The following is a 72,089-nucleotide window of genomic DNA, read 5'->3' on the forward strand; positions in this document are numbered from 1 at the left end:
ACCATCATTCAAAGTGGATCCAGTATCTGCCCTCCTGGGATGACATTTTATTTATTTATTTTATTTTACATTTGTTGACCGGGCTAGTCCAACTGGATACATGTCCATTTTCAGTAGAGACCCGAGGAGTTAAGCTCCAAAGCTACGACAATGCAATTAACACAACATCTTAGGATACATGAGATAGATAAAAGCTATTTACAGTATGTATAACAGGTTGTCATCATAAAATTTACAGCGCAGAATACAGGCATAATAAAGGATGCAAGTACAATCTATAGTTTACAGTGCAGAAATACAGGCATAATAAAGGAATGCAAATACAATCAAGGTATTCAAGAGATAATTAGTGACATAGTTTAATAAGGAAGGAGTTGCTTTTAATGCGTTAATGGGTTCGGAAGATCAGAGTATATAAAGACAGTTAGACTAGTCAGGTTTAGAACATGGGCATAACCAATGACTTTTGAGGAATACTTTCAATTTGTTTTTGAAACAGGGTAGTGAGGGAAGTGTGAAGAGTTCATTTGGAAGGAGGTTCCAGGCTTTTCCAACTATATTAGAAAAAAGGGAGTCACCAGCTTTATTGTTTGTTTTAGTAGTATGCACTAGAAATTTCTGAGAAGACTTTAAGGATTCCAGGTTTTTATAGGGAGAGATCAGTGTGGAAAGAATAGGTGTTTTGGATGGTTTGTAAAGAGTGTTGTGGGCTATAGTTAGCTGATGAAATTGAATTAGATTTTGTAGTTCAAGCCATCCTAGCTGATTTAAATTAAGGCAGTGATGGGTTCTAAATGGGTTGCCTGTTGCAAATCTGGCAATATTATTGCAGGACATATCCAATTTGTTAAGATTATTTTTTGATAGGTTAGTAAAAATAGGTGAGGCATAGAGAAGAGAAGAGATAAGATGAGTGTGTGCTAGTGTGGTTCGAGCTGAAGGTAGGAGAAAGGATTTTATCCTATAGAGAGAGCCTAGCTTTTTGTTGACAGCTTTTATGGTATTGTTAATATGGATATCAAAGTTCAGATTATTGTCAATGGTGACTCCTAATAGTTTGGTGGTTGGTTCAGGGGATATAATGGTTTTATTGGTAGAGTTAACTGAGAAATCTAATGGGGGGATTTCTTAGTAGGAGAGAAAAGAAGGAGTTTAGTCTTTTTGGGATTTAGGAGAAGGCATCTATGTGTGAACCATTGCTCAACTGTGTTAAATACTTGTTGAGTAAGATAGAGAAGTTCAGAAGAGGAGGGGGCTGAGCATATCAGTGTAGAGTCATCCGCATATTGTATGCATGTAGCTTGGGGGATGGCAAGGTGGAGGTCACTTGTGAATATGGAAAAAAGTAGAGGACCAAGGATGGACCCTTGAGGGACTCCGAGATTGATTGCAGGTGAGTAGAGAGAGACTTGTGCCATAGTATGGCCTGTTGTCTTTTATCCAGGTAGGACTGGAACCATTTTATGGAGGATGTATCTAGTGACAGCGATTTCAGTATAGTGATGAGAATTTGGTGATTTACCATGTCAAAAGCTTTAGACAGGTCAATGAATAGAGCTGAAGAGAGATTGTTAAGGTTGCGGTTGTTGTTGATAAAATCTGTGAAGGAAAGAAGGGCAGTTGTAGTGCTATGTGAAGGTCTAAAACCATGTTAACAGTTGGCTAGTAGGTTATTTTCTATTAGATGGTCAAGTAATTGTGGATACATTTTTCCATGATCTTTGCTAGAGGTGAGAGGAGGGCAATGGGGCGGTAATTGGAGAGTTCAGTGGATTGTCCTCCTTTGTGGAGGGGGATACTATGGGAAATTTTCCATAAACTGGGGATATAACTGTCAGTAATAGTTCAGTTGATCTGGATAGAAATGGGATAGGCAATAACTTTGGTGGATTGTTGTAGGAATTCAGCAGATAGTTGGTTTGCTGAGGGGGAGCATGGTTTCAGTTTCTGTAGAAGAGTTAGAATATATGATGTTGGAATGGGTTGAAAATAAAAGTAGGGGGTGAGGTTGATTCTATCGAAGGTAGAGTGAAGTTGTTAGGTGATAGTTGACTAGCTAATGTTTGTATAGCATCAGTAAAAAAGGTTTTAAAAGAATTTGCTATATTTATTGGTGTTTTGTGTTCAGTGTTTTGAGGGTTTGGAGTAGTGGATTGTCCTGGATGGAGTAGTTGGTTGATACTAGACCAACATTTCTGTGGCTTGTTTTGACTGGCTTGTTGGGGTTGGAGGTAGTAGTTTTTTTGTCAGATATGATAGCTTTCTTAGTTTCATTTCGTAGTTGTCTAAATGTCTGTTGGTCTATAGGGTTTTTTGTTTTCCTCCATTTTGCCCGATGTTTGTTTCTAACATTGATTTTATGTTTGGTTTCCTTGGAAAGCCAGGGAGCATGTTTGGTTTTAGTTCTAACTAGTCTGGTTGGGGCATGGTGGTTGAGGATAGCAAGGAAGTTAGAGTTAAAGTAACTAACGGCTTCATCTAAAGGTAGGTATTGTAGGGGTGACCAGTTGCATGCTCTTAGTTCCATCTGGAAAAGTTCAGGATTAAAGTGCTTTTTAGACCTGATGTTTTTACTTGATATTGGGGAGGGAAAGTTGATTTTATGTCTGATGATATAGGTAAGAGAGTGGTCACTTAAATCATCATGGAGAGTTCCTGGGTCATAGATGTGAGGATGATGATTAATGAGGATCCAGTCTAGTAAGCTTGATTTCTTGTTAGATTTATTTATTCTGGTAGGGGAGGTAATGGTTTGGGAATACCCATATAGGTTAATATGGTTTGAGGAGAGGTTACTGAATAAGCAGGTCCAGTCAATATTTGTGTCACCTAGGATTATGGTTTCTTGAGGCAAGTTTTGGGAAAGCCAGCAAAGTATGTTTTCCATGGTTGCTATGTTATTACCAGGAGGTAGATATATACAGATGACATAGATAGATTTGGAATCGTTAAGAAGAAGTTTGGTGATAAGAATTTCTGCATTGGAGCCTATAGGTGGTTTGCTGTTATGAGTGGTTAATTGTAAGCTAGGTTTATATAGGATAGCGACCCCTCCACCTTTCTTGGATGTTCGGTCTAGTCTCAGGATATTATATCCAGGTGGGATTATTTCATTATCTTTGGTTGAAGGTTTTAGACAGGTTTCTGTTAAGCAGAGAATATCAAAGGAATAATTTCTGTTAGAGCTTGGAGTTGAGTTACTTTATTGTTTATACTGCATATGTTAAGATGAGCAATTAATAGGGAGTTAGATGGTCTAGAAAGGGCTTGGGTAGGTGATTCTTTGAAGTTGAGGAGAGAGATGGGAGTTGTTGGGGGGCCTGGGTTAGGGTGAATGTCACCATCCTTTAAATAGAGTAGAAGGCTTAGATAGTATGGGTTTTGAATCTGCTGTATAGAGACAGACATTTTGTGGGGATTAGATTGTTGTACTTTGTGTGTAGATTTCTATGATATTTAGGAAGTATGTAGTTAGCTGAGGATATTATGTTAGCGTGAATAAAAAGTAAAGGTGAGTTTGGAGAGTTGGTTTCTTTTTTGTGATAGTTTTGGTTTGGGTCTAGTGGATTTTCAAATGAGGTGAAAAGATGAGTAAAGATTAAAGGAGGTAATAGTGAGAGTGTGAATAACAATGTGATAAAGGATGGGGTGGATTGAGTATTCATTATATGGATAGATATAGGTTCTTTGTAGGTAGAAGAAAGAAGTTTATTGGGTGGAGATGAGAGAGTGAGTAGAGTATGGTGATCTAGGAGGAGAGTAGTGAAAGGGTAATATTTGTGGAGTTAGGTAATAGGATAGGCCACATTGCTTCACAAGAGATGGCTTGCACCTGTCACCCTTAGGCTTTTGAATACTGGCCAAGGCTTTTGCTGCCCCCATAGTGCCTTTTGTAGGCAAGGCTCAAAAGACAAACCTACCACCATAAATAGCACAAGTAACCAAAAACTGAGGGTAATGCTACTCAATGCCAGAAGTCTAAACCTCAGAATGCATGCACTCCTCAGTATGGAGAACATTGATATCTGTGCAGTAACAGAAACCTGGTTTAAGGATCCAGAGAGCACCCCAGCACTACCAGGCTATAACTCATTCCATACTTTTCGGCCACAGAATCCAGACCAAAACACAAAAGGTGGGGGTGTATCCATATTCATCAAGGATACCAACACCTCCAGGTTAGTGGCACAGCACAATGCCTCAGAGATCATCCATGTGTAACTAACAACTGGCAAAACTGCAATTCAAATTGCACCTTGCTACAGGTCACCCACCATGACCCAGGAACCCCATTCCATGTTTCTGGAGACACTGGAAAATATGAAGGTCCTACCAAATGCCCTAATATTGGGTGATTTCAATTACCCAAACATTAACTGGGAGAACTACTCAAGTACTAACTTCCTTGTCCAACACTTCCTAGAATTTATAAACTCAAATGTCCTGGATCAGCTGGTCAACACCCCCACCAGAGGTGACAACATATTGGACCTGGTCATCACCAACATGGGTGACCGGTGTTCTACACCAGAGGTCAAACCCTCGCTGGTTAGATCAGACCATAGACTAATCACTCTGGATATCCACATTCCGCCCCTACCCCCAATCAAGGAAACCATCGTGAAAAACTTTTCAAAAAGCAAACTTCACGTTACTTAAGACCGAGGTGGAAAGGTTCACAGCCACTATGCTAAAGGACAATGCTGTCCAAGCTGCTGAATCCCTTACAAAAGCACTCTATGAGCACCTGCAAGAATGCATGGATCGTGCTATCCCAAGCAAAACCAAAACTCACTCCTCCAAGAAAAGGAAACCAGTCTGGTGGACCCCTGCCATAAACAAGCTATACAATAGAAGGAGGAAACTAGTGCAGAAAAGAGTAAAATCCCAAGAAGGAAAAACATCCCTGATCAGTATCATCAAGAAACTATGATCCCTCATTAAATCATCCAAGGCTAGCTTCGAAAGAAAAATTGCCAAGGACTCCAAAGATAACCACAAAGTGTTCTTTAGCTATGTCAAGAACCTAAATGGAAACTCTCAGATCTGCTCTGAGTTAGTGCAGAATGGCACAAAATACACTGAACCAACTGATATTGCCAACATTCTGGGGGACAGGTTTAGTGTAAGCTTCACCCCCCCACCCCCCATCGCCTAAAGGGCCCTTAACCATACCAGAAGAATGTAGTACCCTGGCAATCACTGACACACAGGTTAAAACAGCCCTATCCAAAGCCAGAAATAGAGCTTCAATGGGACCAGACGGTGTCTCAGGCTGCGTCTTACATGAGTTCCAAAATGAACTAACCCCTCACCTAAACACACTGTTCAAACTCAGCCTCTCTACAGGCTACGTGCCCATAGAGTGGTGCACAGAAACAGTTATCCCACTTCACAAAGGTGGAGCCACAACGGACCCCGGGAACTATTGCCCCATAAACCTGACTAGCCTGGTCTACAAGGCTATGGAATGCATCATCATGGAATTCATTAACAGAGACATTGGGAACCTTCAAACATTGGACCCTACCCAGTTTGGCTTTGTTAAAGGCAGATCATGCCTCCTAAACCTGGTGGACTTCTTTGAGACAGTTACCAAGGCTTTAGATGAGGGAAAGGAGGTCCACACAGCCTACCTAGACCTTGCAAAGGCTTTCAATACCATTCCCCATTCTGGTATTATAGACAAGCTCACCAGCCTGAACATAAACCCCTACGTCATGAGATGGGTTGCCAATTGGCTCATGGATAGAACCCACACAGTGAGAGTTGAAGGCTCTAAGTCCGACTCTAAACCAGTTACAAGTGGCGTTCACCAGGGCTCACTCCTGGGACTCCTCCTGTTCGGTATATACTTCTCAGAGGTACAAGCAAGCACAGGAAGACTATGGCTGACCAAGTTTGCAGATGACTGCCAACTGGGGGGCCATAACTGACTCTCCAGCTGATACAGACATCCTTCAGAAGGGTCTCACTGAGACGGATACCTGGTGTTAAAATCATGGCCTCAAGCTAAATGCCAAAAGGTGCATAGTCATCCCCTTTGGAAAAAACAAAGTACCCATGAGCTACCACATACGTGGCAGCCCCCTAAATACTGAAAATGTCATAAGGGATCTGAGGACCCAAGTAGATAGTAATCTCTCCTTTGATAATCATATTGACAAGGTGGTTAGAAAATCTTTCTAGGTGGCCCCCCCTAATCACAAAAGGGTTCACATCTAGAACAAAAGAGGTTATTGTGCCCCTCTGCTCATCACTCATCAGACCCATCATAGAGTACAGCGCCCCATTTGGGATGTACCTTACAAGATACCTGCAGCAGCTGGAAAGACCACAGAAGTACCTCACCAAGAGGAATACTGGCCTCAAACATATGCCGTATGCAGCCTGACTGAAGAAACTCCAGCTGTACTCAGTTGCATACCGCTTACTCAGAGGTGATCGCTGCCCTGACATACAAGGCCATGTCCAACCCAGAATTGATGGACATGCTTCACATAAAAAAAAAAAAACAAACAAACCCCAAGAGCCACACACTCTAGGGATCTAAACCACACCATAACAATAAATAGGACATGCTGGAGGGATAGATTCCTGTCCCAGAGACTCCCCATGTTTTGGAACAGGATTTCAATCTACATTAGGCAGAGCCCCTCACTAACACTTTTCAAGAGAAACCTTGACGAGTGGATGGGAAACCGAAAATTTACCCTGGGGATCACTGCAGTGGCTCTGCTGGACAGAGGCACAGGGTAATAATGGCTCTGCTGGACCGAGGCACAGGGAACTAATCTAAGGGGGCGGCGAAAGCCAACACATTCTGGCTAGGCTTATAGATGCCCTCGGGTAGATAGCCTAGTACTTACCTATGAACCTATGAACCTAACCAACAATACATAGTCTTTTAACAGAAATCTGTTCAAATCATGTGAAACTAGGTGTGTTTCTTGAAGAAAAGAAATGTCTATTTTATGCAAAGAAAGATATTTGTTCACACTACCTATCTTCATGGGATTATTTAGCCCATTTACATTTACAGAAAGAACTTTATAAGCTGACATAATATGACAGGTTTTACAATATTAGGATATATGTACTGATTTTGTGTGCTTTTTCTAAAACAGTTTAAAATATCATTTGTTATGGAAAAATTATGAATGACTAGGGTAAAAATCTTAACTATATAAACATTAAAAACCTTTTACATGGAATACAGTATTCTTTGCTTAATATGCTCAGCACACAAACCACAGACTTGTGAAACTTTGACATCTAGTGGTGACTTTCTACTACTGCATGTTTGCATATGAATTGAAGAAAAAGCAGTACTTACACAATAGAATACAGAGAAGGAAACACTGTTAGAAACCAGGTTATACTTATTATAAATACTATATCATTAAGCTAAATATAGAACAATAACTACTGCTGCTTATTAGTTATTGAAATCTTACTAATATTGCATTAAACATATTTAATTCTACTCTAATATCATCCACCCCATCCAACCACTACCTTTCTTTCCACTCCACTAACTACCTTGATTATAGCAAGCTCAGATGCTTATAAGCCAGTACTTATTATACAGCAGGAACTTCTTCTTGTAACATTTGTTAATGTCTGTTATGTACTTCACAGATAAAGATTCTAGTTGTCTACTGATGTACTATGTTCTTCATCTGTAAATATGTTGTAATTGCTATGTAAATTGTTAATCGCTATGTAATCCAATGTAACTACTGTCTGTTTATTTTAACTGTGGAGCTTTTCTCCCCGGGCCTCCGCTGAAAATGGACCTACGTCCAGTCGGACACTCCCCATCAACAAATATAAATAAATAAATAAATATAAATAAATAATTCAGTTAACTATCAAGAGTTTTCACATTTATGTTCATTGTGAGTTAACTGAGACTGATACTATTCAAATATAAAATATTTTAAAATAATTAGTCATTATTTCTACAAGTAAAAAGCTTTGATTTTACCTCAACTACCCTTTGGATACACAATGGTAAATTCCACCTTTTTAGATCTGAGAAAGCACAAAATTTTGAAGTGCAGGCAAATAGTGACAGGTATACAAAGTGCAGGAATTCATCAATAACCTATGTTCATGACACTTCTTTATTTTCACTATTCTATTATTCTATTTTTTGTTAGTTCACACACACACACACACACACACATATATATATATATATATATATATATATATATATATATATATTTCTCGCCTCACAGTAAGATGCTGTCCAGTTCGATTCTCTGGTAACTCTGCACGTAAAAATCAACTTCCAATCATTAGCGGACCGGAGTTCCGCTGTGGCGACCCCTAACCGGGAAAAGCTGATAGACACAACATATATATATATATATATATATATATATATATATATATATATAAAATATATATTTTAAGTCACATCATAGGATTATTCAGCAAATGTATCTATGTCTGTATTACATTCATTACATATAACTTTTCCCATATAATATTTTACATTTGTTTATTGGGAAGGTCCGACTAGACAGAACTGTCCGTTTTCAGTGGAGGTCCAGGGAGAAAAGCTCCAGAACAATTGCTAACATGCTATACATAAGATATTTACATGAGCATTATGGTTTCCACATTCAGTTATAAAAATATAGCATATAATAACGTGATTGCATACAATATTTACATAAGCATAGTGGTTTAGGTATACAATTAAAAGTATAGCAAGTAGTAACATATGATTGTTGTTCATACAGTATATTTAGCAGAGATAGTATTGAAGATGTACTGAAGATAAAACAAGAAAGGAAAAACTAAAAAAGGAGGAGAATATATAGACAAGTTCAAAGGAGGTGCATTGACATTTTAAGGGAAAGCTTTTCAACTTAGTCTAGGAGAGAGTTAGTGAGAATAGATGGGACAGAGGGGAGTAGGCGGCAGTGAGTTGGTAAGTAACGTGATAATAAATATAATGCATCTGTGGGAGTTTTAAATAGGTTGGATAGTGGGTAGGGGAAAGGAGTTAGAATATGTCAGCCACGTACTAGGCAGTTACAAGTAATGTGTGATAATATATAGTGCATTTGTGGAAGTTTTAAAGAGGTTGGATAGTAGGTAGGGGAAAGGAGTTAGAATATGTCAGCCAGGTGCAAGGCAGTTACAAGTTTGTTGTTTGTCTTTTCCCAGTTAGGGGTTGCCACAGAGGAACTCCAGTCTGCTAATGATTGGCAGTAGATTTTTATGGTGCAGAGTTGCCAGCCCGACACCCAACCTTCAGTGAAGGCATGCCCATTCACACATGTCTTTCAGAGGCCACTCGACCGCAGGGAGGACATGCAGACTCCACACAGAAGGCACTCCAGCTGAGAATCGAACAGGAGAACCTCTTGCTGTGAGGCAACAATGCTACTGCTGTACCACTGCAGCTTTTTGCTAGTCAGTTACAAGTAACATGTGATAATACATAGTGCATCTGTGGGAGTTTTTTAAAGAGGCTGGATAGTGGGTAGTGGAAAGGAGTTAGAATATGTCAGCCAGGTGCTAGTCATTTACAAGTAACGTGTGATAATACATAGTGCATCTGTGGGAGTTTTTTAAAGAGGCTGGATAGTGGGTAGTGGAAAGAGTTAGAATATGTCAGCCAGGTGCTAGGCAGTTACAAGTAATGTGTGATAATATATAGTGCATCTGTGGGAGTTTTAAAGAGGTTGGATAGTGGGTAGTGGAAAGGAGTTAGAATATGTCAGCCAGGTGCTAGGCAGTTACAAGTAACATGTGATCATATATAGGGCATCTGTGGGAGTTTTAAAGAGGTTGGATAGTGGGTAGGGGAAAGGAGTTAGAATATGTCAGCCAGGTACTAGGCAGTTACAAGTAACGTGTGATAATATATAGTGCATCTGTGGGAGTTTTAAAGAGGTTGGATAGCAGGTAGGGGAAAGGAGTTAGAATATGTCAGCCAGGTGCTAGGCAGTTACAAGTTTGTTGCTGTTGTTTGTATTTTTGGCTTTTCCCGGTTAGGGGTCACCACAGAGGAACTCCAGTCAGCTAATGATTGGCAGTAGATTTTTATGGTGCCGAGTTGCCAGCCCGACGCCCAACATTCAGCAAAGGCACACCCATTCATGCATGTCTTTCGGATGCCGCTCGACTGCAGGGAGGACATGCAGACTCCACACAGAAGACACTCCAGCCGAGAATCGAACAGGAGAACCTCTTGCTGTGAGGCAATAATGCTACTGCTGCACCACCGCAGCTTTTTGCTAGGCAGTTACAAGTAACATGTGGTAACATATAGTGCATCTGTGGTAGTTTTAAAGAGGAGGTTGGATAGTGGGTAGGGGAAAAGAGTTAGAATATGTCAGCCAGGTGTTAGGCAGTTACAAGTAACATGTTGTAATATATAGTACATCTGTGGGAGTTTTGAAGAGGTTGTATAGTGGGTAGGGGAAAGGAGTTAGAATATGTCAGCCAGGTGCTAGGCAGTTCCAAGTAATGTATGATAATATATAGTGCATCTGTCGGAGTTTTAAAGAGGTTGGATAGTGGGTAGGGGAAAGGAGTTAGAATGTGCCAGCCAGGTGCTAGACAGTTACAAGTAATGTGTGATAATATATAGTGCATCTGTGGGAGTTTTAAAGAAGTTGGATAGTGGGTAGGGGAAATGAGTTAGAATGTGTCAGCCAGGTGCTAGGCAGTTACAAGTAACGTGTGGTGATATATAGTGCATCTGTGGGAGTTTTAAAGAGGTTGGATAGTGGGTAGTGGAAAGGAGTTAGAATATGTCAGCCAGGTGCTAGGCAGTTACAAGTAACATGTGATCATATATAGGGCATCTGTGGAAGTTTTAAAGAGGTTGGATAGTGGGTAGGGGAAAAGAGTTAGAATATGTCAGCCAGGTGCTAGGCAGTTATATGTAACGTGTAGTAATATATAGTGCATTCAAGTTTTTTCTATTTATATCTAGTGAGATACATGAAAAGAGGTGTATTATGTCCTATAATAGGTCTAACGAGGGCAGAGTACAAGGCAGCACTGTCTTCCTTGGTTTTGTGAGAGATGCCCTTGATGTTTAATTGTGATATATAATATTCATTATGATACAGCAATCATTACCGCACTCATTGACATACTTAGTCAGCCAAATATCCTTGTTGTCAGTGTTGAGATCAGAGAATTAAATGCCAAAAAGGAGAGGGCTCAGTATGGATAGCAAAGCATACTACGGCATAACAGCATAATATAAGATTCTATGAAATAGTATAACATAACATGCAACATAACACAGCATAACATAACATAACATCACATCACGTAATATAGCCTAACATAACTTAGCATAACATAACATAACATAACATAACATAACATAACATAACATAACATAACACAACACAACACAACACAACACAACATAGTGAAGTATAGTATAATATATCAAGGTTTTTTTTTTTTTAGATGCGTAGCAGAAAGTAGAAAGGTAGGGACAGAACTAGCCGAGATGAAGAGAGATGAAAGGAGCACCATAGATGATTGTGAAAATAAATAGAAGTACTCAATAAATACTCTGCTTTAGTCTTCATAAGGACAAGTAATTAGAGTAAATGATGTTAGAATAGAGGTGCAGCAGAGTGGCATTAGTAGTGGATAGACACAGAATAGAGGTAGAGCAGAGTGATGGTAGTAGTAGATAGATACCAGGATAATAAGAGACTAGTTGGAAGAACAACTAGCTAACATCATGGATAACAACACACAAGGACCAGATTTACTGCATCACAGAGTCCTCAGGAATCTGGCCAGTGTTTCAGCATATCCTCTGGTGGATGTATTCAACAGTTTAGTGAATGGTATAGATGGCACTGAACACTGTTAACTTAGCAATGGAATGGAGATTCATGGAGATCACTGATGGTAAAACTAGTAGAATTTCTATAGGACAGCAGTCACAATGTCAGGAACCAATGAGTGTTTATGTTAAGAAGTAACTGTTTATGAAACCTGATCCAATTTCATGGCTAGTTTACAAGTGATCTTGACAGGAGAATAACAGTAGGTGTGGTCTAACAGGACTTCAGTAAGGCATGTGATTCAGTCTCACATACAAGGCCAGTAGTAAATTTAAGGGACTACTGAGGAACTGGATCACTGCATGGTTAAAGGGTAAGATACAGTAAGCGGTAATATGAGGGACAATGTTAAGAATTAAGAAAGTGATGAGTGGAATTCTGCAGTGAAGAAACATTGATGTCTGTACTGGGTTCAGTTTTCGTCAAAGTGTTTGTGTCAGACATATTTGAGAGAATGGAGACAAGTACCATCATCTTCACTGATGATGCAAAGACAGGAGCAGCACTGAAGGATGGGAAGTCTAGAGGATGATTTTTAAACGTCAGTCAAGTGGCAGAAAGGTGGTAGTTGACTTTCAGTACACACATATACATTCTACTGTGGTTGGACCACAACAACCTGGTTTGAAGTATCATTTGGGGGGAGTGAAATGATGACACTAGAGCAGGAAAATGATCTAAAGGTTCTGATCACACTAGGAATGGCCTTATAGGAATAGAGTGAGAGGAAAGTAGCAAAAGCAAATAGAATGCTAGGGTGTATCCTCAGGGAGATGGACTCCAACAGCAAAGAGTGGATCTTGCCATTGTACAGGTTCCTTACCACACCACGCTTTCAGTAATACATGCAGTTATGTGGCCATACAAGGAAAGGGACATCAGACTATTGGGAGAAATGTAAAGAAAAGTAATCAGAAACAGTCAATAGATGAAGAAGAAAGTGTTATTGCCAGAGATTAGAGTTGCTAGAGTTTTTTTTTTCTTTAGAGCAGAAGAAGCAGAGTAACATCACATTGGATCATGAAATTAGGTCAGGGAAATGTAAAGGAATCATCTTGAATAGGAAGGTCAGGTTTGGAAGCACAAAGTGCTAGCTGCATATTGCATGAACTAAGTGCTTCCTTAACCTCTGAAAGTACTTTGTTTAAGAGTTATAAACCAGAGGAAACCAGAGGAAAGTATTACAGGAAGAGGTGTTGGAGATGGAATCTACCAAGGCATCCAGGAGGACATGGGGCAGTTGTAGAAATGGGAAAGGGAAGTTATGAATGGAGATAAGGTAGGAAATGAAACTCTCTCCCTTAAGTGCCAGTGCTGACATACAGCTGGAAATGTTCCATGATTAACAATGTATGCAGGTGCAATGGTCAAAAACCATGGACATGCACAGCTGTGTTGTTTAAGCAACATTGCCTCCATGCATGTGGCATTACTGTAATGTAGTTCTTCCATTCAAATTTGGACGGTATTTTGGTATAGTAACCCAAAGGTAAGACCTTCTATATGTCCTGAGTTAATCATGTATACATGAAAGAGATTTACCTTTCATGCATATATTACCATGTCTAAGATATTGTTGATATGGCATCTAGCAACATGAAGTCCTTATGATGAAAATAATGCCATATTTTATGTGCTGCTAGCTGGCATAACTGGATTGAGTCATCTCTGAGTAATAACAGGAACTGAACTGCTGAAGCTGTCACTGTGTGTCTGAATGACTAATGCAGTCACACGTTTAGTGCTGTCAGTGGAATGTCCAATAAAGGCTCAGACTTGAGTATGAGTGCCACTAGAAATTTTTATACCAATGAAGGGTAAAAAACAAGGAAAAAAATAAATGTTATGAGTGTTGTGTTGCTCCTTCTTCAGTGCAATTTTTGCCTGATTAATTGTGGGGCCACATTTACTGTTCTTCCTTTCATTACCATGGCAACAAAAGCCACTCTTCTGCAAATTAATCTATTTAGGTACATTCATCCTATTTATTTGCATGTTTTGTGTATTTTTTTAATCAATTGCCTCCCTTTTAAGGCTTTTATGAATTTTCTACAGTATGATCATTTCATCTGAAGAGCATATTTAAATTATTTTGTTATCCATGGAAACTTATTCATTCCCTATCAATTAGCATTTATTTATCTGAGGTATATGTACAATGGGTTTCTTCTTCACCATTATTTATCTGTGCCTGACAAAAAATGTCAAATCTGCCCCAGATGGAGCAGGCACTCCTCCAATTTTGTCAATTTTTTAATTTTTGAAATCCATTTCTCTTTGGTATGAAATGTTTAATGCCACATTTTCACCTTTGTTTTACTGTTTAATAATGCACTGTGGCTCACAACGGGAACACTTCACAAATCCAAAATCCTGAAAGATCAAATTTCATATGGCCGAGATCATATGATCGAACTTTCAGAATCCCGACATTGTGAATAGAGATCTGCATACAGTGCGGAATGGGTGATTTCCCTTTTCCTCGCTGTACTGCAATCTCAGAGTTGGAATATTTAAGTAGCAGGGTGTGGGGGGTGCATAGGGGCTTGACCCCCGCAGAAACATTTAAATTGTTTGTTTTTTTTTTTCATTTGTTACAGAATTTTGATATTCCGAAGCATTGATCATATGGTCTCAGTCATATGAAATTCGATGTTTCGGGATTTCAAGATTCTGAAGTGAATCTGGCTCACAACATACTTTGATAGAAGCCTTACACTAGCTAAGTGATTTCTTATATAACATACAAGTGGTAGTTGGGAGAACCAATCTGCTTTAGAGGGTGCCACCTGTTTGCAGCACACAGTATTACTTTCTGATGTTCAGCTACCCTCTTTTCCTACTCTATTAATGGTTACCTGGTCACACTAGTGAGTTTCATCGTCTAAATACTTCATTGTCTTACAATTCACTAGCACCAGGTTTAAAGTCTTTAACTTGACATGCCTGACTATCATCTTGCTAATCATTCAATATTCTGATTGCGTTCAAAACTACTTTCTGATGTGTCATTTTGCCAGAGGATGCCAAAGGACTACCTTTTACTGAAACAATTATCCCAGGTTCACCAACAATTTAGCATTGTTGTGTACTACATTAATACCAGCAGCTTCATTGTAGTTTCACATAGATATATAAGGTAAGACGTGGAATCCCTCATATGGAAAATGTGCGAGTCTCCTAGAATGATATAATGTACATCTACAGAATACCTGACTGAAAATAAACCTGGCAGTATTTTATTGAACAGACATATATGGTGGAACATTTTGCTTATTATAGGCAAAGTCTTGAGTAGTAATTAACGTGTCATGATTTACTATTGATCAAGCAGAGTGTTCCTGTTACACATGGACTGAAATGCACACATTTATGATCCATCCCAGTAGTAGAACAAATGGAGTTCAATGGCATTAACTTACTCTTGGCACTGCCAATATGGTCTGGTTATGGAAACTTCATGTTAATAGGCGGCACTTTGTTCCTACAGGCATTACTAATATAGCTTGTTACACCCACAACTAATATGTAGGTTTGTTTATGAGTGATCTATAGCGTTGCTTATATGGATCACCCTTTTTTTACTGAGCTATACAAAAACCTTTCCCCTTTAAAGCACATGTACGCTATATAGCATCATGTGCACTGCTTTTTCTTTGCAATCCTGAGTTCTTCTCAATTTGATCTGTGAAGTGAGTTATTTCATTAATTAATTACATTATCACAACTGAAAAAAATGAGTTTTCCTGAAATGGAGACATACCTTGCATTCCCACATAGATTGCTTGTTGATGAACCATTATCACTCTGAAAGGTACTAGCTGGAGTGCTGTATAGTACAGTAACTGGTGGAGCTGTTTGATAAAACAATTAAAGAGATACACTATTTCAATGATTTATAAACAATTAAACAAATAACAGCAAATTCTACATCTCAGATGAGATCATGCTTGTTTCCAATTACTCTTACATTTTTTTTTTGTTTTAAAATGATCCTGACTTAGCCAGGGATAATACTGGTTATATCTGGTGAATTCAGAAAATAGCTGTCAGCGTTATACACTATGTAAGTCATTACTGCATCTCTTAAGTGTAATTGTGCTTATGACATTTAATTTTACTTCACCTAATGCTCTATATCATATACAAAATCAACATCTTAAAACAGTATACATTCTAATATTTCGAGGCAAGTATTTTATTGAATTTCTCAATAAAAATTTCTCAATATAAGCTATAAAACATACACATGCTTGAAAATAGTGTTGCTACACAGAGGTTAAACAATGTCTTAATCTTTTATAAAATTTGCAGCAGCCAACAGATGATGTGAGAATATAGAGTATATGTAAATTAATAAGATATAGACTTTATACATATAGGGTTGGAATCAATAAACTCCATGCAGGAATAGTGCTATTCCTGCATGGAGTGAACCGTGTCCATTTCCACATAGCCTTAACAGCAGCGTGCCTTGCATATTAATGAAGGCACGCCACTGCTAAGGGTAAGTGGACACGAACATCACTGAGTGCAGGAGGCATGTTTTAGTAGTGCCCACACATCAAACACACCCCCTGCACTCTGAAAGTGCCATATGGCACTTTCTAAGTGCTTTCAGTGTCTGTGGACACTGAAAGCAGGAAATGTAGATAGGAAGCAATACAGGGGGTGTTGTCAAAGTGCTATTTAGATAGGAAGAAATGCAAAGGTTGTGTGACAGGTACTGTCACATGCCCCCTGCAATGCAGAAGTGCTATATGGCACCTTTAACATGTCCCAACCTTTCAGAGCAAAAAACTGGCCAAAACCTAAAATGATGAGGGGACAAGTAGGGACAGATCATAAATATTGCCCTTACAAACATATAAAGTTGAGAGAAGAACAGGGTTTGTATTAATATAACAACATGTAGGGAAGGATTAGACGCATGAAACTCAAATGTATGCCATTATGTAGTGACTTCAATCCTGATACGCCCCATACTGACTTAGACAGTTGATAGAAAGACAGGTAGTGCATTACCAAATATGCTTTACCAAATATACCAGAAGTGCTTTTATTTTTTTTTTCCATTCTAAGTTAAGTTCAAGTGTAGCTGAATGGGTTTGCATGTTACGGCCATCTGCTCAGTATTGCTTAAACATCTGATAGGAGCTAAATAAAAATGTATAGCTAAAATCTTAATGATGAGATGGTGTAGTGGTTAGTGTCCTGGCTTTGCAAACAGGTAGTGAAGTACCAAGAAAGACACTTTATTTTTACATGAGAAAGCACTGTTAAAATTAACTTCTTTATGTTAAATTATGTAGTAAGTGATATTTGTTACCCAGGATAGTGTAGCTGGTCCAAAATGGAAGTGTGAGTGCATATAACATGTGAAATCACCCATGTATACACAAGTGTCCCATACAGTATAGTCACACCCCAAGGTAATGTAAAGAAAGCACATAGGGGATGTCATGTATAGTAAATCATATACACATAATGTGTCAGTAATGATGAATTAATCTACAATCCTGATATTGTTTTTAAATGAAAACTAAGCAATGCTAAGCAGTGCTCAGCTATATTTAGCCAGTTTAACCATTGCTTAGACATAAATTCTAAGCAACAGTTAGCTCAGCTAAGTGGATTTGCACACTGTTAAGCAGTGCGCAGCAATTACCCTGTTAAGCACAGTTCAACTACTCTTAGAAGATTTGCGCACCGCTTAACTGAGCTTAGCATTTTCAAAATGGTCCAATGACTTCAAAGGGTGGGAATTTTGGCCTTATTTAAACCACACAGGCAGGAATACAGCCATAACCTGTTGTAGTCTGATCTCTGCAGGAACCATGTCTGGCATTGGAGAGGGAGCGTTCTTCCAGGCACAGTGCTGCAGCATTCAGGAGTCCAGGGTCATGGCTGGGCTCCCTGTAGAAAACCATGATGACAGACTGCTGCAGAGCCCTGGTACTGGCCCTGCAGACTGCTGCAGGGCCAGTACCAGGGCTCTCAGCACAAAAAGGAGGCCTGTGACCATCTGGCACGTGACCTCAGCAGTGTCTCAGGAATTCCCCAAACTGGTGAGCAGGTACAGTATCACTATGCTACCCTAAAGTGGAGGAAGGAGGAGCTCTTGGCTCATTGGATGCAAGATGCCCGGAGACGGAATACTCCAGAAGTTAATAAGTATCTCATACATAGCTGTACCTAATCCTAGCCTAATGTTTGTTTTCTCCCCCTACAGCTGCAGCAGAGATGGCTAGTAATGCTGAGGCCCATGCTAACAGATTGACAAGGCTGCGCTGACAGGTTGATGAGTACAGATCTACCTTGCAGTATATGCTGAAAGAAGGAGTAAATCATGTACTGCCAGAAGGTGTTGTGTGCTCTGTGTCTAATGATTAAATAAGAGTTTGCCAGACTAATATTGCTCTACAGGATATGCAGTAGTAAAGCACTGTGTCATATAAGTACAATAAAGACCTAAACCACCAACTGTTGTGTTTACTCTGGTACATCGTTGTACAAATAGAATGTGTACTGGTTCTTTACAGCAAATATGGCATTGACAGCATGAACCTACTGAGGTTGTTCTGAGAACCAACTATTATGCAAAACAGTAGATTGTGGAGCTGTAAAACAATATATAAATGAAATATGACATATGTTATGCACTAACATCAGAATCCTGAATAGTAATGTCTAATTTATTATAGTGTGTCCCTTGCAGCATTGCCTTGTGTTAACCTTTGCTTTCCAGATTGTATTATTTCAAAGGATTAATACACAGTACACTAACTATCTGTCATGCACGAATCTCAGGATTACAAGGCCAGACTGTCTAACCCACAGAGTAATAGGCAGAAATCAGTCAAACAAAAAGCAGCAGCAGTTCCCCAGTAGCTCAGTGTGATGAGAAATAGCCTTGCTGTTCATTTTAGCACACCCAGACATGGCTCGAATCCAGGGAGTGGTACTGAGATGTGTGCATATATACACTCAAGAAATACTGAATATTTGTAGAACAGTCAGATAGTGGTAACATATATTTTCTTCACTGGTCTTACAAGTAAATAAACATTTGTAGTAGCTGTAGGAAGGGTATACCACTGGTATACCACTACACTGTGTACAACTGTTCCACTGTCCAATCCCATGCCTGCAAATGACAGCAGGATAGGTACATATACCATGCACTCTTCCCGATACATCTCACTCAAGTGTCACGCTGTCACAGCTAGTGCTCACTGCTGCCAATCAGCTTGGACACAGATAGAAATCCAGGTGAAGTGAGCCAGTAGCAGACACATGCAACATCAGTGCAGGGTACCCCTTCTTTGTCAGATATGTAACCCTGACATGTACAAGCCCCCCTAATAATGTAGCCATAGTTGTCCCAGTCTGCCCCATACCATTACAGGTTGACAGTTTGACAGGTATGTATGTGCTACAGAAGCTATGGGCCATAGGTAGATGTAAAGTGAGGGCAGACCTGCAGAGTATTGAGCAGTACTATTGTGAGAAATAGAAGACTATACAGTTGTTAATGGACTTTTTCTCTCACACAACACTCATCTCCTTCACTAATTATTATTCATATACTATGGGTATGTTTTTTCAAAACTTAATGTTGTGACTTCTGTTCTATTATTGTTCATATACTTAATTGGATGCATATTAACATACCTTGTTCAAATAACATTGTTGGCGGCCTGTTGCCGTCAATGTAACTGGCATGCTGTTACAATGCTTACTGTTGTTCCATTTATGCATGTGTTATGTTTGCTATGCAACTGTTTCATATCTGTTGGTTTGGGTTAATTGAAACACCCATGCATGCTGTTATAACTAATTTTGAAATGTTTTGTTCATGACTAACCAATATAGCTTGGATAACCTCAATACCATAGCAGGTTTGGGAAGGCAGATCCCAGTGGAGCCACCTGTCCTGCATCATCTGGCCATGGCACCAGGCCCCAGCATATCTGGGACCCAACCTGGAACTTCTGCACCTCCTTCGGGTGGAACCACCTCAGGGGACAGGACTCGTCCCTCCCCGGGCACGGGTGCAGAGATGAGTCTGTCACCCACTGCAAGTTACGGGGTATGGTGTGCACCATCATTGGCTCAAAGTTGGATAGAAGGCTGCACCAGATGGAGGGCCAACTGGTGCACCAGGAAGGGCAGGCTGCTCCTGTTGTCCAGCCCCAAGCACATCCACCTTTGGGGCCATGAAGGTGCAGTGGTGACTGCCATGGGTGGAGACCTCAGTCCCACTGTATCTATTTGAGGGATCATGGGCCTTTGATTCCCAACCACCCTCCCCATCCAAGGTGTTTACCTTCGTCATGTCTCATATACTGCCCCTGTCTGCTGTCTTGTGTGTCTTGTCTGTCTGTGAATGCAACCTATTCTACCCAACCTACCTCCCCCAAACATGCCTACAGCCCTTCCCCAACATCCCACTCTCATTTTAATAAAAAAAGGGGGCATTTATCCCACAAAAAAATCATTGCCCCATACATAGCTCTACATTTTGCCTCCATGTCCGGTGACATAAATCACTCAATACTCAAATTATTCTACAAATGTATGTTGCCAACACCCTTCCCTGTGAGGTGTGAGGCTGTAAATTCCAAATTTTCCACATCAGTCACAGCTGTTGCTGCAGTAGAAATGTAGAGCTATAGTCCTTTCCTACAACCATCCTGCACATCCCTAGCTAGTTTTCCTAATGTTTTACACCCTGCTTGCCCCCATTTCACCACTTTCCTATCTTTTTTTCTTTTCTTTATTTAAAGTCAACACAGGTGAAAGCAGGTGTAAGCACCACTAAGCGAAGCTAAGAAGATTTAACCATCTATTAGCATCACTTAGCTTCATGCAAAACTGCACAAACATACATAAACAAGCAAACATACCTCTACACCATCTGAGATGTAGGAATTTGTAATGCTTTTACAACCATATCATGCACTACAGTAATTGGAAAAATACATATCCATAGTACTCTTATATACATATATGTGTGTGTGTGTGTGTGTGTGTGTGTGTGTGTGTGTGTGTGTGTGTGTGTGTGTGTGTGTGTGTGTGTGCGTATATATATATATATATATATATATATATATATATATATATATATAAATATATATATATATATATATATATATATATATATATATATATATATACATATATATATACATACACAAATATATATATATATATATATATATACACACACACACACACACACACATACAAATATATATATATATATATATATATATATATATATATATATATATATACATACACACATATATTCAACTTCTTTAAGCCGCGGTGGTACCGCGGTTGCATTGTTGCCTCACAGCAAGAGGTTCTCCCGTTTGATTCTCAGCTAGTGTGTGGGGAGTGCCTTCTGTGTGGAGTTTGCATGTCCTCCCTGTGGTTGAGTGGCCTCTGAAAGACATGTGTGGATGGGCATGCCTTCGCTGAAGGTTGGGTGTTGGGCTGGTAACTCGGCACCATAAAAATCTACTGCCAATCATTAGTGGACCGGATTTCCGCTGTGGCGACCCCTTAATGGGAAAAGCTGAAAAGACAAACAAACTGCAAGACATCTTCAAAAAGCCTGACAGACTGGGAGGATAAAGGGCAAACAATAGTGACATATTTGAAATATGGCTGTTATAAGCCAAGAAGTCTGCTAGAGTAGCATGGTTTGTGCTAACATTTATTTTCTGATAGTTTTCAGGTCTGAAACATAAATGATTGTCATCATTTACTGATGTCAGTGCTCACATCATCCAAGTGATTTGTCAGAAACCCACTACTGTTATGGGGAACAGACCAAACATAAGAGTCACGCATCTGGGCAGTGTATAGACATCTGGACAGAGGAAAGGTATGACTGCAGTCATGTAACAGAAGGGAAAAAACCCTGAAAGCTGCCAACCATTTCACCAAACACCTTCTGAACTACAGTCAGACCAACACTACCCCAAATCAGCTCTGGGAAATTACTCATGCATTTGCAAATGTATCTTGCACTACAGGGATGTAACTGTAGGTAAAAGTAGACATTTGTGAGAAAGTGTCCACCCATAACCATTTGCATCACAGTCACTGCAACATACCAGTACCCCAACTGAACTCTAGTGTATAATGACTGTTTGAACAAACATATCCTAATTGCAGTCACACACTACACTGACATATACTGCCCCATGTCACAGTCCCCTGGGAATCCTGAGGTGTTACAGGACATTTCTCAGTCTGCCTCTACAAACATATACACCTGATACACCACCAGCAACTGTAGCAGCATGTACAGTCAGACAGAAAAGGATCTATGACACTCACATCTGCCAAACTGCCTACTCAGCCCAACAGACATTTACACACTACACTGCTACACAGTCTTGACAGTATGTTAACTATGGCCAGACATACATACTCTCAACTGTACAGATTTCCACAGAATGTCCAGGGCATGGGGCCATATTTATGGCCACTGCTGCATACCACTTCTGGGAATGTGATAAGTCACTGGGATGATATCAGGAGTGAAGTCACTAAATCATGATATACCATACCACTGAAGCTCTTGCTGCAAGACATCTGGACAAAGCCTGACATACTTGGGGGGCAGGGGGCCGAAAAGAGGGACATATCTCACATAATGGTGTTACAAACTGAGACAGTTGCTGGTGTTAACAGGTTTGTTGCAACATAACATCCCTGAAGGATATGATGTCTGAATCACAAATGGATGTCAACATTTACTGACATCAATCCTCACATCAATCATCCTACTGCTTTCTCAGCAACAGAAATTTTCTGAGGAACAGACCAAACATAAGAGGCAAACCTCTGGGTATTCTGCGGACATCTGGATAGTTGAGAGGCATGTCAGAGACATATCACTGTCAGTCATCAAGTCATGCAGAAAATGCATGTCCAGACAAATCCTGATAATCTAGCCATCTTCTATGTGTATACCAGCAATACTTATGTACAATCTGTACCCAGTTCTGGAACTTTGTCCCCCATTTTGTTGGGCTGTCTCCACATTTCTTGTTCTGAGATGTATTTCAACCTACCTTCTGTGAAGCTGTAGCCCCCACTCCTCCATAATGTCCTCCTCACAAGCAAGGAAAAGGGGCAAGGCCTACATGAAGGACTTACTTAAAGCACTGTGTTGCTATGGCATTGGCTAATGGAAAGACAACACAGCTACTTTGGATGCAAGTAGCAAGTGAGAGACACCAATTGATGCACAGGCCATCACCTGCTCATGAGCAATACCTACAAAAGGTAAGCTGCTGCCTATGCAAAACAGGTCTGAACCAGTCTACACAAAGACAGACTGTGACTACACAAACCTAAACATTTATATTATTCTGAGGAAACTCTTCAGCACAATAACAGGTATGTCAATCAATTAAGCATGCAATGGAATGCAGAAGGGGAGATGCAATAATGTGAAATAGGAAGTTAAACACTAGGTTGCAACAAGATTTTCTGGAGTCACATGTTGCTGTCCGGCACCTATGGCTATTCATGCTGGCCCTGTCTGCAGTGACATAGATCAGAGCTCTCGCCCCCGCATCACTCCAGCAATGGTCAGCTCATGTATGACTACTACTAGAGTGTCTGTTGTCCAATACTGACTGTGACACTGCTTGGCCAGCTACCTGGGATGTTGTAAATATCCATATGTCACCTGTGAATGCTACTATGAAACATATGCTTGTCTTACAAATGTAAGAGACTTATATAGGGTATGTGCATAGTAAACAACTGGTACAGAAGTGTGTGTTGAACTGCATGTTAAATACTGAGTTCATACATTTCAACTGTCCAGAGTGTTGCAGACTGACCACATGATTAATCATATTTGTAGTCAATGCCTCATACAGTTGTGTATTGGCTGGCTAATCACTGGCAACCTAGTAAAGATTGAAGCCATAATATAATAGCACACACCTGAATGTCAGATGTCATATCCTGCAGAGTATTCCTGTGAATGCAAAACCGTCTTTGCTAGCAACTAAGTGTGTTACAGCTACATTTATAAAGTGTCACCATTTTCTATCCGTTGCCCACCATTGATGCCAATCCCTCAGAGACACACGCCAATCCCTCCGAGACACATGCTCCCGGGATCTAAACCTTGTCATCACAATGAACAAAACATGCTGGAGGGATAGGTTCCTGACCCAGAGACTCCGCAGACTGTGGAATAGACTGCCCATACATGTCAAGCAGAGCACCTATTTGGCCTTCTTCAAAAGGAACCTTGATGATTGGATGGGAGATAGGGAATTCACCTTGGGGATCATGTCAGTCACCCTGCTAGACAGGGGTCCAGGGAAATAAATACTGTAAGAAGAAATAGCCAGGAAATAGTTTGGCTAGGCTTGTATAGACCCTACGGCCGATAGCCTAGTACCAGCCTATGAACCTATGTGTGCCTTTGTGCAGATGCCTTGCTCTAACAGGAGCTAGGAGTCTTAGCATGAAACTCATGTCATTGCAAGTGTACCTTCTCCTGGAGGATGCTAACATTTGTGCAGCCACTGACACCTGGTTTGCAGCTGTGGAGAGCACACTAAACTTGCCAGATTACGCATCCCACCATACATTTAGACCCCAAATTGAGAACTGCAAAACCACAGGAGGTGGAGTTTTAAACATTATCATAAACATACACACCTCCAGGCTAGCCAAACAATATGGCACATGGGAGACATCCCAAGTGCAGTTAACTGTTGACAAAACACCTACTCAAATCATAGCTAGCTACAGACCTCCAACCATGACTCTGGGCACCCACTACACCTATCTGGACTTGCTTGAATCTGTCAAGATTCAACCATCTACCCTGTTCCTGGGTGACTTTAACTACCTAACCATAGTGTGCATGACCTATTTTTTCTACCTGAACATGAATGCACAGAGATTCCTTGGCTTTGTCAATGGCAATGCATTGGATCAGCTGGTCAACACTCCTATGACAGGTGGAGATATCCTGCACCTGGTTCTAACACACATGAGTAGCCACTGTAGCAGTCCTACAGTGTCATCCTCCTTGGTAAGATCCAACCACATAGCCATCACTGTTGAGGTCACTATCTCTACTGCCCCCGCCCTGTCAGGGTCAAACAAAAAAAATTCCCAAAACTGACTATACATCGCCTCAGAGCAGGTAGAAGTAGCCTTACAGCCACCGTCCCATCAGTTGAAATGAACAGTAGTGTCCAAGTCTACACCACAATACTATGTGAGCAACTACATAGATGTATGAATCAGCAATACCTAACAGGACACAACCATCACCCTCAAGGTAGGGTAAACCTCTGTGGTGGACAGCAGCAATACACAGATGCCATAATAGGTGAAAATAATTGCTGAACAGGGCCAAGGTGGAGCAGGTGCCTAACTGGAAGCAATGTCTCCTTGGTCTGAACAAACAAATAACATCACAGGTGAATCACCCTAAGGCTATCTCTGAGTGCAAATTGGACACATCCACCAAGGCCAATCACTAGGCCTTCCACACATATGTCTCCAATCCGAGAAGCAACACCCAAATCTGCTGTGTAGTGGTGATCAATAACACCACATACACATATGGCATAGATATAGCCAACCTGCTACAGACAGGTTAAGTGTAAACATCACCCCCCATCGGTACACATGGACATGCACAGCACCTAACCCCTCCCCTCATCATCAGAATGCAGGTCCATAATGCCCTCTCAAAGGCAACATATAGAAGTATCCATAGGCCTGATACCATCCCTGGCTGCATCCTACATGAACTCAGGAATGAGCGCTCAGCTCCATTGCACACTGTAGTCAAGCAAAACCTGAGCACCAGTGTCATCCCATCTGCACAGAGGACATCCACTGTCATCGCTATACACAAAGATGTAGCAATCCACTGACCTAGCCAATCATATGCACATCAGCCTAACTAGCCTGATCTGCAAGGGCATGGAAGGCAATATCAAGGACCTTATAAACATAGACATCAGCAACCTCAAAATGCTTGAGCCCACACAGTATGGTATTATTAAATAAAGATCAGGCCTGTTAAACCTGGTTGACTTCTCTGAAGTGGTCAACAAACACAAGGATGAGGGGAAGATGGTGCACACTGCCTACCTTCACCTAGCCCAAATCTCTCACAATAATTCCCAGGCGGCCATGATACATAAGCCTACACAGCTAGGCATCATCAACCTGTATATTTCCAGATGGGTAGCTAACTGACTCAATGATATTGTACCCCAAGGATCAGTCTGGGGGCCTCTGTTGTTTGAGATATACATTTCTGAGGTACAAGACAAAACCAGTGGTCTGTAGTTGAGCAGGTTTACAGATGATTGCAAGCTGGCCATTGTCTTACATACCCCTACTGATGTGAGCATCCTACAAGAGGCCCTTACCCAAATTAATGACTGGTGCAAGAAGCATTGCCTCAAACTGAATGCCAAGAGATGCAGCATTTTCCCTGTTGTGGTAGATGTCATCCACACTAATTATGACAGTAATAACAATGTACTGAGCATGCAATCAGGTGTGACGTGACTTGTGCATCAAGGTTGGTAGCAAACTGACAGTTTTCCACCATGTGGGCACCATTGAATGGAAGGCTGTCTACATGGCCCACCTCACAAATATGGGTATGTCATCAAGGAAACAGGAGGCCACAATATCCTTGTACTCCACCTTTATCAGACGCATTACCGAGTACAATGGCTCCTTTGGCATGTACCTTGCCAAGCAAATGCAGCAGTTGCAGAGACCATAGAGGTACCTGACCAAGCACATCTAGGGTCTGCAACACCTATCCTATACAGACAGGCTGAAAGCCCTGTCCCTGTACTCAGTCATATACAGATTGATCATAGGCGACCTGTGTCTGGCATACAAGGCCATTTCCAAACCAACCTTGATGGCATTTCTGCATATCTGTAAGACAAACCTCACTCATGCAACATGCATGCAGGGCCCTCACCTGGTCTGTGACATGTATAGTACTTGTTGGCGGGATAGTGTAGTGTCCCACACAATACACTGTCTGTAAAATAAACTCCCTCCCCATGTCTAGCAGAGTATATGTATATCCCTCTTGAAAAATAAGCTGGATGACTGAATGTGAAATGGAAATGACACCCCTGGGATCTCATGTGTGTCCCAGCTGGACAGGGGAAACAGGTGCTGGCTTTGAAGGGACATGGGCAAAAGTCTAGGCTAGGCATATAAGGGCATCCTGGTCAATAGCCTGGTATCATCTTATGAAGCTATGCAGCTAGTACTTTACATGTTTCCTGTATGTATTGTAGACTGTCCTGCAATGTTCTCTGAAATGAATCCCTGTGAGTCTGAACTGTGTAGGTACTGCAGGGATAGAGTTTTCTCTTGCTCCTTCATTAGTTATCACATATCATTAAACCTTGTCATTGTGTCTGTTCTGTATATCAGTAAGTCAGCTCTTTCAGTACTTGCATATGCACTTGATGATACTATATACCTCACTGCAATAGCTTTAGTCATGGCCACATTTACCATTCTGCTTATAGGCCAATCACACAGTAGGATCTGTCACCATTTGTTGAGAGCCTTACAATAGCTGTTAAAGAGACAGATTGTGGCAGTGAGAACTATGGTAAGATCTGGTCTGAAGGACCCATAGGTGGCAAAGCTGTGCCAGACTTTACCAGGAGTGTGTGTGTGTGTGTGTGTGTGTGTGTGTGTGTGTGTGTGTGTGTGTGTGTGTGTGTGCGTGTGTGCGTGTGTGCGTGTGTGCGTGTGTGCGTGTGTGTGTGTGTGTCAGCAAACATAATACTGCAGGGTATTAATTTACATATGTTGTCATCCCCTCACAGGTGAACATGGGGGTTGGTGTCTCTCCCCCTCACAACCTGATATCAGTGTCTTAGTGGACTCTCAAGATGATGGTCATCATAGTGAGGCACAGGTGGGGTTGTCGGGGCCTGAATCTGTGCCATTGGTTGGTATCCCACTTTCACCCACAATGTCCTCGCACAAAGTTGGTATACCCACACATACCCAGTCCCCAGCAGCCACAGATAATGGACAGTTGGAGGGTGGTGGCATGGAACAGGCTAGTGTGGTGACTATGGCAAGTGTGAGTGTAAACACTAGTCATAGCCAGAGAGCAGGTGAGGTGACACACAGGGAGATGGACATACGTGCTCGTAGGAGGACTGCTGCCCATCAAGCCCCTGTTGCAAGTGCCACAGCAGGTGTCGACAGACACATGTTATGGTCCATCATGGAGGCACAGGCGCATACTGACCACAACAACAGACAGATGCTCAGGGTCATGAATGCAGCACTTCCTGAAATGAGTGATGACCTCTACGGCATTTGTGATGCCATACATCATTTTGCTGATGTCATGGATAGATGGTGGGGTGAGACATTGTCACTGCTTGATGGTGCAACATCTGTGCTTGAGCATGTGGTGGGTGTAGGGCATTGGTCTGGTGGATGTGGGTCAGCAACATGATTAGGTGAAAGCCCATGTGGCCATGCATATTCACAGTCCCGTAGTGACAGTACCACCAGCACTACTGAAGGGAGGGTGCTGTCCACACCACACCAGAGCAGGCCATAGTCACGTGGTCCTGGCCAGTCCCATCAAGGATGCAGATCCAGCAGACAGCAGTCACCATCAGGGACTAGTATTGCATCTGTACTTGGACCTGGTAGTGCCAGTGAGACTCCTGGCAGAACCAGTTCTCACATCCCTGCTGGGAGACAATGAACCATACATTCTGCCATGTATGGCCCACAGCGGTCCATCATAGTCCTGTGTCGGGCATCCACATGGCTTGATTTTGTGCAGACAAAAACTCACACATCTCTATCATAGGCTAGTCACCACCAGACTTGCACAGCTCCTCTGCATGGCCCAGTTGAGCACCACCCCTTCACAACACACACACACACACACACACACACACACACACACACACACACACACACACACACAATGTCAACCATATGGCTCAGCCTAAGCCTCTAGCAATCCCACACCACACCCTGTGCATGTAATGCTACTTGTGCCACAACCCTGTTATCCATACCAGTGAGGCAGGGACATGTTCATATGGGTCTGATGCACAGGGTGAATATATTACAGTGTAGTAATATAATGCTGTATAAGGTGCTGTCTGCTGGCAAAAGTTATGGGTACACCTTGAGGTGTATGCACCTTGTTAGCCATGATGCATTACTGCTGTTAGTACTGCTGACTGTAGTGTCACAAACTGTATTCTGTTTGTGTTCCAGGTGTATGTGTGTCTGCAGGCTGTGGGCCTGCTGACAGTAGCAATGATGAGTATAGTAGAGTGGAAACACAGTGACCTTTTCATAGTCAAGGTACAGCTGTATATGTACATGTTTACCAGGTGTGTTTACATGCAACAGTGTGTGAGGGACAATTGTGGCAGACAGTGTGACCTTGCATACATAGGTTCATAGGTTCATAGGTTCGTACTAGGCTATCTGCCCTAGGGCATTTATAAGCCTAGCCAGAGTGTGTGTGGCTTTCACCACCCCTTAGGATGAGAATACTACGCCCTTTTAGGGTTTAGTTTACTGTGCCTCTGTCTAGTAGTGACACAGAGATGACCCCGGGTAAACCCTCGATCTCCCATCCACTCGTCGAGATTTCTCTTGAATAGAGTCAGTGAGGGGCTCTGCCTAACATGGACTGGGATTCTGTTCCAGAGTGTAGGGAGCCTCTGGGTTATGAATCTGTCCCTCCAGCACGTCCTATTTATTTCTGTGTTGAGGTTTAAGTCTCTTGTTCTCGTGGCTCTGATGGATTTGGATTTTTGAGGTGGAGCATGTCCATTAATTCGGATTGGACATGGCCTTCTCAGGCACAGATCACCTCTGAGTAGGCGGTATGCGACTGAATAGAGCTGGAGTTTTTCAGTCGGGCAGCATATGACATATGTTTAAGACCCTTTATCCTCTTGGTGAGGAACTTTTGGGGTCTTTCCAACTGCTGCAGGTGTCGGGTGATATACATCCCAAATGGGGCATTGTACTCAATCATTGGCCTGATAAGAGAAGAGTACAGGGGCACAATGACCTCTCTTGATCTAGATGTGAAACCCTTCATGATAAGGTGGGCAATATAGAAGGTCTTCCTAACCACTTTGGCAATGTGAGTGTCAAATGAGAGGTTACTGACAACCTGGGTCCCCAGGTCCCTGATTACCTCTTCGTGCCAATGGATTACCACCTATGTGGTAATTTGTCGGTACCTTGTTTTTCCCAAAGGGTATGACTATACATTTTTTGGCGTTCAGCTTAAGGCCATGGCTCTGGCACCAATTATCCATTTCTATGAGGCCTCTCTGAAGGATGTTTGTGTCCGCTGGAGTATCAATTATGGCGCCCAGTTTGCAGTCATCTGCGAACTTTGTCAGCCACAATCCTCCTATGTTTGCCTGTACCTCGGAAAAATAAATGCAGAACAAGAGGGGTACCAGGACTGAACCCTGTGGGACACCACTTGTGACTGGCTTAGAGTCTGACATAGCTCCAGCAACTCTGACCCTGTGGGTTCTGTCCTTGAGCCAGTTTGCAACCCATCTTGTGACATATGGGTTTACATTTAAGCTGGTGAGTTTGTCTATGATGCCCGAGTGGGGTATTGTGTCAAAGGCTTTTGCAAGGTCAAGGTAGGCTGTGTGAATTGCCTTACCCTCATCAATGGCCTTAGTGACTGTTTCAAAAAAGTCGACCAAGTTCAAAAGGCAGGATCTGCCCTTGACAAAGCCAAATTGGGTAGGATCCAATGTCTGTAGATCCCCAATGTCTTTGTTTATGAGTTCCATAATGATCCTCTCCATAGCTTTGCAGACCAGGCTCATCAAGCTTATGGGGCAGTAATTTCCAGGGTGCGTAGAAGCACCGCCTTTGTGAAGTGGGACCACTGTTGCCGTACGCCACTCTTTGGGTACGTATCCTGTAGTAAGGCTAAGATTAAACAGCAGCCTTATGTGTGGGTTTAGTTCCTCTTGGAGTTCATGTAGCACACAGCCCGGGACACCATCACGTCCCATTGATGCTGTGTTTTAAGCTTTAGAGAGGGCAGCTCTCACCTGGGCATCTGAGATGTTAGGGAGGCTACACTCTGCTGGGATAGTTATTTCTCCTTTTGGGGAGGGGAAGAGAAATTTGCACTGAACCTGTCTGCCAGAATGTTGGCAATGTCAGTGGGTTCAGTGTATTTTGTGTCATTTTGGACTAACTCTGAGCATATCTGGGAGTTTCCACCCAGGTTTCTAACATAGCTAAAGAAAGCCTTGTGATTGTCTTTTGTGTCTTTTGCGATTTTTCTCTCAAAGTTGGCCTTGGATGATTTTATGAGTGATCGTAGTTTTTTGCTAGTACTGATCAGAGATGCCTTCCCTTTTAGGGATTTTGCTCTGTCATGTAGTAGCTTCCTCCTTTTGTAGAGTTTGTTTATGGCTGGGGTCCACCAGACCTGCCTTTGGGGAATGGGTCTTGGTTTTATTTGGGATTGCATGATCCATGCATTCTTGAAGGTGCCCATAGAAGGCATTTGCAAAGGATTCAGCAGTGTGGGTTGTGGTTTCCACTGGGCCAGGCGCCTTGAAGGATCCCACTTCAGTCTTAAGAAGTGTGAAGTTGGCTTTTGAGAAGTTCTTCACTGTGGTCTTTTGTGCAGGGGGTGGGGGCGGGATGTGGATTTCCAGTGAGATTAATTTATGGTCTGATCTTACCAAAGAGGGATATACTTCGTGTGGAGCATTTTGTCCCCATGTTTGTGATGATCAGGTCTAGTATATTGTCTCCTCTTGTGGGAATGGTGACTAGTTGTTCCATTGCATTTTGAGTTTATGAATTCTAGGAACCTTTGGGCTAGGGTGTTGGGGCTTGAGTAATGTTCCCAGTCTATGTTTGGGTAGTTGAAGTCTCCCAAAATGATGGTATTTGGAGAGACATTCATACTCTCCAGTGTCTTCAGGAAGGCTGTTTGGGGTTCCTGAGTTTGAGAGGGTGGTCTGTAGCATGCTACAAACTGTAAGGCAGTTTTGCCTATGGTTAGTTGCACCTGGATAGTCTCCGATGCTTGATGCATTGCCACTAACCTGGAGGTGTGGGTATCTTTGATGAAAATGGATACTCCCCCTCCTTTTGTGGTTCGGTCCAAGTTTTTGGGCCGGAAAGCATGAGGTAAAACCTGATAGTGCTGGGGTGCTCTCAGGAGCCTTGAACTAGGTTTCAGTCACTGCACAGACATCGATGTTCTCCATACTGAGAAGGGCTTCGAGGGCGTGCATCTTGAGGTTTAGACTTCTGGCATTGAGCAGCATTACCCTTAGTTTTTTTCCACTTGTGTTTTCCTAGGGAGGTAGGTTTGTCATTTGAGCCTTGCCTAAAAAAGGCACTATGGGGGTAGCAAGAGCCTTGGCCAATATCCGGAATCCCAGGGTGACAGGTGCAAGCCATCCCTTGTGAAGCAGCGTGGCTTGTCAAGCATGTCATCCCAAGCAGACAGACATTGGATCCCCTTAGAATGACACCAGTAATTAAGCCAATTGTTAAAACTGATCATTTTGTCTTTGTACTGTGGCATCATTCTTGGTGAGGGTAAGATGCTGCTCAGGGTCAGGGTCATACCGGCCTGGGCTACATAATCAGAGAGCTCCTCTATGTCTCTTTTCATGTAGTCCAGGAGGTGCCTCAGGTCTTTCACACCGGCATGTACAATGACTGAGTCATATTTGTACTTGCTGTGGAGTGACCTGAGTGCTTGTGTTATGTGGCAGATTCTAGCTCCCGACAGGCAGCTTACTGTGACCTTTCCCTTGCTCAGTCTGGTGAGCGGGACGTCAGTGTGTCTGACTATGGAGTCACCTATTACAAGTGTGTCTGGCATGTTATTTGGCCTTAAGGGCTGTGACTGTTTAGCACACACTGGCTTTGTGAACTATGTGTTGCATGTGCTATGCCTTGAGGTGGTGGTTGCTTGGGTGTCTGCTTTGGAGGCCTCTGTTGTTTTGGTAGATTTTTAATCAGCACCTCCGAGTATGTTTTTGTGTGTTTATGTGTTTGGTTTGCAGTTGTGATAGTTCTATGTGAGACTGGTTTTGTGGTGTGCGTGGTTACCTTCTCCTCCTGACTGGTCTTGCCAGTACTGATTTGAGAGAGCTCAGCCTCCAGCTTGGCTATATAGTTGCATCTCTCGCATATATTTGTATTTGTTGGGAGAAGGAGAGGGTTGTCTGTGTACATGAGGCAATTGTAACATTGCCTCAAGATTCCCAGATTCACCAGCTGAACAGGAGAGGACGCCAGCAACTGACCCTTCGACATGCTAGAAATAGTAAAAAAGATTGCTGTGTAACTGAGTCAGAAAGGACCTATAGGGAAATGGGTACTCAACAGAATTTAGGTGAATGAAGTACTTTCTTTTGTTTAAGAGTGCTTTACCTCTGTAAAAATGCTTTAGGAGCAAGTGCTGAGCTTTTCAGATAGAGTATAGGCTGTTTAGATTACAAGTAGAACAGTTCTAAGGGAAAAATTGAAGAGCAGACTTGGCGGAGCCAGAGAAAGTTTAACCTTGTATAACCAGTGCTGCGCTATGCGCACGACCGCGCAAAGCCGTGCAAAAGTGGATTTTAAGCAGTGAACTACAAAAGAGCTAGGAATGCTCCCAAACAACCAATTACTACAGCTTCTTGTGCTGAGGTCACTTCCCCCAAGGACAGGTAGGCTGCTCAAGGCTCCCCACTCCCACTGGTGAGCAAAGAAACTTCCTTCTATCCAAGTAAGGTAATGGACAACACAGGAACTACACCACAGCCCAGAATACAGCAAATGCCTGTATACTGGTCTAAACTAGTCAAGGAAGGTGGGAAAACAAGGATTATTTTTTTGTTTTTTTGTTTTTTTTGTAGAAACACACAGAAAATGCAGACACAGTGATAAATTAGTTACACAGGCTAGCACACTTTAGTGGGCAGCCTCCACAGTTAAATTAAACAAACAAACAAGCAAACTTTCGATCAAATTCGACTAAATGTAACTTTAAGTGCAGATTTTAAAATAAATGCAGTAATCAGTAAAAAAACATTTCAGGCTAGTTCAAAGTAAGCAACAGAAGCTATTTCCAGTGAAAAAAAGCAAAGATATTTAAATCCAGAAGGTAGTCGCTTTTTCGAGTTCCTTGCTGCTAGGACCACTCTGTAAACCCACGTGGAGCTTGTCTGAGCAGTATAGCCAGAAAAAAAACGCCCAGGCGGATTTTAAGCAGTGAACTACAAAAGAGGTAGGAATGGTCCCAAACAAGCAATTACTCCAGCTTCTTGTGCTGAGGTCACTTCCCCAAGGACAGGTAGGCTGCTCAAGGCTCCCCACTCCCACTGGTGAGCAAAGAAACTTCCTTCTATCCAAGTAAGATAATGGACAACACAGGAACTACACCACAGCCCAGAATACAGCAATGCCTGTATACTGGTCTAAACTAGTCGAGGAAGGCGGGAAAACAAGGATTATTTTTGTTTTTTTGGTAGAAACACACAGAAAATGCAGAGACAGTGATAAATTAGTTACACAGGCTAGCACACTTTAGTGGGCAGCCTCCACAGTTAAATTAAACAAACAAACAAGCAAACCTTCGATCAAATTCGACTAAATGCAACTTTAAGTGCAGATTTTAAAATAAATGCAGTAATCAGTAAAAAAACAGTTCAGGCTAGTTCAAAGTAAGCAACAGAAGCTATTTCCAGTGGAAAAAAAGCAAAGATACTTAAATCCAGAAGGTAGTCGCTTATTCGAGTTCCTTGCTGCTAGGACCACTCTGTAAATGCACGTGGAGCTTGTCTGAGCAGTATACCCTTGACACAGCCAGCTTGCCATCAAGCAGGTCACCTGGGTGTTCTGTAGAAATGCAGGCTCACATATACAGAGGAGGTTACTTGAGTACTGGCACTAGGTCCCTCATAAGCTTAGCCATTATTTTAACTGCAACAGATTCACCTCTCACTACCTGTTGCCCCTGCCATTTCTGTCCCATCCAGTCAACCTTCATGCAGTTGATGATGGTATGCCTGGTACAGTGTATGACAGGTTTGGGGTGTGTATTCCTGACAGAGGTCAACCTGTGTTAGTCTAACCTGAAAATCACCAGCATGTGTATCTGTCAACTCATATACATGTCTGGCCTGTCATTCTGGTACTGCACACAGAGTCATAGTCATGTACATAGGACAGCTGTCAAAGGGCTGATCACAGCCTCTACCTGCACAGTTTTATGAACGATAGCACTAGAAACATAATACAAATAGCACAGAGGAAATGTAGAATTGCAGTGTCGGCCACTACTATTCATGTGGGTGACAATTGCAGGGGCTGTTAGGATTGCTAATGGTGGGTTTAGAGGCCCTTAACATGGTAGAGCCATCTGGCACATACACACACACACATGCACACACACACACACACACACACACACACGTGCATGGGGACATGCATTGAAACACACATGCAGATGGAGTTGATGCTTCTCAGAGTAGATTACCTACCCATCTATTTATGTACAATACACAGTGATATGACCATTGCATACAGCACAGTGGCTTGGTGTTAGAAACTGTGTAACTGTGCTTGTACAGTGGATGACACCTGTATGGGCTGAAACTGGGTTGGCAATGGGGGAGTTCACAGGGTGGAAGAGGCACACAAAATGGTATAACCATCACATACACACAGTAAAGACAGCCACAGGGACTGTGCATACAGAAACACATATACAGTTGCCAGAAGACATATTAGTAACTCTACATATCCAGTTGTATGTACTATACAGCTATGTAAATGTGACATGCTCCACATAGATTATATGTTTGGGATATAACACACAACCTCTTACAACAAGTAATCTTGCGAATGTCTTCATGGATGGTGAGATAACCCAGTGGAAATAGTGATGGTCTCATCTACTGTTCCTACAAACCTGCACAAGTGATAGAGTGACAGACTTTGTAGCAGCATGATATGACCATCAGGTACAATGTCTGATGCTGGCATGTGTGCCACTATGGTAACTGTGACATATTTGGCAATTGTATCGCAGGAATGTTCATTGTTAGCAGACACAGACCACATATAGGTTGCAACCATGTGGATATTCCATATATATCTGTACAGCTGACTGGTATGGGCTGCATAGTGTTACATGGTGCATGTGAGGCAGATGCCATTAATAGGCACTTTAAAGAAATGTCATGGGTAGGGGGTCAACATGCCTTAAAATTGTATAACCTACACACACAACAGCCACAGGGGATATGCTTCACACACACACTACTATAGTTGTCAGCATTGAGATAAAAAACCCTACCTATCTAATTATTTGTACTATATATTAAACAGTTATTGCACACACCACAGAGCTTAGAAGGGTGACAAGTGTATACAGGTACATCTATGGTGAATGACATCAGCAGGCCTAGTAAAGTAGGGCAATGGGAACTGTACTGGGTGGTACACTGTTCAAAATGATATAACCCACACCCCCAGAGGATGTGATTCTCACCCAAATACACACACAGGGTGGATATGATTCTCCCACACACACAGTATCACAATTGCCAGTATTGAGTTTAGACGCCCTAAATATCTAGTTATGTGTACTACAGTGTTAAGCAGTTATCACATGCATCACAGAGCTTATAAGATTTAACAGTGTCAGAAGGTATGTCTAAAGTGAATTACATCAAGAGCTCATGTAAAGTATGGCAATGGCAAATGTACTGGTTGGGAAGGGGGATCAAAATACATTACCCTACAAACATACATACAAACACCTTTGCACACACACACACACACACACACACACACACACACACACACACACACACACACACACACACACACACACACACATTTTCCAGAACTGAGAATAAAACCACCGCCTATCTAATTATTCGTACTATACTGTTACTAAGTTATTACACAAGCCATGGAGCTTATAAGGCTGAGTGCTGTCCAGAGGTACTTCTAAGGGCAATGACATCAGCAGGACTGCTATAGTAGAGAACTGGGAAGTGTTGTGGGTGGGAAAGTCCTCAAAATACGTCATTGTACAAATGTACACACTTACAAACACTTGTACACACACATTTGCCAGAAATGAAAACAGAACCCCTGCCTATCTAGTTATCTGCACTATACTGTTACTTAGCTATTACATATGCCACGTAGCTTAGAGAGCTGAGGGCTGTCCAAAGGTACTTTTAAGGGCAATGACATAAGCAGGACTTTTAAAGTATGGCACTGGGAAGTGTTGTGGGTGGGAAAATCCTCAAAATACTTCATCCTACAAACATGCACACTTACAAACACACACATTTGCCAGAACTGAGAATAGAACCCCTGTCTATCTAGTTATTTGTACTACACTCTTATGCAGTTTTTGCACATGCCACAGAGCTTATAGGGCTGTCCAAAGGTACTTCTGAAGGGAATGACATCAGCAGGACTGCTAAAGTAGGACACTAGGAAGTGCAGTGGTTGGTAATGGCTTAAAACTGTTTACACACACACACACACACACACACACACACACACACACACACACACACACACACACACACACACACACACACACACACACACACACACACACACACAAAAGCAGGTGATGTGATGTCATAACACCCACCTCAGTACTATTACACAATGGATCTCACCTTCATGCTGGCACGTGCGACTGGTTATGACAGGTATACCACTGTCCGCAGCAGGACACCACTCTATGCCATTCAGGGTATCCCTGTGTATGACTCACTCTCTGTGTGTATCTCCCTGTGTGTCTCTCTCTCTATCACTGTCTGTCTCTCTCTTCCTATGTCTATATGTGTGTGATTATTATATGTTGCCCATATTTATGTCTGTGTATCACATGCAACAGATGCAGCTATATCACATATGGGTCACCTACAGATAGCTGTGGGTAATCCTTTCTGATTGGTGTGTGTAGAGACATTTAAGGTGTACATCGCTGTCTGTATGCAAAGACATATTTACACAATACCGTTATATAGTCCGATGTGGGTTCTGACATGGGCTGCGATTCTCTAAGTGTAGGAGCATGCCCGGTATGACCTTCTATAGTAAGAGTGGGACTCCATTCCAGAGATTGTTATACTCCAGTCCAGGGTTTTGTGTGCTACAGCCATACCTCTCAACAGTAAATAGGAAGTTGCTAGGGGTACAGGGTTTGTTTTAGCAGACATTTTCTGACATATCTAAAGTCTGACACTGGAATGTATTGTGTCATTGCCTAGTGACAGACATCCTCAGATCATCACAGTGCTTTACCAGAGGAATACAAATGTATGATGCACAGACCAATATTATGAGCTCAACTATAGACATTCTTGCCCAAAAACACCATTTGAAAGGTGTGGCTACAGCCGGAGGACTGATAACGCTGTGTAAAGAGTCCAGCAATTTGGTGATATACTGGCTGGGGATCTCCTGCTTGTGTTGTATTCTTCTTACCTAAAAAGTCATATCCTGGTCCATAACTCTAAACTGTACAGTTTTTGGTGGATTGTCCAGGTGTTTGTCTAGAAGTTTTGTCCAGTCTACATAAACTTGTGTTTTTATGGCAAGTTAGTTGCAAATAATTAAAGACTGACTTTACAAAATAATGACAGACATTAGTGTTTCAGACTTCATAACCTTCAGACAATTCCTACTAATGCAAAACCTGTTATTCTACCAACTTTCTCAGTTTGTAAGACCAATATTTACAACTTGTGACTATCATTGAGCCTTTGTCCCACTTTTATTTATGACCTTGTCCAGTTGTCTTGCTGTCAGAGGTTGAGAGGTATGGGTGTGGATACAGACTGCATTGTACTGTGCAGAAATGTCCATTATATGTGTAGTATATTCCACATAGCACTATGTGACTTCCAGGTATGTCTTTGGCAAAGCAGTACAGAGTAATGTGGGGAACCACTGACAGACAGTTGTGTATAGGTTGATAGGTTGATATGACATTAGGGTATTGGCCCTGAAGTCCTTATAACCCATGCAGATGGAAGTGTAGCCCATGTTAAAACATGTCAGCACACAGAGCCCTTGTCCAGCAGGGGCACAGTTGGAATCCCAGAACTGTATTTTGTGTTTCCCATGCACTTATACAGGGAGCACATCACTAGTGGTATTGAGGCACTTGGCTTAATGTGGACAGGGAGTGTATTTCACAGATGTATGAGTTTGTGGGACACATATCTGTCACACCAACAAGCTGTATTGATATCACAGACCAGGTTGATGCTGCGCCTATGGGTTGATCGAATGGGCCTTGACTTCCAGATGTGCAACAGTCCCATGAAGGCAGGGTCTGGATTGCTTTGTATGCCAGACAGGGGTCACCTCAGCAGACTCCATATGGAACAGGATAGAAGGACAGTGCTGTTAGCCTATCTGTGCTGGGCAGATGTTTGGGGTTTGGGGTAAGGCCTTAGTGTTTGCAAGACCCTGGTGTGTGGAGTCTGCATGGTCTGTGGTGTATACGTTTGTGGAGTTCTCATGTATTTTTGCCTCGGAGGTGTCCTTTGTGTGAGGTTTTGTTTTGTTGTGGACCTCTACTTATATAGGTGTGTGTTGTGTATTTGCAGGTGATGTTTACTGACTCCATACACTGCATGGCACCTATGTTATTACACAATCTGTTCTGGTGTGCACATTCTCCATTTGTCTGGCCAGTGGTTCCCCTTCCCCTTATGTGGGTCTCTTTGTCCTTCTGTAGTCCAACCACAGGCTTTGCCCACAGTGGCTGCTATGTATTTGTAATTCTGATGTGAGTGAGGTAAATGCCATAACATCACACACAAGGTTGTGGACTTCACTCCTCTTTTTATACCTATTTAGCAGGTTGTCCAGCATTGCACCATTACATTTGCTGTGGTCCTCACATGGTTTGTGTTGCTATATGTTATTATGAGGCTACATGTTGGCCTAGTTGTCAAACTGTCACAGACTGACATCTGGACAGGCCCATATATGACAGTCAGACAAAGGCACACACATGGGGACAGGGTGTTAATGCTGTTCTGCCAAACATAGACAGTTGAGAGACCAGTTTGGTATTTGCTTGCTTTCTCTTATGGGTATGACATCTGCTTCCCCACTTTCTGCCATTGATGTTTTGACAAGACCCTTTCTTGTTTTGCAAATAGTTGGCAGGCAAATGCAATGTTAGGGCAAGCAGAACAGATATACAAGGCATACTTGTGCTCCTTCTGTGACAACCTGTCATTCCAGGGGTATGGATGTTGGCCAGTGACATGTTGTCAGTGCTGACATAGTAAGATGGCAGCCTTTTATGACCTGGCAGTACACTGACCTTCAGGAATCTGCTGTCCTACTAGGCACCATACCTCCCTCCTGTTTAGAGACAGACATCTGGACAAAGCCATAAGTCATTTGGGGACATAGGCCTACATATAGGGACCATTGTTAACTATTGGCCTTGCACACCTTGAAAGGTGATACAATAACAGGTTTTGCATTAGCATGCATTTTCCTAAAGGGTGTGAAGTTTGAAACTACAATCTGTCATTATTTTCTGACTTTAGCCTTTTGTGATTTGCCAGTGATTTGCCAGACAACCACGATTTCAAGATAAAGAGACCATAAATATGATGCAAACCTCTGGACATTCTGCAAAATGTCTGTACAGTTGAGAGGTATGCAAGGCACTGTGTAGGTTACTCTGAGCTGTGTACTGTTCATATGTGTGGCCCCCTGTCTCTGACCTGTCCATCTTTCCTGTAGTAACAGATATTGACATCTGGACAGTGTGTACAATTCCTACTGTAGCTGTATTTGACAAGCAGAATAGTTAGCACTGCAGTTTTTGGAACATGGACCCTGTCAACCACAGTACTGTATCTAAGCCTCTAAGACACGACAGCCAGGAGTAAGTACAAGCCACATACTGACAGTATTGACCACACATATACATAGCTCATTGACCCTTGCATATTGTGGACATGCAACAAGTTATCAAGTTGATTGGGACAGCCCTGGGAATGTGTGCTCTGCTGCTTATACCCTAAAACATTACTGTTACTGCATTTCTATGGGAACATGGATGTGTGGGTGTGGGGGAGCACACCTTTCAACTGTCCACATTTGCACAGACTGTGCTGATGTTCCTTTTACATTCTGGCTCCATTTAGCATAGTATTGTACCTGTCTTGGAGACTACAGGCATATGACTAAAGACCACTGGTTAGATTGTAATGGCAGACATTTGGGTTTTAGACCTCTCACCCTTCAGAGCCTTACTGCAACTGCAAGACCTGCTGTGATATCACTGTGTAGGTCTGTATGAGCATATTTCATCATTGTCCCTATTTCTGGGCCTTTGCCAGACATTTCTTTATGGTTTTCTCTGTCTGACTTTCTGGGTGAAGCTGAGGGGTGAGTATGGGACCCCCACATTGACATCCATGTATGTGACCTATGACCCCCCAGTTTGTTAGCCCCCCTCCCCATATTCTGCAGTGAGATTTGTCACCTAAGGGACTACTGCATTATCTGGGGAAACCAGTATTGGGCAGACATGTCCTGTTGCCCCACATAGCTGTCAGTTGTCTGCTGCTATCCTAGTAGGTCACCCCATTCCCTTGCATGCATGCAGCGATACCATAGCTATGCTAGCATAAAGTATTGTTCCATTCATTTATTGTTAAGAAGACTGACTTACCTTGTGTTTTCAGCAGTTGTGAGGATGGTGCTTGATGGCTGGCTCTATCAGATGCATGCAGTACACAGCCTATACATGGTAAGATACAGGAAGTCTGATGTATGTGGCATCCATTTTACTGTGTGTGCAAGTCAGAGAGAGGTCTCAGTCCCTGAGACCCTACAGTGTCAGTGTGTGCGCTATGCGTTGCCTCTTTGCCAAGGCCTGGGCATACTGGGCAGTTCTCTGTCTGCCTGCAGGAGCAGGCTCAGGGGGTTCTTCCTCTGAGTCCCCCTGTGCTTGTGGGGGCCTTGCCAATGGTGGGGGGCTGTGTGAGCCTTCCCTGTGATGTTCCTGCCACAGCTGTTTCTACAGGATCATATTGTGTAGCATGGCACATACTATGAATGTGTGCACATGTGGCTGGAGAGTACTGCTGGGCTCCACCAGATCTGTCAGGACAGTGGAACCGTGACTTGAGTATCTCAAACACATGCTCTATAATGTTTCTGGTTTGTGTTTGTGCCTCATTACGGCCTTCTTCAATGTGTGTGTGTGTGTGTGTGTGTGTGTGTGTGTGTGTGTGTGTGTGTGTGTGTGTGTGTGTGTGTGTGTGTGTGTGTGTGTGTGTGTGTGTGTGTGTGTGTGTGTGTGTGTGTGTGTATGTGTGTGCATTTCTGATGGGTGTCATCATCCATGGCTCCAGTGCCTAGCCAGCATCCCCCAGCAGATGGCCATATGAGATGTCCCCCCCCCCGGCAAATGCCTAGTAGAGCTGTGAGGCATGCCAGATATGGGAGTCATGATAACTACCAAGGCTGCCAACACACACATTCATGATAATGCCCTGGGCATTGCACATGACCTGGCAGTTGATGGAGTGATAGCCCTTGTGGTTTACATAGACTCTACCCTCTTCACCAGGTGGTGCCTTGATATGGATGTGCATGCAGTCTATGGCACCTAGTACCTCTGGGTAGTCTGCTACATGCTGGAAGAGATGCATATGGCTGGTTCTCTCCTCATGGGTGCTGGGCGAATATATATGCTCACCAGCATGTGTTCGCATGACATCCAGGAACTGGTGGAGTACCCTAGATGCAGATGCCTGTGAGACCCCCATGATGTCCCTAGTAGGTCTTTGGAATGCACCTGTAGCCAGTATTCTTAAGGCTACACATACCTTGCTTTCAACTGGGATGGGTTCCCCTCTGTTGGCTCTGGGTCTGAGGTGAGGTCAGCACAGCTCACAGAGTTGCTGAAGTAAGTCCCTGTCCACCCTGTAGCCCCTGGTAGGTTACCATGGTTCTGAAAACTCTTTTCCTCCTCCTCAGTCTGGGACGGTTGTCAGCATTATCCTGCTCACCGCCCTCAGCCTCTAGCACATACTGATGTATCAAAGTGAAAGCAGCCCATAACATTTTGTCAGTTAAAATTCCCTCAAGTTTGTACACCAATGTTGCAGAGTTTGTGGGAATAACTAGAATGAAAGGTGTTTGCATAGTTTAAACTGGTGTGCTGCAAATGCTGCCTGTGTGATTGGTTGACTATGATACATTCCACCTGCCAGCTATATTATTTGTACTTTAGTGCCTTTATTCTGCTATTTCCAGTTTTTTTTCTTCCCATATCTGCCCCTTCTAAGCCCCACTGTGTGCTGTGCAAACCCGCTGCTCACATGTAAACATTTCTGCTAGTTCCTGTTGTTGTTTTTTTTTTTCGTATTTCTGTTGTGTTTAAGCCCCGTGGAGCACCACACAAACTCCTACAGCTATAGTAAACAGTATTGAGCAGAAAGGAACCTCCCAGGGATGCAAACACATTCAGCATTTCTTGAACTAGTTCGGACACACCCCCTTACTTAGCTGTGCTTAGCTGAACACAAATAGAGGCAGCAGAGCTCCAAAATTCTTACACCAAGCCTGACACATCCCCTTTTCTTGTCAACTGCTTCTCCTGCTTACACTACAGCATTATAGCTCCTACATGGTTATGTGCAGGTGGTCAAAGTCTCCCATTTTGCTCATAGGTTCATAGATAGGTACTAGGCTATTGGCCCTAGGGCCTATATAAGCCTAGCCAAATGGTACCCTGGCTTTTTCCAGCCAAGAAAATTATTTTCCTGTGCCCCTGTCAAGCAGAGCCACAGAAGTGATCCCCAGGGTGAATTCCCTATCTCACATCCAATCATCAAGATTTGTCTTGAAGAGTGTTAATGAGGAGCTTTGTTTGATATAGTAAGGTAGTTTGTTCCAGAGTATGGAAAGTCTCTGAGACAAGAATCTATCCCTCCAGCATGTTCTCTTTATTGTGGTGACAAGGATTAGGTCCCTAGAGTGTGTAGCTCAGAGGGATTGGGATTTCTTTAAGTGGAGCATGTCCAACAGCTCTGGGTTTGTTATAGCTTGGTATGTTAGGCAGAGATCGCCTCTGAGTAGGCGATATGTGACAGAGTAAAGCTGGAGTTTTTTGAGACGGTCTGCATAGGGCATCTGTTTGAGGTCAGTAATCCTCTTTGTGAGGTATTTCTGTGGCCTTTCCAGTTGTTGTAGATGTCTTGTGAGATACATACCAAAAGGGGCATTGTACTCTATAATTGGTCTGATGAGTGATGAGTAGAGGGGAACAATGACCTATTTTTTCCTGGATGAGAAACCTTTTGTGATAAGGTGTGCCATGTAGAAGGATTTCCTGACTACTGTGGCGATGTCATTATCAAAGGAGAGACTACTATCCACCTGTGTCCCAAGGTGTCTTATCACACTTTCAGTGTTAAGTAGACTACCGCCTATGTGGTAGTTCATGGGTACAGAAATTTTACCAAAAGGGATGACAATGCACTTTTTGGCATTGAGCTTGAGGCCATGGCTTTGACACCAGGCATCTGTCTCAGTGAGGCCCTTTTGTAGTATGCCCACATCTTTTGGAGTTTTGATTATGGCTCCTAGTTTGCAGTCATCTGCAAACTTTGTTAGCCAAAGACCTTCTGTGTTAGCCTGTACTTCAGAGAAGTAGATACCAAACAGGAGAGGACCTAGGACTGAACCCTGTGGTACTCCACTTGTCACTGGTCTGAAGTTGGATTTAGAGTCTGCTACTTTCACAGTGTCGGTTCGGTCAGTGAGCCAGCTGGCAACTCATCTTGTGACATAGGTATTTATGCCTAGTTTAGTCCTGGGGCATGGTGGGGGATCTGTAGCAATCTACAATTTGCATTGCGGTCTTGCCCAGAGTTAGTTGCACTTGGATAATCTCAGATGCATTATGCTGAGATCTGCCTTAGTCCCTTGTTACACCACTACACCGGAGCCTATCTGTTTAGCTACCGGTGTTACCTGTTATTGTTTTGGTTCTGCATGCTACCCACTATAATGGAAAATTCATATTTCCCATAAAAATGTCTTTTTACATTTTTTCTTATTTTCTGCACAATCTCATTTGTATGCCCGATGCGCTATTCTTAAAAGGCTGAAATTGAATAAAAAAAAAAAATAATAAACTTTGATTTTCATAACTTTGCAACCATTTTCCATGCCAATAGTCATAGTTTTGTCCATTGGCATGCCTAATTGTCATTATACATGCTTTACTTTTTGCTGTCATGCCCCCGGTTTAATGTTTGCAGAAATGTATACGGTTAGTAACTGAATACATCTCTGCAATGGACACTGCTCTGACACGGATGCCTGCCTGCTTACTGAATTGTTAATTCACCTCATTTGCATGGTTTTCACCAGCAAATGAGGTAATTAGCATTATTCAGTGGTGTCCATGTCAGAATAGTGCTGGCATGCTCGTGCATGCCCCCAGCCTTGTTTATTGGATTGCTCGGTGGGATAATTCCATGCAGAAGCTGCTATACTATACTGCCATGGTGATTTGGCTTTATTGAATCCCAGCCATAGAATTGTCACTACTGTTTAGAAGGCAAAGTGCGAAAAATCAGAAAAGTCATACAATAATATTGAAACTCAGAATGGCAGAAAAGTTAACTTGAATATTTTTGCAGGGGTGAAAATCCCCCACCCATTGAACTCCCCAATGTGAAGGGAGACCACACCCCCTGGAGTTATATATATATTAATTCCACAGTTGCTTTAGCCTGAAAAAGGGATAAATCTCCCACAAAAGATAATTACTGCCCGTCCTGATTTCCTATGGAAAACAAACAGAGACCAACATTAGCTTTTTGTGTCCTTTGCTTTGGACAACTGACCTTCGAGAAATTTTACAGCAAACACTTGCATAGGAGTTGTTTGGAAATAGAATAGTCTAGCAATTAAATCAGCCACAGGGGTAGGTATGAATTTTATAAGTTGCAGTCTTTGTTATGCCAGGAAACCTTGATTTCCTCTCTGTCTCCCTTAAACACTAGTAATTGTAATCCAAGGCTGGTGGCCTCTGTCTAGTCAGTAAGCCTGTCAGTTCAAGAGGGAGGCAGGAGGAGAAGGAGATACCTCAGTGGTAGCATATGTTTAGCCCCAATAAAAGGTTGCTTTCCCCCAGAAGAAAGGATATGCAGACTTAATTTTCTTTAGCATCAATGGAAGTATCATTTGTAAGGTGGGGCTGGTACCTCCTTAACCCCTGCATATTTCATAAGGGAGAAAGGAAAAGCAATTAAAGATGGATGTTAACCCCCATTATAAACTATATTGAGGTGAAATTAGTTAAAATTAATATTATCATTAAATTCTTATTAAACATGTAAATGCTGTCAATATTTATTTAAATTATTATACATAACAGTAAACCAATTTAATGTTGTTGTAGAATTGATTATGATACTAACATACAATTTCTTACTTCCACTGATGTTGTGGTACAATCCAACATTCCTTGCAATGCCTCATTGGAGTATTCATAAAACTTGTATATGTTTGTATACACACATTGTTCATGCCATTGTTTGTACTCAGTCTGAATAATAAATATACCCCACAGCAATACTCAGCACAGACTCTGTAATGATTCATACTGGGACTGTGAGACTGTATGCAGGAACTATGACCACAGTTCCTAAACCTCACCAATAGTAGTCAGACTTCATATACACTGAATTAATCTGCAGCTACTACAGACTTGCACATAATATTCTACAAGGGTCCTAAATGAGATCTTGATCAGTAAGTTAAACTGATTCCTACAAAATGGTTTCAAACAAATAAGGAATTGGCGCCAGCTAATTAAGAGCAAGTTGATCATCAACTTTTTAAAAAATAACTGTTACACTCTTTGTAACAACTGCCAGAATATCTGTACAGCTGTTTCCATGACTGTGGCATACTAACTAAGTATAGTTAAGAACTTTACCCTTTCAAGTATTGCTGCAAAATAAATGTGCCCTTTTCCATTTTATACTGGTAATAACTGCACTTCTCTTGTTGCAGAAGATCCACAGAGGGTCACTGTAATACATGATGTTAGTGAACAATATTTTCTAATATTAGAAAATGGCAAATTGTAGCTGTTTTGTTTATCTATTTACTGAGATATGTTTTCTGCTTCATGTTATTTTATTCTTGCACTTTTGCTAGTGGTATATCTTTCATTGCGCATTTCCTCCTATTACTCATAACATTCTAATATGTAAATAAAAATGCTATGATTTCCCATCATGTTGGTAATTAAGTAAATGCACTGTATGTGTGAATTTGCTCTCACTTTTCTATCTCAACCTTTATATATACTGAAATGATATTATTTGATCAAAATTCCATGTTTTTGTTTATTTTTTGGGTCATGACTGAAAATGGTCCTCACACCAGTTTACTTTCCAGTTAACAAAATAAAAATAAATATGCAGGGGGTGCACATGGCTGTTGTGTACTGGATATGGATCTCTGTCCTTAGATGCTGCCTAAAGTGCACATAGCACTTTTACAATCTGCCAGAGCTATGGATAGGGTAGCCATTTGCCATGGCACAGGTGTATTGTGGTCCATCATGGATTTCCCTGATCCACAATTCTGACACTAAGCTATTCTTAGGGGTTATACCCACATTTACCAGGACTGAGGATCAGATATAATTTTCATATTATGTAAATGAGGTGAGCTTCTCACAAGGAGAGTCCCTCTGATAGAAGTCACTGAGTAATGGCTGACAATGGGGCACATTCACAAAAAGTTTGCTACATGACCCTAAGTGAATTCATGTGATGAGCAATGATGTGTAGGATGTGGACAATCCAGAAAATTTAGCTACGTGTCATGGGTAGGCCAAATAATGTGGTTTGCCATGCTATAAGCTAATGACTATATAATGAGGCACCATGCTTGTTAATAATGTGAGGCACCGTGCTTGTTAATAAGGTAAAACAAGATAGCAGACTGATTCAGAGTCTTATAAATGCCATGCAATGGAGCTGTGCCTGCTTTAAATTAGAACTCAGTCATGTGCCAATGGTAAGGTGAAGGAGATTGCACAACTATGTTAGGGTTGTCACAGCTATTGTAAAAGTCTATCTACAAGATGTTCTTATTTCAGCTGCCGTCCCAGATGGTGCATAGCAGATGGGCATACCTCTCAACTGTCCAGATTTTCATAGAATGTCCAGATTTTTGTCTCATATTTTTGGTCCATTCTTCATAAAATTTGTTGATTTCTGGCAATTCACTGAAGACTTAAGTCATTAAATAATAACATACATTTGAGTTTCAGACTTTGTATCCTTCAGATAATGCATGCTAACACAAATCATGTTATGCTAGCAATTTTTAAGTTTTTTGCAATATTTTAAATCTGACCCTATTTCTGGGCCTTTGCCCCCCCCCCCCCCCCCCACACACACACACACACACATTATTTTAGGCTTTGTCCAGATTTCTTGCACCAAGAGCTTGTGAATTATGCAGACAAGACAAAGGAAAGACGGGAGCCTACATGTACCCAGCACTCCATCATTGAACATCTGCTCCTCGTGGATCTGCAGTAGAGCATAATATTCCTACTGTGAGAGTATTACACTGTAATTGAGCTGAGTACTGTTTTATGATACTTGGCAAGCATTAAATAGAGTAAAGCCTATACTATTAGTCTGAATGATTCTATGGCCTAGTTTGCTCACAAAACCATTTTTCAAGTTCAAGTGCATGAGGTGGAGGGTTCAAACCTTTTCAGGCTTGTATGTCTATTACTCACCTTTCTGCATTCAGTCTCCAAATATGTAACATTCATCAGATATGTGTTTTCCTAACACCTTCAGTGTGATTGCTACTATGGCTCACCTTCTTGGATGCCAGTTGTTTGCCATTTTTCCCTGATATTCTTCAAGATAAAACAGCATGGCTGGAGAAGTTAAGGGTAGTGCACATAGGTGGTGTAAGGAAACATTCAAGATTTTTCTGGACACCCTGCATTAGGAGTACAGTCACAGTAAAAGGCAGAATCCTGTAATAGCTTGGATAAGATTGTCACCCATGCTACTGGCATCCCATACACATCCCATAAAAGGAAAAGGCAGATGCACAGGAGCAAACTGGAGCACCTATGAGAGTGACAGGTGAGAATGCATACTGCCATAAACATGTCTGGCCTTTTATAGCAACAGTAGTAGGCATTAAGAATATATAAATATCAGGCACCTGAGCCACATCTGTCATAACTGACATAGTTCATAGGTATGAGTATGACTATGCCATATTAGATGCATGCATCTGCATGTGTCCTCCTAGATGGGAGGACAAGTGGGTCTTCATTTTCATTCCTATTTTTTTCTGACATGGTGAGGATGTGTGTGGTTTCAGTTCCCACCTCACTGATCCATAGCTGTGTTGCAATGAAAAACATGCCATGTATATTTGTCTCTCCAGTGCTATCACTACACAAATGCACAGTCCATAATTAGCACTTTGCTGGACATTTCCAAACAAGCAATAAAAGTTCCCGTCCATTCCCTATCACGTGTGACTGAAATATGAATGTCTGAGCAGTGTGTTTCATTTGTATATGTTTATTATTCTCAGACATCAAATTGCATCTCTGACAACTTGCCCACATTGATCTGGCTACATAGCTCCGGCCATTAATCTCCTACCTGTCAAACTGCATGGGAGGATGGCTTATGGTTTAGGCCATCCCTTTATATATATATATATATATATATATATATATATATATATATATATATATATATATATATATATATAGATATATATATATATATATATATATATATATATATATATATATATGTATACATATATACGTATAGATACAGATATATGGGTCTAAGACTGACTCCCACAAGACTAAAAAATTCAAAATACTGAATACATTTTTAATGCAGGGGGCACTTTATGTGGAGGGCTTTGCTCCCCACACCCACTGCTAACTATATACACCAACACCAAGATCACACAACAGTGGTGAACGGGCAAATTCCATCATTCAGTATTTTGAGTCTTATGGGATTCAGTCTTTTGGCTTTTCAGTCTTCTGAAGTAGACCTATATATATATATATATATATATATATATATATATATATATATATATATATATATATATATATATATATATCTTTCTATACGGTTTAGACCACCTGTATATCTATATATCTGTGTGTATGTGCACACACCAAGAAGTTTTTAAAATTCATGATTATTAACTACTTTGAAAAGTATATTCCATATAAATGTATCATTGTCAACAAAGTTAAAGATCCATTTCTCATTTGTGTTTGCATTTGTCGCTATCGTTTCTATTGCATGCATGTTTTTTTTCTTTTTCCATTTCTTTAACTATTATACAACAGCACAGCAATCTGCATCCCACTAAAGAGGCCTGTCATCCCCACAGGTGGTAGCAGCACCAACACTGCCAATACCACCAGATGCACCCAGCAGATCTGGGGCCCAGCCTATGACAGTTACCTCCACACCTCCTGCCCTAATTGCACCACCTGCATAAGGTACTCCTGCACCAGATGGTGATAAAGTGGTACCTACTCATAGCAGTTTGAGTGGAGGGCACACCTTTGTCACTCTGTGGCTTCTGACAGACCTTGTGGGAAATATTATTAACATGAGGTTGGATGCCCATATCAGCCACACTGAGACCATGTTCGGATGACTCATTGAGTAGCTTCCCTGCCCAGCACTCATTCCACCTTTTTATTTATTTATTTGTTTAATTAATTTAATTTTATTTATTTTATTTTATATTTATTTATTGGGGAATGCCAACTAGTGAAGACCTGGGAAGAAAAGATCCACATTTATAAATAACAGTACAACACATATGCAACATACAGATACAAATGTTGATTCAGTCTCAGATATAAGCACAAAATGGACAATACAATACATTTTATACATTTCACTAATACAATCATATAGTCAAGGTAGGAATAAAAAGAAAAAAGTATTGTGATTGAAGATAAAAAAACAAGCAGGTTAAGTACACATACTATTCAAATACAAATAGAACTGGTTGTGTTCTTTTAGCTACCTTAAGACATCTATTTCCTAACCAGTGTTTGTGCAACAGTAGGTCCAGAATTCATATAGGTGTGATTTGTGAAGTTTTTTTAAAAGTTAAGTGTTAGGAGTTCTTCTGATATTTAATGGCAGGGAATTTCAAGTTTGCTATGCAGTTTGAGTAAAGTGAAACTCCAGCTGCATTCTTAGGTTTGAATACATTTAAGAAGGATTTGTTAGTGGAATGCAATGCCCTGTTATTGAAGCAGTGTATTAGTAGATTTTGATACTGATATTTTTTATGACCAATTTAGTATTAGATTGGTGAAGATGAGTTGATTATAAGCAAATAGATTTGGAAGTTCAAGCCAAAATAGTTGTTTTAAACCCAAACAATGGTGGGATCTGAAATTTGATTCTGTAGCAAACTTTGAAATTTTATTATTTCAGGTTTTGAATTTTACTAAGTTAGATTTCATAATATTTGTGAAAAGTTGTGAGGTGTATAGTAGCATATAGTTAAGATGGGTTCTTCCTCCAGTGACCTTTGAAGATTTGTTTAGAAAGTCTGGATTTCTATACACGGTTCCTAGTGTTTTGTGAACTTTTTTTATTGTCTGTGATATGCGTATGTCAAATTTCATTTTATGGTCAATGATCTCTCCAAGTAATTTTATCTGGGGAACTGGAGAAACAATTGTATGGTTTGATGATAATATATTGAATGGTGGGTGAGGGCCTGCAGATCTAGTTGGATAGAAGAGCATGAGTTTGTTTTGTTAGGGTTAAGTATAAGTTGTGCATTGTTTAGCCAAGATTCCACTGCATTGAATGAGTGCTGGATGATTTTTTTGAGTTTTTGCAGTGTTGAGGTAGCACAAATCAGGGTGAAATCATCCGCATCTTGAACTACAGAGGTAAGAGGCATGGCAGTATGAAGATTGTTAGTAAAGATAATGAAAAGGAAAGGAACCAGAATAGATCTTTGTGGTCCACCCAAGGTTACAGGCAGTAGGGAAGAGAGATTGTGTCACCATTTTGCAGCTTACTGGCAACCAGTTACATATTGCTGGAACCAGGTAAGTGCAGCATGGTTAAGTTTAATTTGTGAGAGTGTAGTTAAGAGTTTAGAATCAGAAACAGGATCAAAACGTTTGGCCAGATCAAGAAAGATGGATAAAACTAAATTACCGTCATTGCAATGGTGCTTACAAATGTTAGTAAAGTAAACAAGGGCAGTGGTGGTGCCATAATTAGGATGGAAACAATGCTGAGTGTTAGATAGAAGACTGTTAGTTATTAGTTTAGTTTATCATAGGTAGCCAATCACACAGGCTGCACCTACAGAAAAGCACTATAAAGGTTGCATATGACCTACAATCTGATTTCACCCCCATACTCTGCACCAGTGGAGTACAAACTTGGGATTTTTAACATAAGGAATGCTAGGGGCTGCTGCAGTTCTGCAACATCCGTATGTGCTTGATGCTGAGGTCACTGCTGCTGCTGCTGACAATAGGCCTAGACTGAGAAGGAGAAGAGTGTTCAGGCCCAGGGTAGCCTTCCAGGAGCTACATGAGCTGGAGATTGTAGAGAGCTACAGGGTGGACAGGGACATACTACAAGAACTCACTGAGCTCTGCCACCCTCAACTCAGTCCCAGAGCTAACTGAGCAGAACCCATTCCAGTGCAAACAAGGGCATGTGTAGCCCTTATGATACTAGCTACAAGTACTTTCCAAAGACCAATATGGGGGTCTCACAGGTATCAGCATCCAGGGCTCCATCAGTTCTTGGATGCCATGCTACCACATGCCAGTGACCACATTTATTTACTCCACATCCCTGAGGAGAGGGCCAGCAGTATGCAACTCTTCTACCATGTAGTACACTACCCTGAGGTACTGGATGCCATAGACTGCACTCATGTACACATCAAATCACCAACTGGTGAGGAGGGTAGAATCTATGTCAACAGCAAGAGGTATCACTTCATTAACTGACAGGTCATGTTCAATGCCCAGGGTATTATCATGAATATATGTGCTGGCAGCCCTGGCAGTTCTCATGACTCAGATATCTGGCATGCATCATAGCTGTACCAGATGTTTTCTAGGGGGACATCCCATATGGCCATTTACTGGGGGATGCTGGCTACACACTGGAACCATGGATAATGACACCCCTCAGAAATCCACACACACGTACTGAAGAATGCCATAATGAGGCACACACACAAACTAGGAACATCATAGAGCATGTGTTTAGCTGCTGAAGTCATGGTTTCAGTACCTTAGTATATCTCGTGGACCCTGTAATACTCTCCAGTCACATGTGCACAAATGTTCACAGTATGTACCATGCTACACATTATGATCCTGTGGAAACAGCTGCAGCAGAATCAGCAAAGAGAAGGGATACACAGCACCTACCAGTGCCTAGGTCCCCATAGCCACACCCACAGGGGGACTCAGAGGAGGAACCCCCTGAGGTTGTCCCTGAAGGCAGATATAGGCATGCCCAGTATGCCCTGGGCTTGGTCAGGAGACAATGCATAGCATATGCATTGACAACCTAGGGCCCTAGGGACTGACATCTTACTCCAACTCGCATACATATATTAAAAATTATTTTGATGCCAGCTAGCCCATACAACTTATACCTAACCATGTATTGGCTATGTACTGCATGCATCAGATAGAGTCAGCCCTGAACTGCAGGTCTGTCAACTGCTGCATTCACAAGGTAAGTCACTCTCGTATACATCCCTTGTATGGGGTACTAGACTATGGTAACATATGTATAGACCTGCTACACGTATGCAAGGGAATAGAGTGGGCTACTGGGCTACATGCAGAGGTCTAACAGCCACTTGGGACAACAGATACTCTGTTCAATTGTATGTGCCCTGTAATATTCACTAGGTCATATGGCTGGAAACTCCAGCTCCACTACATTATGCAAGGGAGATGACAAACAGTGGGGTCACAGGACAGCCACATGACTGTCTATGCCAGCAGAGCATGGGCTGGTCGTCCCCCACACCCAACACATCAGTGTTCCCATACAACTGCAGTAACAGTAAGTCTTCAGTGATATATCAGCAGATCAGACAATTCCAGGTTTGTGATATAGAACCTGGCCACATGTTATATTTCCCACATAATGCAGGGGTGACACTGTATGTCTGTATGTTGTTGATCCTTTGAGGAATGAAACTTCGCTGTTGCGACTGACGTGGCTCACTGGGCTAGGGACATTAGCATGGGTGATGGTGTTGATGGTTCAAATCTGGCAGTATCTACATCATTTGCATGTGATGTATTCATATGGTGGTATCCCCACATACTGTCATAAGCCCTCAAGCTGTTACTGCAAGAAAGCCAGACGAAGCCAAGAGAATGGGGGCACAAAGGACCAAACTTACAGATAGACATTATACATGTTCTGAGTAACCTAGAAAGTAGCTAGCATAACAGCAGGTTGCAACAGGTCAGATTAGCTGCAGGATTTAAAGGTCATCACTTAAATGTGTCAGTAGTTACAACAATTCAGTGACCACATTTTACAGTATATTACCAGAAACCACAACTGTATGAGGAACAGAACAGACATATGTGGCAAAATGCTGGACATTTTGCAAAAACATGCACAGAGACAGGTATGCAGTCTGTCACCCAGTGTGTAGTGTTACGTCATGTACCTCAGTCAAATCATACCTCTCAACCTCTTAGAGCAAGAAATCTGGCCAAAGCCATGAATAAAAGTGGGACAAAGGCCCAAAAATAGGGACAGGTTTTAAATATTGCAATTACAAATGTCGAAAGTTGATAGAATAAAAGGTCTTGCATTAGCATGAATTTCCTAATGTGTATGGAGTCTGAAACTCAAATGCCTGTCATTATTTCTTAACTTCAGTCTTTAATGATTTGCCACTAATTTTCCAGAAAACTGCAATGTTATGTAACATGGACCAAACAATATGAGGCAAAAATCTGGATATTCTGTGAAAATCTGTACTTTTAGTGGTACACACTTCAATGCTAAATTCCTAGCCATCTTAGACAGGCATGCTCCCAAAAGAAATATTAGAACCAAAAGCAAAACAGCACCATGGTTAACCAAAGGTATTAAACAAAAGCTAACTGCTAGGGATGCAGCATGGACCTCCTGGAGATCCACCCAATCCAGTCAGTACCACATTAGATACAAACAATTGAGAAACGAGGCAAAAAATTCCACTATGCTAGACAAACAAACCTACTATTTCAATTTACAGAAAAAGCACCAAAATCAACCACAAAAATCCTGGTCAGGCCTCAATAAAGTGCTCCATCCAGGTAAATCCACAACCCCCACCCCTTCATCTACCTTACATCTACCCCCTAAAAGTGTAGCAGAGGCCTTCAATACTTTCTTTACAGAAACAGTTCAGTCCATAGCTAATAACCTACCTCCCAACTCCTCCAACACCACCTCACCCACTCTTGATAATGTACTTCCCTTAAATTCGATCCAGTCCCCACAGACTATATTAAATCCCTACTTAAGAAACTCAAACCCACCACCCTGGCTGCAGACTTACTCCCTGCAGAATTTCTACAAAAGGCCACTAATGAAATAGCATACCCTATCTCCAGCTTAATTAATTGCACTATCCACGAATCCTATGTCCCCTCCATCTGGAAAATCTCCTACATTATTCCACTTTACAAAGGGGGAAACTCCACTGAACTCTCAAACTATAGACCTATAGCCATCCTATCTCCCTTAGCCAAACTAATGGAAAAATGTATACATAAGCAAATTCTAACTCACCTTATCCAGAACAATCTCCTAGCCCCATCCCAGCATGGATTTAGACCTGCCCATAGTACCACAACAGCACTTCTCTCCTTCTCTCACACAATAAGTCAAAACCGTAATCACAACCTCCTCTTCTCTGCCCTCTTTCTTCACCTATCTAAAGCATTCAATATGGTGAATCAGCACCTACTCCTAGACACACTAAAATCATTCAGCCTAAACAACCTAGTAATCAACTGGTTCCACTCTTACTTGCAGGGCAGACAATAAGCAGTATTATGGAAAGACAATCTAGCCCCCTTCTACCAGTCACCCTTGGTGTCCCCCAAGGATCCATATTAGGCCCCTTCCTTTTCTCCATATTCATCAATGACCTACCCAAGGTCATCCCAGAAGCAACCTGTATTCAGTATGCAGATGACTCTACCCTTATCTGTTCTGCCACCACCCCCTCAGAACTACAATCCCTATCCCAAACCACCTTCAACAAAGTAGAGGTCTGGTTCAATAATCGCCATCTCCTATTGAATCCCAACAAAACCAAACTACTACTTTTCTCCCCTACCCGTAAATTCACATCACCAAATATTACAATCTCATCCAACAATGGCACCATAATCTGTCCAGAACCATCCACAAAACTTCTTGCTGTAACAATAGATAATAACCTTACATTTGACACTCATATAGACAAAACCATTAAAACAGTTAACAAAAAACTAGGCTCCTTATATAGGATTAAACCATTCCTAACCCCAACAGCCAGAACAGCCATAGCTAGAACACATCTTCTCTCGACTCTTCTCTATGCCTCACCCATTTTCCTAAACCTACAGAAAGCAAACCTAAACAAATTAGCTAGCTGCTATAACAATATAGCTAGATTCGTCACAGGTACAGCCTACAGAACCCATTACTGTCAAAACCTTCAAACATTAGACTGGCTAGACCTACCCAATCAACTCCAGTACTACCAACTCATAGTTATTCATAAAATCCTCTACCAACCTAACAGTACACCCATTCTGACAAATATCATCCCCTACAGCAACCTACCATTCCTTCGCTCATCCAACAAAATGCAAGTACAATTTGCCAACACCAACTCAGCTGGAGAATCACTATTCTCCAACTCAGCTGGAAAAAAATGGAACGCACTCCCCCCAGATCTTACTAGTATAACCTCCTTACCCCAATTCAAAACATCCCTAAAGAATCACCTAAACAAGCATTGGCTATGTCCATGTCTAGACCCAGACTAACCCAAGATACATACTACACTAGTAGGTAAATTATGCAATAAACAACTTCCTTATCCTGTATGAATAAACTTTCTATACCTAACCCACTCAGACTATATATACTTCTCAACAACCTTTAGAACAACACTAACTAAACCTAGAATATTGAAAAAAATCAGAGGTGTGCACCATGGACTGGAATGACAAAATATTGTCAAAGTTAATAAAACTCACAGACCGAATAAAATCCCAAGTTTTAATGTAGTAAAGCCAAACAAACAAACAAGTAGACTGCAGTGGTAAGCACTTTCACGTTGTAATCAACGCTTCATCAGACATCAAATGCAGTGACTAACAGCTCTTATATACATCAAGTGACATCATTGTCTTGTTCAAATGGTCAAATCAAATGCTAAAAACAATTAGATGTTAATTAAAGACAGAGACCTGTAATAAAGTAAAAATACATAAAATTAGTGCCTTAATGGTCTATTAATTAAGAAAGGTTTCAATGTCAGTCTATCATTCAGCCCAAACCTGTGGGCTTGTAGTTTTAGTATCCATTTCCCTTCCCTAACTAAACCTAACCTAACTTGCGATACTTACCATTATAATGCTTTGTTTCTAACTCCCTATCCTAACCATTCTAATGCCTTGTTATTAACTCTTCTCTGGCATCCTGTTATCCTAGCAGTTATATGGATATGTTTTTAACCCTTCTACATCTAATTTCCAATAACTCCCCTTCTTAACTAACTACCTTTTTTCTCCTGGTTGTCATTCGTGACATTAATCTAGGCATCATGTCATTCTATACACTCAAATGCTGTGCAATGAGTTCTGTACATATTTCATACTATAAACCTACAAAAACCTTAAACTTCAATGTAACCATGTATATAAATAATCACCTTTTAAAATTTTACATTTTTTTCAGTGTAAACATGAATATTGATTGTCATCTTTTGTACATGTGGAGCTTTGCTCCCTGGGCCTCCGCTGAAAATGGACATGTATCCAGTCGGACTCTCCCTGTTAACAAATGTAAAATAAAAAAATAAATAAAGTATGAGTCACATATTAAGTTCAAAAAACAGCGGGGAATACCTTGGACAATATCAGGGAAGCGCTGTATTGTGGTAATAGGTGCAGTAGCCAATGGTCTGCAGTGCACAAAATCCCAGACTGGAGTACAGGTAGCTCTGGCCTGGAGTCACCTTGTAAGTACTGACAGTCACACTGGGCATGTTCCTACACTTAGCTAACTTGAGCCCAAGTCTGTTGCTGCTTCAGCCCAAAGACCTGCTATATGGAAATATGTCTGTACATGCAGACAGTTACGTATACATGTAAGCCTTCAAGGAGTAACAAGCCATTCATACAGACAGTTTAAATAGTAACAGCTACAAACATAATCAGTTAATTAAACAATTAATTAAACAATTAAACAATCAACCAATTACACAGAATAAAAGAATACTAAAAAAAATGTTTAAATAATTTAAAGTATTTCACATCACACTTCTCCAACAACAATCTATATTATGTCCTAATGGGACATATAATTATAGGACAGATAGGGTTATTTGTGCCTTAAAATGTGGATGTGAAAAGTTTTAAATTGGGCAAACTAAGAGAATGTTCAAGATTAGGCTACTTGAACATCTGAGAGATATTAGGATTAATAAGTTAGAGAGCCCTTTAGCCCAACATTTTTGTGCACATCATGATGGCAAAGGTGATAGTTTAAAAGCCACTATTTTGCAACAAGTGGCTGTAAATGAATTTGATGTAAATATGATTAAGAAATTACTTTTAAAAAAGAAACTATTTTTATTTTAAAATATAATACTTTGATACTTCAAGGTCTTAATATAGATTGTTGTTGGAGAAGTGTGATGTGAAATACTTTAAATTATTTAAAACATTTTTTTTAGTATTCTTTTATTCTGTGTAATTGGTTGATTGTTTAATTGTTTAATTAATTGTTTAATTAATTGATTATGTTTGTAGCTGTTACTATTTAAACTGTCTGTATGAATGGCTTGTTACTCCTTGAAGGCTTACTGTGGCCGAGGCGCTAGAGAAATAAAACAGTTTTCATTGGCCTGGTTGTTTCATTTTTGTGGTGTAGCAACTTTTCCTGCAGTTGTTCGTGGTTATTTGCTCCTTTGGTTTGCGTTTTCCTTATGGCTAGTGATCCAGCTACAAACATTCCACGTATCTTTAGAGAGGATAGTGGTGGTACCTCTCAGCGGACTATTGATGGCTTTTTGAATGTTAATTCTGATCGTGACTGTGATCGTTCTGAATGGAATACAGGCAGTGACAGTGGTTTGGGTGTTCCAGCATGGGAGCGTTTCCTAGCAGAAACACGCAACAAGCGTGTTAACAATCCTTTTGCTAAAATTGGCAAATGTTCCATGGACTTCCATACAGAGGTAAAAACAATGATTTCTAAACTTAATAATCTAATGAACAAAGAAATGGCTACATTTTATAACTACACTAGTCTACAAAGATACTTGGATTTGGATATTATTCCACGAAGGTTGAGAGCCGTGAAATTTCCCTCTGAACCATTTAATGTTGCATGTTCTGCTGATAAGGCGTTTCAACAGAGATGGGAATGTGCAGCACATCAGTGTTCTAAAGAGTGGATTAAAATTCTTGTTGAGAGGGATAATATTAAATTAGCTAATCTTAAAAAAGATATCAATATGGTTTGTAACAACTTGATGGCTGTACTAGATAGATCTAGACTTGATTCCTGCTTACACGATATTCAGGACAAGGTGAATTTGCAGGAAAAGAAAGTAATTGAACAAAAGATGTATAAAATACAGAGAGATCTCTGTGATTTTGAAAGAGGTACTGCTTTCTTTGGGGGATCCAATCAACGTTCACGCTCTAAAGCCCGCCCTTCTAACATTTCTGGCTGGGCTAGAGACAGAACTGCTAGTACAACTAGTGTTGATCTGCCGGTTTGTGCACAGGATAGACATTATGGTGAGAATTATGTCAATGAATTTCCAGCTTTGCCATCTCCGGCTGACAAACGATACTTTTCAGAGCATTTTCGTCCGCCATGCGAGTATGGCAGACAACAGAAGCGAAGTTATGCGGAACAAGAACATTATAGAGGGGGGCCTCAATGCCAATGGCGTGATAACAAAAGGACTAAATGGTATTGATATATGTCCTAATTTGAATAATGTGGTGAATTTATCTGGCTGTTATATTAATGATAGTATTGTTACTGTATTAAATCATGGATTAAAATTTGTGCCGACTGTATTGCCTAAATTATATGAGTTTAAAATAGAGTTGTTTAGATTTGTTAGGAAGTTGCACTTGTGGTATTATTTTCATTATTTGCCTATTAATAGGGCTGTTGAAATGGAATTAAATGACACATAGAGCACTGAAGAAAATATAGTAGATATTGATACAAATGACTCGTTTGTTTCTTGTTCTAGTGATTTCAATGCATATTGTATTATTGACACTTCATCGGTAGTCACAAAAAGTGATTTTATGCCTCCTTTTTTTCATGAGGGTATTAAGAAGTTTCAAGCCATGGTAGAATTTGAAGTAGATTTATTGTTAAAAAATTTTGATAAAAAACAAGTAGACTATAATTTATTTAAGAAAGAATGGACTGAATTAGTTAATTTTTCTAAACAGAAAGATTTGGTTATAAAGCCCTCTGACAAGGGGAACAAAATAATTATTATGCATTACACGCAGTATTTAAATATGTGTCTAGATTTGCTTAAAGATGAAACTGTTTATTGTATAGTAGATTGTGATCATATTGAATGAGCTAAAGATAGGTACACATGTTTAATACTGAGAGGTTTGAGATTGGGGTATTGGTCAGAAACTGATGTTAAAAATAAGTTGATAATTGTAGGTACGGGTCCAGCGTACTTTTATTGTTTACCCAAAATTCATAAGAATATCTATAATCCACCTGGTAGACCTATAGTTTCAGCAAGTAATTATTTTTTACATAATTTGGGAGTCGTTTTACATCGAGTATTATTAAAGGAAGCACAACAGCTTCCTTCATATATACAAGACTCCTTTGATTTTTTAAATAAAATACATAGTATTATATGGAAAGATAACATGTATTGGATTACATTAGATGTGAAAAGTCTTTATACTAATATTAAACATGTGTTTGGAATAGAAGCAGTATATAAACGAATGGGTGATTATCCACTTACACATTATGTAATGGACTTGGTGAGGTTCTGTTTAGAAAATAATTATTTTTATTTTAACAATCAGATTTTTCATCAAATACAGGGTACGGCCATGGGTGCCCCTTTCGCACCCATGTATGCTAATATTTTTATGGGAATGGTTGAACAAGAATGTATTTATACTAATTCATTTGTTAAAAAATATGTGAAATTGTATTATAGATATATTGATGATTTGATTTTTTTATGTGAAGATGGTATAGATTTAGTATTAAATTTTGTAGAAGAAATTCAAAATAATAGGTTTGATATATCTTTTGATGGACTAGGTATGGACAAAATGTTTCTTTTCTAGACATTAATCTGCAAGGTATTACTGGACAACATGTTGGTACAAGCATCCATAGAAAATTTGGTTTACCTCATGATTTTTTGCTGGGTACGAGTTGTCACCCTAAACACACTATTGAAGCCCTACCTTATGGTGAATTTTTGAGAATTTCCTGTTTATGCAACAATGATGACATATTTTTTAAAGAAATACAGCGTACTAGAGCAATGTTTTTAAAAAGGCAATATGATGCCAAATTAATTGATTCAGATATCCAAAAGGTATTTAATATGAGATATAATGCTAAGCCTCCACAAAAATATAGAGGTGATAGCTACATTGGTAACAGCACAAGGAGTGATAATTTCTTTTTAGTCTCCACTTATAATGTCTGTAGTAGTAGCATTAAAAAAACATATAACACATTTTTGGGGATTTTTAAAGAATTTCAGTTAACTTAGTAATTTAATGGATAAAAAGTTAACTTTTTCTTACAAAAGGGGTAGAAACATTAAATATATGGTTGTCCATACTAAATTTGTTAGACCTGGGTTGAAATTGTATCATCAGATTGCTAGTCTAGGTATGTCAGCATGTGGCAAATGTAGTGGCTGTTCCCATATAATTATTTTTTTCCATATATTAATAATATTAGTTTTAAACCTAATGGGACATATAATTGTAGGACAGATAGGGTTATTTATGCCTTAAAATATGGATGTGAAAAGTTTTACATTGGGCAAACTAAGAGAATGCTCAAGATTAGGCTACTTGAACATCTGAGAGATATTAGGATTAATAAGTTAGAGAGCTCTTTAGCCCAACATTTTTGTGCACATCATGATGGCAAAGGTGATAGTTTAAAAGCCACTATTTTGCAACAAGTGGCTGTAAATGAATTTGATGTAAATATGATTAAGAAATTAATTTTAAAAAAAGAAACTATTTTTATTTTAAAATATAATACTTTGATACCTCAAGGTCTTAATATAGATTGTTGTTGGAGAAGTGTGATGTGAAATACTTTAAATTATTTAAAAAACATTTTTAGTATTCTTTTATTCTGTGTAATTGGTTGATTGTTTAATTGTTTAATTAATTGTTTAATTAATTGATTATGTTTGTAGCTGATACTATTTAAACTGTCTGTATGAATGGCTTGTTACTCCTTGAAGGCTTACTGTGGCCGAGGCGCTAGAGAAATAAAACAGTTTTCATTGGCCTGGTTCTTTCGTTTTTGTGGTGTAGCAACTTTTCCTGCAGTTGTTCGTGGTTATTTGCTCCTTTAGTTACGTATACATATCTGTCTCTCACTATACCCCTCACACATGATTAGTGCATCTATCGGTATTTTAAATATATATATATATATATATATATATATATATATATATATATATATATATATACACATATACATATACACATATATATATATATATATATATATATATATATATACATATATCTATATATATCTATATATATATATATATATATATATAATAACAAGATATATATATATATATATATATATATATATATATATATATATATATATATATATATATATATACACACATATATCTATATATATCTATATATATCTCTATATCTCTCTTTCTCTCTCTCTCTCTCTCTCTCTGTATATATATATATATATATATATATATATATATATATATATATATATATATATATCTATATATATATATATATATATGTTTATATATATGTATATAAAGTATAATGATACATAGAATCTCCACATATAGCTACATAATACAGTTACATAACGTACATGCACAGCAACAGTTAAGGTGACATCTCTGTTATACACATTTATTTATTTATTTACATTTGTTGACTGGGAAAATCCACTGGGTCAGAAACCCATTTTCAGTGGAGGCCCAGGGACAAAAGCTCGATGATAAATTTAGTTTACACAGAGTTGCAAATTACAGTTTACATAGAGTTGCAAATTGCAATTTTATAGCAAAGAGTACATACATAGTTTAGGTACATACAATGTAAAGAATTTTATACAGTTGAGAAAATGACAAAGTTTGGATAAAACATAACAAAAACATAATAACATGGTATACTTTTTTTTGGAGAGAGGGTAAGACAGTAGAATGGCTACATAAAGTGGCTACATATGTTATGCCACAGTGACTAAAAGATGGGAAGGAAGAGACTTAAGTGGAAACAGCAGAGCACCAAGAAGGCTCTAAGGAGGTCTATTGATTTGGGAAACAGAGGCAAGTTTGTTTTTTGAGAAAGTGGTTTCTTAGGCTATTTTTAAAGGTGTTCAAAGAATCAAGAAGTGTGATAGAGGAGGCCAGTGTTGGCCTCCTCTATCATATATGTGTGTGCGTGTGTGTGTGTGTGTGTGTGTGTGTGTGTGTGTGTGTGTGTGTGTGTGTGTGTGTGTGTGTGGGGGTGTACTCATTTCCCCACATACCCTTGGAATGCTGGGGTTATCTGCACTTACACATCACAACAGTTGTCTGATGGGATCAGACCAAGGCCACAACAGTACATAATCCATTCACCCACAGACCTCTGTGCCTGCAGAATGTCACCCTGTAGACAGACACAGGTGAACAGGTGGTGTACTGTACACTGGTTGCAACACATGCCTAGGACAGACCATATTGTTCCTGGCCACATGTCCGCCTATCAAATTGCAACCAGCCACATATGGCCATACTGTTAACTGTACACACATAGCAGGGATATTAACAGGCATCCCACTCCTAGGACACTAGATATAATAACAGTATCAAGCAGTATCACTCTGCAGGTCACACATGCTGTCTAACACAAGGCCACTTTGCTTACTCCAAAAGTACTGTGCCTGCATCCTCATATACAACAGATATAACCTGGAGCATGTTCAATAAGTATTGTGAGCTATAGTGTGTAATAGTAGATAAGTATGGGTTCTAATCTCACATCAGTGAACTCTGTGTCTATGTGTGTGCATGTGTACATATACCACTATGCAGCACTACATACATGCCCATCTGGCTTATGTTGGTGCAATGGTTATGCACTTTATGGCCCTGTGACTAGCTGCTAGCCTTAACATTGGCCTCCTTTACAAGGCCTGCCGGTGTCATCCACCTTAAGTGTGCTGGCTGACAATCTAATATAAAATAAACTCTGTGGCGCATGTGATATGTACTGCATGCTATAGTGTGTACTACAAATTGATATGGGTTCTGCTCTCACAGCATCTAACGTGTTTGTGTATGTGCAAATATATACCCTTGCAGCACTAGAAGCATGCCTATTTCTGTACAATAGTTATGCATTTTATGGCCCTGTGAATAGCTACTAGCCCTAAATTGCCCCCATCTACATAAGCATAATTTATGTCTGCCACCATCTAGATTTGTACATTCAGAAAACCCAGGTGACACATATCAAGGGCAGCAGACCTTGTCACAAAATATGATAGCATGATTAAGCTGACTGTCCCATTGTCCCTGATACACTGTTCTACACATATGCACCTAGGGAGCCTTGCATGTGTACTGCCATACCTTGTTGACAGCAAATTTCCTATGTGTTGCCATGCCATCTTGTGCCATTGTTTTGCCACAATATGTCCATAGTTTAACTGCTCAGACTCCTGGAACAGACAAATACAGAGGTCCAAGACACATCTGTCAGTCTGTAACACTACCACCAGTCTAACATCATGCAACAAATATAAACAAAGTTTGGTGTGTAGTCATGACACATGCCAGCATACAGCACCTGTCGTGGCCCACAACGACTACCATGGCATAACAATACACAACTACACAGGTACATGTAAGGTAATATAGTCACTCTGTGCATCAGACACATATTTGCAGGTCCCTGCATTGATGGCATGAATGGCTGGGATGTGGTATAGGTACTGCCACATGCACAGGGTGTGGGAGTGCCGGAGGCCTAGGCTGTGCCATGTGGGTGAGTCAGGAAGGGTGCTGGTTGGATGGGACATGGAGTGGTACCCTGTGTGTCTCTTGGTGACCTGCATGTGACAGTGATGTTTAAGTGTATGCATGTGCACAGTCAAGCCCAATGCAAGCCCTGCATGTGTGTATGTTGGACAGCTGTGGACCATACAAGGTAGAGGGGATAGTTCACCATCTCTGGCCATGAACATGGGAACTGGCTCCACCAGGAGTAGCATTGGCACCACCATGCCCAAGGTTGTATGCGGTGCTAGTCGCTGATGGTGACTACTGTCTGCTGGGTCCTTGTCCTCCATGGGACCACCCGGGACTATGTGCCCATGGCCTGATGCATCATGGTGTGGACAGCACACTTCCCTCTGTAGTGCTAGAGTTGCTGCCACTATGGGAGCATGGGTGTGCATGGCCATGTGGACTCTCAGCAGATGGTGTTGCTGACCTACGTCCACGTGTCCAATGCCCAACTCCAACCAGATGTTCCAGCACAGACAATGTGTGGTCAATGACAGAGACTGTCTCAGCCCACCATCTGTCTATTACATCAGTGAACTGACCCAGGGTGTCACCAATGTGGTGGAGGCAGTCATGGATTTCAGACTCTGCTGCATCCATAATCCTAAGTATCCATTTAGTGTTGCACGCAGAAAGTGCCTATGCCTCTATCATAGCCTGAAATATGTGGAGTGTGACCCTTGGTTTGACACCTGTGACAGGTGGTAGATGGGTAGCAGTCATCCTTCGAGCACCCCTGTCAATCTGCCTCTGTGGGACCTCACCAGCTCTCTGGTTATGACCAATGTCTACACTCACTGACACCATAGTTGTCACACTGCCCTTTGTAATGTTTCCACCCTCTGACTGTCCAGTATCTGTGGCCTCTGAGGACTGGGTATGTGTGGGCATACTGACTGTGTACAGTAACAATGGGGGCATAAAAGGGATGTCAATCTTTGGGACAGACTCAGCCCCCGACAACCCCACCTGTGCCTCACTATAGCCACCATCATCCTCTGATTCTGATGAGACATTGACATCAGGTTGGGGGGGGCAGACTCCAACCCCCCCTTTACCTATGAGAAGCAAGACAAAAGCAGTACATTACTACCTATTATGTATGGTAATCCACACAGACTCATACAGATGAGGATCCACAACTGCATTACATGCCCCACATCTTTTCATCTCTGATCCCATGCACAACAGACATTCTCATGACAACATACACAGACAAGTCAAGCCCTTTATAACATGCACTTCAGCTACATCCAAGTTAATGTTGTCAGTACAATACACCTGTGAGGTATACAATATGACAGTGTATATGACAGAACTACACATAAAAGACAGTACACCTATCTTGAAAATGATATGCCATGGGCAACTTCAGGTGTACTCTCCAGTCCAGCTGGTGAATCTGGGTATCCTGAGGCAATGTTACAACTGCCTCATGTACACAGTCAGCCCTCTCCTCCTACCACAAAACACTAACATATGCGAGAGATGCAATTATACAGCCAAACTGGAGGCTAAGTTCTCTCCATCAAAGACTGGAACAGACAGTCATGAGGAGAAGGTTAACACTTGCACCACACCTCCAGCCTCACATAGACCTACTAAACTAGCACTGGCAACAAATACACATAAATACACAAAATCATACTCAGAGGCTCTAAATAAAAACCTGCAAAAGCATCAGAGAGCTCCAAAGCAGACACCCACAAAACCTCCACCTCCTGTCACAAACCAGACAACACATAAAACACAACATCAATGTGCCACACAATCACAGCCCTTAAGGCAAAATAACATGCCTAACACACTAGTAATAGGTGACTCAATAGTCAGGCACACTGATGCCCCACTCACTAGGCTGGACAAGGAGAGGGTTACTGTTAGCTGCCTATCGGAGACAGAATCCGAGACATAACACAAGCACTCAGGTCACTCCAGAACAAGTACAAATATGACTCTGTCATTATTCATGTTGGTGTGAATGACCTGAAATATAACTCCTTGGACTACATGAAAAGAGACATGGAAGAGTTATCTGATCATGTAGCCCAGGTGGGTATGACCCTGACCCTGAGTAGCATCCTGCCCTCACCAAGAATGATACCTTAATATAAAGAAAAAATGATCAATTTCAACAACTGGCTAAGCTTCTGGTGTCATTCAAAGGGATCCAATGTCTGTCAGCCTGGGATGACATGCTCGACAAGCCATGTTGCTTCACAAGAGACGGCTTGCACCTGTCACCCCTTGGCTTTCGAATACTGGCTAAGGCTCTTGCTGCCTCCATAGTGCCTTTTTTAGGCAAGGCTCAAAACTCAAACCCACCACCGTAAACAGCACAAGTAAAAAAATGAGGGTTATGCTACTCAACACCAGGAGTTTAAAATCTCAAAATGCATGCACTTGAAGCACTCCTAAGTATGGAGAACGTCAACATCTGTGCAGTAACTGAAACCTGGTACAAGGCTCCAGAGAGCACTCCAGCACTACTGGGCTACAACTCATACCACACATTTCGGCCACAGAACACGGACCAAAACACAAAAGGAAGGGGTATATCCATATTCATCAAGGATGCGCACACCTCCAGGTTGGTGGCACAGCATGATACCTCTAAGATCATCCATGTGCAACTAGCATTGGGGAAATCTGCAATGCAAATTGTGGCCTGCTACAGATCACTCTCCATGACCCAGGACCACCACTCCGACTTTCTGGAGACACTGGAAAACATGAAGGTCATAACAAACACCCTGATATTGGGCAATTTCAATTACCCTACCATTAACTGGGAAAACTACTTGAGTACAAACTCCCAGGCTCAGCACTTCCTGGAATTTATCAACTCAAATGCCCTGGATCAGCTGGTAAACTCCCCTACCAGAGGCCACAACATATTGGACCTGGTCATCACCAACATGGGCGACAGGTGTTCCGTACCGGAGGTCAACCTGTCACTGGTTAGATCAGACCACAAACTAATCACCCTGGATGTCCACCCGCCACCACCACCACCCCCAACCAAGGAAATCACAATGAAAAACTTTTCTAAAGCAAACTTCACCTTACTTAAGGCAGAGGTGGTAAGTTTCACAGCCCCCACGCTAAAGGATAACACTGCCCAAGATGCAGAATCCTTTACAATTACACTCTATGAGCACCTACAAGGATGCATGGATCGTGCCATCCCTAGCAAGACCAAGACTCACTTCCTTAAGAGAAGGAAACCAGTCTGGTGGACCCCTGCCATAAACAGGTTATACAACAGAAGGAGGAAACTAGTTCAGAAAAAAAGCAAATCCCAAGAAGGAAAGACACCCCTGATCAGTATCAGTAAGAAACTAAGATCCCTCATAAAATCATCCAAGGCTAACTTCAAAAGAAAAATAGCCAAGGATTCAAAAGATAACCACAAAGCCTTCTTTAGCTATGACAAGAATCTAAGTGTCAACTCGCAGATATGCTCTGAGTTAGTGCAAAATAGCACAAAATATACTGAACCTACTGATATTGCTAACATCCTGGCAAATAGATTCAGTGCAAACTTCACCTCCCTCTCACCTTCAAAAGGGCCCACAACAATACCGGAAAATTGTAGTGTCTCGTAAATCACAGAAGCACAGGTGAAAACAGCCCTTTCAAAAGCCAAAAACACAGCATCAATGGGGCCAGATGGTGTCCCAGGCTGCGTCTTACACGAACTATAGAACAAACTAACCCCCCCACCTAAACACACTGTTCAACCTCAGCCTCTCCACAGGCTATGTGCTCATAGAATGGAACACAGCAACGGTTATTCCGCTCCACAAAGGAGGGGCCACAACTGACCCTGGTAACTATCGCCCCATAAGCCTGACTAGCCTGGTCTGCAAGGCTATGAAGCGCATCATCATGGAACTCATTAACAAAGACATTGGGAATCTCCATACACTTGACCTGGCCCAGTTCGGCTTTGTTAAGGGCAGATCATGCCTACTAAACCTGGTTGATTTCTTCGAGACAGTCACCAAGGCCATAGACGAGGGAAAGGTGGTTCACACAGCCTACCTTGATCTCGCCAAGACGTTTGACACCATTCCTCACTTGGGTATTATAGAAAAACTCACCAGCCTGAACATAAACCCCTACGTCACAAGATGGGCTGCCAACTGGCTTACAGACAGAACTCACATGGTAAGAATAGCGGGCTCCAGGTCCAACTCTAAACAAGTCACAAGGGGTGTCCCGCAAGGCTCGGTTCTGGGACCCCTACTGTTCGGCATATATTTCTCAGAAGTACAGGCAAACACAGGAGGACTATGGCTAACCAAGTTCGCTGATGACTGAAAACTGGGAGCCATAACCGACTCTCCAGCTGACACGGACATCCTTCAAAAAGGCCTTACTGAGACAGACACCTGGTGTCAAAGTCATGGCCTCAAGCTAAATGCCACAAAATGCATAGTCATCCTGTTTGGGAAAAACAAAACACCCACAAATTACCACATAGGCAGCAGCCCCCTTAATACAGAAGAGGTAACAAGAGATCTGGGTACCCAGGTAGATAGTAATCTCTCCTTTGACAATCATATTGCCAAAATAGTTAGGAAATCCTTCTATGTGGCCCATCTAATTACTAAGGGGTTCTTATCTAGAAATAAAGAGGTTATAGTGCCCCTCTACTCATCACTCATCAGACCCATCATAGAGTACAATGCCCCATTTGGGATGTACCTCACAAGACACTTCCCACAGCTGGAAAGACCACAAAAGCACCTCACCAAGATGTTTACTGGCCTCAAACATATGTCCTATGCAGCCCGACTGAAAAAACTCCATCTGTACTCAGTGGCATATCGCTTACTCAGAGGTGATCTCTGTCTGACTTACAAAGCAATGTCCAACTCAGAATTGATGGACATGCTCCACCTAAAGAAATCCAAGTGACTGCGAGCCATGCGCTCTAGTTAGCTAAACCTCGCCACAACAATAAATAGAACATGCTGGAGGGATAGATTCCTGTCACAGAGACTCCCCATGCTTTGGAACAAAATTCCTAACTACACTAGGCAGAGCCCCTCACTAACACTCTTCAAGAGAAGCCTTGACGAGTGGATGGGTAACAGAAAATACACCCCAGGGATCACTTCATTGGCTCTGCTTGACAGAAGCTCAGTTAATTAATCAATGGGGTGGCAAAAGCCAACACACTCTGGCTAGGCTTAAAAATGCCCTCAGGCAGATAGACTAGTACCTACCTATGAACCTATGAACCTATTAGTAGTATCACTGCCTCAGGTATGTGCCATCTCTCTATTGTGTTTGAGCAGGCATCTTGGAGTAATTGCCTCATGTATAGCAGGCTGCATAGTCACTCATAAGTGCAAACGCATCAATGTTTGTACAAATACACACCTGTGATTACCCAGTCTATGCACTGTAGCTAACTGTTTAAAAGTGAAACATACAAATATTTTACACTGCTTAAGCACAACAGTTGTACATTGGAAAAATGGCAGCCTTAACTTCCTTAGGGTATACATGATCCATATAATAACATTATCACACTTACCTGGTACAGGACCATGGACATCTGCCACACTTGACAGACTTATGAAAAGGTGAGGGGAGCGGTATTATCAAGCACCACCACATGTTGCAGCTCTACAAGGTAATATGTGCATATATCCACATATACAGTAGCTACTGTGATAATGGCTATAATGCTGCCATTTTGAGTATGTGTGCACATATGTGCAGAAAACCAAACCCCCAGTGCAGATAGACCTGACACCCATGTACTGGTATGTACAGCCTGCCATAATGACTGATACAGTATTGCACTGGTGAATACAGTAAGCTTGCCTGGATGCTCCTCATCTGTGGGTGCTATGGCACCTACCTCCAGGATGTGTGGTGTGATGGATGCCTGGGTGCTGTTGGTTGATCCTATGTTCACCAGGAATTCCTCTGTGGCTGAGAGTGCTTGGTCCATTGCAGGCCCTCCACCAGTGGCAGCACAGTCCCTTGTAGCAGAAGCTGCCCTTTGCCATGCAGCATTCACCATATGCTGTATGTGACCCAGTGTTGGACTTGCTCATAGGTCCTGTCCTGTTGGCCAATGTGATTAACAGCCCACATAAGGTCTGCCCACTATGCTGCCCACTGTTCACAACTGTGCCAACCCCTGGAAAGCAAGATGTGATGGTGGTGTCTGGGGCCATCCAGTATAATGTCATCCTCCGCAGTTGTGAATGGTGGATGTCTCCTGCAGTAAATGGTTCCTGAAAGACAACAACAAGGGAAGACATTACAGGACCAGATACATGGACATCCACTATGTACAGATCCTGCATGCCCATAATGGCTTGCACTATCCATTGCTCCCTCACACGTCATATCCCACAGTCTGGAAACACACTACATGTGTGTATATCACCAATATAGTAGCAATACTAAGGTATGTCC

This window comes from Protopterus annectens, chromosome 16.part0 (genome assembly GCF_019279795.1).
Source record: "Protopterus annectens isolate FY-2018-M chromosome 16.part0, PAN1.0, whole genome shotgun sequence".
Classification (NCBI taxonomy): domain Eukaryota; kingdom Metazoa; phylum Chordata; order Ceratodontiformes; family Protopteridae; genus Protopterus; species Protopterus annectens.